This window comes from Mustelus asterias, unplaced genomic scaffold (assembly GCF_964213995.1).
Source record: "Mustelus asterias unplaced genomic scaffold, sMusAst1.hap1.1 HAP1_SCAFFOLD_1291, whole genome shotgun sequence".
Taxonomy (NCBI): Eukaryota; Metazoa; Chordata; class Chondrichthyes; order Carcharhiniformes; family Triakidae; genus Mustelus; species Mustelus asterias.
This window is the reverse complement of record NW_027591236.1, coordinates 2,241-73,698: the sequence shown is the minus strand read 5'-3', so window position 1 is coordinate 73,698 and position 71,458 is coordinate 2,241. Positions and strand designations below refer to the sequence as shown.

Below are 71,458 nucleotides of genomic sequence, written 5' to 3'. Positions count from 1 at the left end.
TACAAAATTATGAGAGGCACAGATAGGGTAGATAATGAGAACCTTTTTCCCATGGTAGAGATGTCATAGGTTTAAGGTGAGGAGGGGACCTGAGGAAGTTTATTTCACCCAGAGGGTGGTGGAAATATGGAACATGCTGCCTGAGAGGATGCTGGAGGCAGGGACTCTCTCTCAACATTTAAGAGCAGCTGAATGAGCACTCTAATCGCCAAGGCATTGCAGGCTACGGACCAGTGCTGGTAAATGGGATTAGTATTGATGGTCAGCATAGACATGGTGGGCCGAAGGGCCTGTTTCAGTGCTGTATTACTCTATGACTCTAAACTGAAATCCCATATCCTACAGGCCCCAAAATAATCCTGTACTCTGCAGGGCCCAAATGAGGCAAAATCATTACCTGCACAAGTTGATATGAGCTTTCTCCATGACGGTGAGCCAAGCCAGGATAGGCTGTAGGTCATTCACATTCGGCAGATAATCATACAGAGCCTGAGGAGGAAATACAGCACTCAGCCAGATACCAATCACCACACACATGCACCACTCGCTAAAACCACCAATAACCATCACCCCCCATATCATAACTACTGCTCCTGGGTCTCCCAGGATCACTCATATATCATGCCCCATCCCAGATACACGTACACTGCTCAAGCCCTCCAGGTCACCAATACCCTGATCCCTTCCAGAAACTTTTGTACCGCTCCCCGACCTCTCCCAGGGTTACTCATACCCTCCCCCGATCACCCACACGCCCATCCCATTGTGGGGTCTTCACTCACCGTTATGATCTGAGCATTGAGTTCTGCTGTCAAGTCTGCTGAGTTTAGTTTGGCAACAAAGAGTCCATGAAATGCTTGCATTGCACAAGCCGTCACCATCTGTAACACAAAGACATGGGAGCTTACAATGTAGGTGGCAAGGGTCTCAGAGGAGGGGGAGTTGGCGAGAGTCTCCCAGGGATGGCGGTAGTGAGGGAGGATTGGGAGGGTGGAAAATGCTCCTTGCAGCCTGGCACTGTGGTGAATGCAGTGGCGACTCTGGTATCAGGGCGGGTGGAGGTTGACCCAGAGTGTCGTGCAGGGGAGGGGAGGGCCAAAAATGGTGCCGCAAATAAAAAGGCCAAAGAATGAACAACTTTAAAGCAAAACAAAGTTCCGCAGGGAACTTAAAGTGAGGTTTTACTGTAGTTTTTTAAAATGGAAATTGGACGAATATCTGAAGGAGGAAAAATTGTCAGGATACTGGGAAAGATGGGAGCGGGGTTAACTGGATTGATCTTTAGAAGAGCAGCTGTAGTTTCAATAACCAGAATGGTCTCTATTAAACAAAATTAATTAATAAATTACCACGTCATTTAGAGTCATGACCCTGAGCAGAATCTCACAGCACGACTTTACACAACTGATAGGGAAACAAGGGAGAACATCCTTCAGCAAACCCAACACGTGCAGAGTCGTAGTACCCTCATCACTGCCTGTAAGAAAGACGCAGCCATTCAGAAAATGAGCATTTACTGACCAATCCATAATCCAACCAGCTCTCCCCCAGCACCCATCTGCCCAACTTCCAGCCCAGCCATCCCAACTTGACTGCCATCCCAACCTTGCAGCCTCCCTATTCCGAGCCTGGCCACCTCCCCCACAGAGGAGGGCCCTCCATCACCTCTTCACTACAAACCTCCAGACTCTTCAATCTCCTTTATGCAGAATCGAGCTGTTGATTGCGCGGCTGGGTGGTGGGGTGGAGCCAAGTCTCCAAACATAAAGTCACTTCCCTTCAGTACAGAGCAGATTCCACGATGTGCCTCCTTACGGACCTGGGTGGAAGGGGTCAAATAGTCAGCAACACCCCAGAAATCATACCACCCTGCAGCTAACTCAACACACACAGTTTCAACTTGATCCCACATTCACTCACACACACAATCAGCTCAGTCTCTCTCACACACACACACACAATAAGCTCAGTCTCTCACACACACACAATCAGCTCAGTCTCTCTCACACACACACAATCAGCTCAGTCTCTCACACACACACAATCAGCTCAGTCTCTCTCACACACACACACACAATAAGCTCAGTCTCTCACACACACACAATCAGCTCAGTCTCTCTCACACACACACAATCAGCTCAGTCTCTCACACACACACAATCAGCTCAGTCTCTCTCACACACACAATCAGCTCAGTCTCTCACACACACACAATCAGTTCAGTCTCTCACACACACACAATCAGTTCAGTCTCTCACACACACACAAAATCAGCTCAGTCTCTCACACACACACAATCAGCTCAGTCTCTCACACACACAATCAGCTCAGTCTCTCACACTCACACACAATCGGCTTGATCCCACACTCTCACACTATCAGCTTGGTCATGCAGACACTGACAGACACAAAGTCATTCATGTCACTGGCTATTGGGAAAGCTGAGGGAGAAACCAGAGAATTACAAACCAGTTAGCCTTAGAGATAATGCTGAAAAATTACCAGAGACTATAATTAAGGATACTTTAAAAATGTCAGCTAATGTGAGAGAGCCAGCATGAATTTGAAAAGGCTAACAAACCTAACTGATTAATTCTTCAAAATGTTCAAAGCAGTGGACAGTGGAATGTCTATGGCTAAAAATGTTATAAATTCTTGAAGGTATGTTATAGTTTTTCATTAAAGACTGACCTAAAATTGAAGCTGATGGAATTGGAAGCATATTATTGACCTGGTTTGAGAAGTGGCTGGAGACAATGCTGAGATAATCAACAGATTGTGATTATTGGTATCCTGCAAGGATCTTTGTTGTAGCCTCAATTACTCATAAACAACCTAAATGATGGGATACAAATTCACTGAAAACACAAAGGCTGCTTTGTAAATTGTGTAGATGGAAGCATTGAAATACAGCAGTACTGAGCACAGAAACTCAGCAGACAAGTTACATAGACCATTCAAATGAACAGGGAGGGAAATGCAAAACCCCAGTTAGATCACACCTGGAGTACTATTGTGAATTGTACATCCCTGTCTGGCATAAGAGGAAAACGGGGAAGGTGGCTCATCCATGGCTAACAAGGAAAATCAGGAATTAGTGTTAAAGCCAAAGAGGAGGCAGATAAATTGGCCAGAAAAAGCAGCAAACCTGAGGACTGGGAGAAATTTAAAATCCTGCAGAGGAGGACAAAGGGTTTAACTCGGAAGGGGAAAATAGAATATGAGAGTAAGTTTGCAGAAAAGATAAAAACTGACTGCAAAAGCTTCTATAGATATGTGAAGAGAGAAAGACCGGTGAAGACAAATGTAGGTCCCTTACTGTTAGAGTCAGGTGAATTCATAATGGGGAACACAGAGATGGCAGAGCAGCTGAACAAGTACTTTAGATCTGTCTTCACTATGGAGAACACAAACAACCTTCCAGAAATAAGTGTCCAGCATGAAGAAGGAACTGAAGGAAATCCTTATTCATCAGGAAATTGTATTGGGGAAATTGCTGGGATTAAAACCCAATAAGTCCCCAGGGCCTGATGCTCTGCATCCCAGAGTACTCAAGGAAGTGGCTCTAGAAATAGTGGATGTATTGGGATCATTTATATAACGCCACTTTTTGAAAAAGGAGGGAGAGAGAAAACAGGGAATTATAGACCGGTTAGCCTGACATCGGTGGTGGGGAAAATACTGGAGTCAATTATTAAGGATGTAATAACTGAGCATTTGGAAAGCGGTGACAGGATTGGTCCAAATCAGCATGGATTCACTAAAGGGAAATAGTGTTTGACAAACTTCCTGGAATGTTTAAAGGATGTGACCAGTAGAGTGGACAAGGGTGAACCAGTGGCCTCTCAAAAGGCCTTTGACAAGGTCTCACACAAGAGATTAGTGAGCAAAATTAAAGCTCATGGTATTGGCGGTAATGTATTGATGTGGACAGAGAACTGGTTGGCAAACAGGAAGCAGAGTGGAAATAAACAGGCCCTTTCCAGAATGACAGGCAGTGACTAGTGGGGTACCGCAGGGTTCAGTGCTGGGACCCCAGCTGTTCACGATATACATGGGGCGGCACTGTAGCACAGTGGTTAGCACTGCTGCTTCACAGCTCCAGGGGCCTGGGTTCGATTCCCGGCTTGGGTAACTGTCTGTGTGGAGTTTGCACATTCTCCTCGTGTCTGCGTGGGTTTCCTCCGGGTGCTCCGGCTTCCTCCCACAGTCTGAAAGATGTGCGGGTTAGGTTGATTGTCCATGCTAAAATTGCCCCTTACTGTCCTGAGATGCGTAGGTTAGAGGGATTAGTGGGTAAACGTGTAGGGATATAGGAGTAGGGCCTGGGTGGGATTGTGGTGGGTGCAGACTTGATGGGCCGAATGGCCTGTTTCTGCACTGTAGGGTTTCTATTTAAAAAAATTAATGATTTGGATGAAGGAATTGAATGCAATATCTCCAAATTTGCAGACGGCACTAAACCGGGTGGCAGTGTGTGCTGTGAGGATGCTAAGAGGCTGCAGGATGACTTGGACAGGCTGACTGAGTCAACAAATACTCGGCAAGTGCAATATAATGTGGATAAATGTTCATAAGATACAGGAGCAGAATTAGGCCATTCGGCCCATCAAGTCCACTCCGCCATTGGATCATGGCTGATATGCTCCTCATCCCCATTTTCCTGCCTTCTCCCCATAGCCCTTCAACCCATTACCAATTAAAACTCTGTCTAACTTCTCCTTAAATTTACTCACTGTCTCAGCATCCACCGCACTTTGGGGCAGCGAATTCCACAGATTCACAACCCTTTGGGAGAAGCAGTTTCTCCTCAATTCTGTTTTAAGTTTGCTACCCCTTATCCTCTCATCCTCGAATGCCCCACAAGAAGAAGCATCCGCTCCGCGTCTACTTTATCCATACCTTTTATCATCTTGTATATCTCAATTTGATCTCCCCTCATTCTTCTAAATTCCAGAGTATGGGCCTAAACTGTTCAATCTCTCTTCACACGACAAACTCCTCATCTCTGGAATCAATCTAGTGAACCTCCTCTGAACTGCCTCCAATGCCACTACATCTTTCCTCAAATAAGGGGACCAAATCTGTGCAAAAATATGAGGTTATTCTCTTTGGTGGTGAAACAGGACAATTATCTGAATGGTGGCAGTTTAGGAAAAGGGGAAGTGCAAAGTGACCTGGGTGTTATGGAGGAAGTCGCTGAAGGTTGGTATGCAGGTACAGCAGGCGGTGAGGAAAGCTAATGGCATATGCTGGCCTTCATAGCAAGAAGATTTGAGTATAGGAGCAAAGATGTCTTGCTGCAGTTATACAGGGTCTTGGTGAGGCCACACCTTGTGTATTGTGTGAAGTTTTGGTATCCTAGTCTAAGGAAGGACATTCTTACTATTGAGGGAGTCCAACGAAGGTTCACCAGACTGATTCCTGGAATGAAAGGACTGACATATGAAGAGAGACTGAATCAACTGGGTTTGTCCTCACTGGAATTTAGAAGAATGAGAGGCGATCTCATAGAAACATATAAAATCCTGATGGGACTGGACAGGCTAGATGTAGGAAGAATGTCCCCAATGTTGGGGGAAGTCCAGAACAAGGGGGTCACAGTCTAAGAATAAGCGGTAAGCCATTCAGGACTGAGATAAGGAAGAATTTCTTCACTCAGGAGTTGTGAACCTGTGGAATTCCCTACACAGAAAGCTGTTGGGACCCATTCGTTAGATATGTTCAAGAGGGAGCTGGACATGGCTCTTGTGGCTGAAGGGGTCAAGGGATATGGAGAGAAAGTGGGAGTGGGAGGCTGAAAGTGCACGGTCAGCCATGATCATATTGAATGTTGGTGCAGGCTCTAAGGGCCGAATGGCCTCCTCCTGCACCTATTTTCTGTTTCTATGGGAACAGTTCTGAGCATTCTAGGAAGGAAACATTGGTCTTGGAGGGAGCATGGTGTAGATTCACCAGAAAGATGCCTGGACTCCAAGAACTAAATTATGAGGAGGGATTATCCAAACTAGGGTTTGATATCTGGAATCTACAAGCTCAGGGGGTGATTTGATCCACGTTTGCCAGATATTAAAGGGGAACGTTCAGACTAGGCTCAGGAAACTATTTCGGCTGGTTGGGGAGTTTGGGACTATGGGGCAGAGTCTAAATGTTAGAGTTTAGAGAAATGAAATTAGCAAACAGTTTTCCACACACGAGAGTGGAAGTTAGGAATCTCTTCTGCAAACAGTAACTGATGCTAAATCAATGGTTCCTTTTAAACCTGAGATTGATGGATTTTTGTTAACCTCTCCGATCCATCCAACACACAGTCTCTGCTCAGTTCGGCCCCATATAACCCATAATCTATGTGGCACCCATATCATTAACTGGTAAAACCCAACACTGGCCTTGGTTTCCCGAAGCCACTGGAGCCACTGCAGCCAGTGCATGTCCATTGCTCTGTATCTGCAGTCAGGTGGATTCTGAACAGCCCATCAGCCAAGTAATTTCATCACCTCAGATCCCAAGTGAGCAACTCACCTTTGGTTTGACATGCACAGTGAAGCTGAGCAGACCATGGTAAACTTGAAGCGTCGAGGGAAAACTCCACACAGCCAAATCTTGTTTGCGCAGCAATGTAGAGAGGCAGGAGAGAATCTGTCAGACAACAAAATACGGCCGCATCACAATGAAACTCTCATACATTTACATCACAGTGCAAACACCACTTGAACATTTCAATTAAAAGACAAACAGGTCACACCTACCCATCGTAGCGCTGCTGTGGATCCTGAGCCTGTCTGAGCAGCCAAGAGATTCATAAAAACTTTTGCTGTGTCTGAGAACTTCTTTATTAGAACAGGACCAGGAACACTGCAATCAACAAGCAGAATAATTATTCAGCTGGATTCAGGAGAGACACTCACAGTTATAGCACAAGCACAAAGGCAATTGGAGCAATAAGCCATTCGGCCCCTCAATCCTCCTCTGCCATTCAATAAGGTCTCGGATGATCTTCCACATCAATTTCACTTTCCTGTCCTATCCCCTTATTTCTTACTTCCCTCAGTATATAAATGTCCACAAAATATTCTGATTATATGCAATAATTGAGCTTGCACAATCTTCTGGAGTCGAGAATTCCAAAGATTCACAACCCTGTGACTGAAGAAATTTCTCACATCAGGAAGGAGACTGTAGGGATAAATGGGGCATTTTCAGGTTGGCAATCTGTTGGCACCTGGAGTGCCACAGGGATCAGTGCTGGACCTGAACCATTCACAAGGACACCAAGATAGGGAGGAAAGTAAAGAGGAGGTAGATAGGTTAATTGAGTGGGCAAAAATTTGGCAGATGGAACCTACTGGCTTGGAGGGCCAAAGGGCCTGTTCCTGTGATGTACTTTTCATTGTACTTTGTTCTAATGTAAAAAAATGTGAACTTGTTCACTGTCAGGAAGAATAGAAAAACAGTGTACTATTTAAATGGAGAGAGACTGCAGAACTTGGTGATAGAGAGAGATCTGGGTGTCCAGGTACATGAATCACAAAGTTAATCTGCAGGTACAGCGAGTGATTAGAGAGGCAAATGAAATGTTGGTGAATATTGCAAGGGGAATGGAATATAAAAATAGAGACGTTTTACTCCAGCTGTTCAGGGTCTCACAGAGGCCACATCTGGAATAGTGTGGACAGTTTTGTTTTCCTTATTTGAAATTGCATTAGTAGCAGTTCAGAGAACGTTCACTCGATTCACTAAACTAGCACAAAATATAAAAACTGATAGTAAAAGTTTTTACAAATATATAAAATGGAAAAGAATGGCTAAAGTAAATTTTGGTCCCTTAGAAGATGAGAAGGGGGATTTAATAATAGGAAACGAGGAAATGGCCGAGGCCTTAAACAAGTTTTTTGTGTCGGTCTTCAGTGGAGGACACAAATAGCTTACCGAAAATTGACGGTCATGGGACTGTGTGGGGTGAGGACCTTAAAACGATCACTATTACTAAAGAGGTAGTGCTGTGTAGGCTAATGGGACTAAAGGTAGACAAGTCCCCTGGTCCGGATGGAGTGCATCCCAGGGTATGTAAAGAAACGGCAGAAGTAATAGCAAATGCATTAGTTGGAATTTATCAAAATTCACTGGACTCTGGGGAGGTGCCGGCTGATTGGAAAACAGCTAATGTGACGCCACTGTTTAAAAAAGGAGGTAGACAAAAGGCGGGTAACTACAGGCCGGTTAGCTTAACATCCGTAGTTGGAAAAATGCTGGAATCTATCATTAAGGAAGAAATAGCAGGACACCTGGAAAAGAATGGTTCAATCAAGCAGACGCAGCATGGATTCATGAAGGGAAAGTCATGTTTGACTAATTTACTGGAATTTTTTGAGGATATAACGAGTGCGGTTGACAGAGGGGAACCGGTGGATGTGGTGTATTTAGATTTCCAGAAGGCATTCGATAAGGTGCCTCACAAAAGGTTGCTGCATAAGATAAAGGTACACGGAGTTGGGGGTAAAGTGTTAGCGTGGATTGAGGATTGGCTATCTAACAGAAGGCAGAGAGTTGGAATAAATGGGTGCTTTTCCAGTTGGCAATCAGTGACTAGTGGCGTGCCGCAGGGATCGGTGCTGGGGTCTCAACTATTTACCATATACATCGACAATCTGGAGGAGGGGACCGAGTGTAGGGTAACAAAGTTTGCTGATGACACAAAGATGAGTGGGAAAGCAAATTGCGTGGAGGACACAGAGAGTCTGCAGAGAGATTTGGATAGGCTAAGTCAGTGGGCAAGGATCTGGCAGATGGAGTACAACGTTGGTAAGTGAGAGGTTATCCACTTTGGAAGGAATAATAGTAAAATGGACTATTATTTAAATGGTGAAAAATTACAATATGCTACTGTGCAGAGGGACCTGGGGGTCCTTGTGCATGAATCACAAAAACTCAGTTTGCAGGTGTAGCAGGTAATCAAGAAGGCAAATGGAATGTTGGCCTTTATCGCGAGAGGGATGGAGTATAAAAGCAGGGAGGTCATGCTGCAACTGTACAGGGTACTGGTGAGGCCGCACCTAGAGTACTGTGTACAATTTTGGTCCCCTTATTTAAGAAAGGATATATTAGCTTTGGAGGGGTTACAGAGAAAGTTCACCAGGTTGATTCCGGAGATGAGGGGGTTAGCTTATGAGGAGAGATTGAGTAGACTGAGCCTGTACTCATTGGAGTTTAGAAGGTTGAGGGGAGATCTTATAGAGACATATAAGATAATGAAGGGGCTAGACAGGGTAGAAGCAGCGAGGTTATTTCCACTTAGAATGGAAACAAGAACTAGGGGGCATAGCCTCAAAATACGGGGGAGTCAATTTAGAACAGAGTTGAGGAGGAACTTCTTCTCCCAGAGGGTAGTGAATCTTTGGAATTCTCTGCCCAATGAAGCAGTAGAGGCTACCTCGTTAAATGTGTTTAAGTCACAGATAGATAGATTTTTAACCATTAAGGGAATTAAGGGTTATGGGGAGCGGGCGGGTAAGTGGAACTGAAACCACTATCAGATCAGCCATGATCTTATTGAATGGCGGAGCAGGCTTGAGGGGCCAGATGGCCTACTCCTGCTCCTAGTTCTTATGTTCATTCTTGGGATGAAGGGATTATTTTATGAAGAAAGGTTGAACAGGTTGGGCCTGTACCCATTGGTGTTTAGAATTTCATACATTGAAACATGAGATGTTGAGGGGATTGACAGGGTGGAGACCAGGAAGATGTTTCCTCTTGTGGGAGAGACTAGAGCCAGGAGCACAGCTTAAAACTAAGAGGTGTATTGTTTAAGAGCGATGAGGAGTGATCTTTTCTCCCAAAGGGTCATTCGTCTATGGAATCTTCTTCCCCTGAAGGCAGTGGAGACGAGGTCACTGAATTCATTCAAGACAGAGTTAGTCAGATATTTGACAGACAAGGAAGTCAAGGTGATGGGCAGCAGGGGGCAAAGTGGAATTGAGACAAAGAAACATAGAAAATAGGAGCAGGAGGAGGCCATTTGGCCCTTCGAGCCTGCTCCACCATTCACAACCAGATCAACCTTGATCTTATTGAATGGCAGAGCAGACTCGAAGGGCCAGCTCCTGCTTCTGGTCCTATGTTCTTATCTCAGTCATTCCTTCACTGTCACTGCCTCCCTACCTAATGACACTGCAGGTGTACCTACCTTTATCCCTCTGCAGGAATATCCTCCTCACTGTTTATTTGCCCTCAAAGTCTCAGCTTCCACTACTTACAGCCGAAACCTGAAAATGTTCCCGTTACTTGTACTGCCTGTTTTCTGTTCTTTTAACCAATTCTCTACCCATGCTAATACGTTACATGTATGGGCAGGTGGTAGCATAGCGGCATTGTCACTGGACCTAGGGTAATCCTCTGGGCACCCAGGTTCAAATCCCACTTCAGCAGATGGTGAAATTTGAATTCAATTTTTAAAAACTGGAATTAGAAGTCTAATGATGACCATGAAAACACATCTAGTTCACTTTAGGGAAGACCAGGAATACTGGGCCCGATTTTACCATTACCTCATGCCTGTTTCCGGGCGTGAAAACTTGGTAAAGTCAAGCGTGAGGCGATTAGCACAATCCATGCCCGAGCAGATGCCCACTTTACCCAGAAATAGCCACGATCCGAACTGCGCCCAACAGGCGCAACGGCGATTTAAATGCATTTGCAGGCATTTAAATTGAATTAATGGGCTGCCCGCCCAACTTTACCAGCATTTCCCCCTTTACCATCGCGTTCGCACATCCAGATTCGGCGCGAAACAGACCTGCTCGGCAAAGGGGGGGGGGGGAAGGTTTCTTGTGCAGACAAGCGTGTCCCACTGCACCGACTTGTAGACAACAAAACGATACAATTCTTTTTGAAAGCCACGATTAAATCTGTCTCCACCACACTGTTGGAAAGTGTATTCCAGATCCGAACAACTTGCTGTGTGGAGGAGTCTTTTCTTACGTCACCTTTCGACCTTTTGTCATTCACCTTAAATCCGTGCTCTGTCGTCCTTAGAATCTTAGAAACCCTACAACACAGAAAGAGGCCATTCGGCCCATCGAGTCTGCACCGACCACAATCCCACCCACGCCCTACCCCCATATCCCTACACATTTACCCACTAATCCCTCTAACCTACGCATCCCAGGACACTAAGGGCAATTTTAGCATGGCCAATCAACCTAACCTGCACATCTTTGGACTGTGGGAGGAAACCGGAGCACCCGGAGGAAACCCACGCAGACACGAGGAGAATGTGTAAACTCCACACAGACAGTGACCCAAGCCGGGAATCGAACCTAGGTCCCTGGAGCTGTGAAGCAGCAGTGCTAACCACTGTGCTACCGTGCCGTCCTTCTCTCCATCTACAATTCCTCCATCAAATCTGCTCTCAATTTTCTCTTCTTTGAAGACAACCCAGATTTTTCCAATATCTGCCCATCCCCTTGTTGAGGTCCTCACCCTGGAACCATTCTCATATGTTTTGCACTCTTTCAAATGTCTTCACACCCTTCCTGAAGTGTGGCGCCCAGAACTGGACACAATATTCCAGTGTTTTAGACAAGTTCAACATTACTACCTTGCTCTTGTATTCTTATGCCCTTATTAATAAAGCCTAGGATAGTGTATGCTTTATTAACTACCCTCTCGACCTTTCCTGCCACCTTCAATGACCTATGTACATATACACCCAGATCCCTTTGCTCCTGCACTCTTTTGGAATTGTATCTTTTATATTATCTCTCCAGTTCTTCCTACAAAATGAATCACTTCACACTTTACTGCAAGTTTGAAATTGTGCCCTGTACACCCAAGTCTAGCTCATTAATAAAGATCAAGAAAAGCAGTGGTCCCAATATAAAACTCTGGGGAACCAGACGACACACACACTCTTCCAGTCCAAAAACCAACTATTCAAGTACTCGCTTTCCTTTCACTCAGGCAACTTTATATCCAATGCTGCCAGTGTTTCCTTCTGCATGGGATGCTGACAAGCTTGTTAAGTGGCACTTTATCAAAGTGGAATTCCATATACGCAACAACTGCATTGCCCTCACCATTGTCTGGCACGGTGGCACTGCGGTTAGCACTGCGGTTAGCACTGCGGTTAGCACTGCTGGCTCACAACACCAGGGGCCCAGGTTCTATTCCTTGTTTCTGAGCGCTGGTCCTTATTCCTATCCACCCCGCTCTTTGTTTGAAGAGGTGTGTAATGTTTGAAATTTTACAGCTCTTTGGAAGATTGTAGCCAGTGCTTCTGCAGTTTCTAACCTTACTGCTCTCTGTACCTTCAGGTGATCTAATCCAGTCCTGCTGATTTATCAGCCGGAAGTAGAGCCAGCCTTTCTAATAATTCCACTCCATCATTCCTTAGCTAATCAACATCTCAAATACCCCTCCTTCATTGTGAATTTGGCAACATGTTCTTCCTTGGTAAAGACAGATGCAAAGCAAACATTAGAAGCTCACCACATCCCGTCTCCGTGTATAAATCCCCTTTTTGGCCCCATTTCACCTTTTCCCAGCCTTTTACTATTTATATGCCCATAAAATAATTTGAGATTTCTTTTATAATGGCGGCTAGCCACTTCTCTTTGCTTCACATTTTTTTCACTTCCATTTTGAACTTCCTGTATTCAGCCTGAATCTTACTGGTATTGTGAAGCTGGCACCTGTCATGTGCAGCCTATCAAACAGGTTTGTGTAAACACCCTGTACCTGTCGAATCCCAGCATTTTCCTGATGACTGATGTCAGGCTAACTGCCCTGTTTTCTCTCTCTCCTTTGTTGAATCGCAGTGTTACATTTGCTCTCTCAATCCACTGGGACCATTCCAGAATCAAGTGAATTTTGGAAGTTCACAACCAATGAATCATAGTGTGCAAAAGAGGCCCTTCAGCCCATCAAGTCAGCACTGACACATTAGAAACACCTGAACTCCCAACGAATCCCATCTGCCAGCACTTGATACTTTTTAAAGGATGTGAGGCAACTCGCCTCTACCACTGTCCCAGGAAGCGCATTCCAGACCATCACCACCCTCTGGGTAAAAATGTTTCCTCTCATCCCCCCTAAACCTCCTGCCCCTCACCTTCAACCTATGTCCCCTCGTAACTGACCCTTCAACTAAGAGAAACAGCTGCTCCTTATCCATTCTGTTCATGCCCCTCATAATCTTGAACACCTCGATCAGGTTGCCCCCTCAGTCTCTCTGCTCCAATGAAAACAACCCAAGCCTATCCAACCTCTCTTCATAACTTAAATCTTCCATCCCAGGCAGCATCCTGGTGAATCTCCTCTGCACCCCCTCCAGTGCGTTCACATCCTCCCTATAATGTGGCGACCAGAACTGCACACAGTGCTCCAGCTGTGGCCTCACCAAAGTTCTATATAACTCTTACATGACTTCCCTGCTTTTGTAATCTATGCCTTCATTGACCACCCTACTAGCATGCCCCTCCGTCTTCAGAGATCTGTGGACAAACACGCCAAGGTCTCGGTTCCACATAACTTCCTGGCGTCCTGCCCTTCATTGAATACTTCCTTGTCAAATTACTTCTTCCAAAGTATCACCTCACTTTTTTCACGTTTAAATTTCATCTGCCACTTATCTGCCCATTTGACCATTCCATCGATATCTTCTTGTAGCCCAATACACTCAGCCGCACTGTTAACCACTCGTCCAATCTTTGTGTCATCCACAAACTTACTAATCCAACCCCACATAGTCATCAATGTCATTTATATAAATGAGGAATAGGGGGCCCAACACGGATCCCTGTGGTACGTCACTGGACACTGGCTTCTAGTCACTGAAGCAGCCTTTTGTTATCACCCTCTGTCTCCTACAACTGAGCCAATTTTGAATCCACTTTATCAAATTACCCTGTATCCCATGTGAATTTACCTTCTTTACAAGTCTCCCATGTGGGACCTTGTCAAAGGCTTTGCTGAAATCCATATAAACTACATCGGAGGTTGAGGGGCGACCTGATAGAAGTCTACAAGATTATGAGAGGCATGGGCAGAGTGGATGGTCAGAAGCTTTTTCCCAGGGTGGAAGAGTCAATTACTAGGGGGCATAGGTTTAAGGTGAGAGGGACAAGGTTCAAAGGAGATGTACAAGGCAGATATTTTTTACACAGAGGGTGATGGGTGCCTGGAACTCGTTGCCATGGGAAGCAGATACGATAGTGACTTTTAAGGGGCGTCTTGACAAGTACATGAATGAGATGGGAACAGAGGGATATGGTCCCCGGAAGGGTAGGGGGTTTTAGCTAAGTCGGGCAGCATGGTCGGTGCAGGCTTGGAGGGCCGAAGGGCCTGTTCCTGTGCTGTAATTTTCTTTGTTCTTTAACTGCATTCAGTATTTCTGCTGCTCAGCTGTTTTAGAACATGGCCATCAGGTCCATTGGATTTGTCAACTTTAACTCCCATTAATTTCTTCAATCCTTTTACTAATTACCTTAAAATTCCTTTTTCTCTTAGTCAGACTAATGGCACCTTATTCACCAAGGCCCCAGAATTCGGCAATATTTGGACTTACCGTTTCATTACCAAATTCAGCAGGTAGGCAATGGCTGCAATGGACTCCTCGGATTCCACCGCTTCCATTGTGGTCATCTGACAGAGAGACGCAGACATGGATTAGTCAGGCTAGTGGCTCTCACAGTCGTCACATTCACTGCCTCCAATCCTATCCAGCGACAATTAATTACAACCTGCTTATTCTTGAGGATCTTTACCTGGTCTGTGCCTTCCATAACTTTAAACCTTTCACACCCCATCTTTCTCCATCCAGCATGGTTCCTGTGGGACTGAGATAACTGCTACCACATGTAACTTCAGAAATCCCAACATGGCTAACTGTATTTCTGATTGGCAAATAAACATTGGATAACAGATTGTCATTGGGTCTGTAATCTCAACCATCATTCACACAGCAAACAAGTAAACTTTAGCCTTTTGTGTTAAATAAATAAACCTTTGTCTTTGCAGACTGCCTGCACAGTACGTGCAGTAAAATTAGTGCCTAGCCAGCAATGTCTTCAATGTATTCTCACAAGTGAGTGGCACGCAATTTCTCCTGGGCAAAACTGGTGCATGGACAGTTTGCTGCTGGATATAATACCTTGTTCCCATTTACAATCCACAGTCCGAAAAACAGCCCACTCAACGACCCCAACCAGTCAGAGGTCAGCCCAGAACAATTTCCTCACCTACCCCCACTTGAGCCAGGAAAAAGGTTAGAAATTGACAGAAAAACTGTCCATAGATCATAAAATCCACAGTGCAGAATGAGGCCACTTGGCCCATCAAGCCTGCACCGACAATAAATCCCACCTAGGTACAGGAAATTGATACTAAAATTGGTGGAGTTGCGGATAGTGAAGAAGATTGTCAGAGAATACAGCAGGATATAGATAGGCTGGAACATTGGGCGGAGAAATGGCAGATGGAATTTAATCCGGACAAATGCGAGGTGATGCATTTTGGTCGATCCAATTCAGGTGGGAGCTATAAAATAAATGGCAGAACCATCAGGAGCATCGACACACAGAGAGATCTGGGAGTACAGGTCCAGATGATCTTCCACTAAATCATCCTTCTGTCATCACCCTCTGCCTCCTACAACTGAGCCAAATTTGAATCCACTTTTTCAAATTACCCTGTATCCCATGTGAATTTACCTTCTTTACAAGTCTCCCATGTGGGACCTTGTCAAGGGCCTGTCACAGGCCTAGAGGCCTTAGAAGTAGCAGCACAGGTGGACAAGGTGGTGAAGGAAGCATACGGCACGCTCGCCTTCATCGGACGGGGCATCGAGTATAAAAGTCAGCAAATTATGTTACAGTTATATAAAATGTTGGTTAGGCCACATTTGGAATACTGTGTCCAATTCTGATCACCACACTACCAGAAGAACGTAGTGGCTTTGGAGGGAGTGCAGAAAAGGTTTACCAGGATGTTGCCTGGTATGGAGGGTATTCGCTATGAGAGAGTTTGAATAAACTGGAATTGTTCTCCCTGGAAAGATGGAGGCTGAGGGGCGACCTGATAGAAGTTTATAAAATTATGAGGGGTATGGATAGGGTGAACAGTTGGAAGCTTTTTCCCAGGGGCAGGAATGACAATTACAAGGGGGCACAAGTTCAAGATAAGGGGGGAAAGGTTCAGTGGAGATGTGTGGGGGAGTTTTTTACACAGAGGGTGGTGGGGGCCTGGAATGTGCTGCCAAGTGAAGTGGTTGAGGCAGATACATTAGCCACATTTAAGACTTATCTTGATAGACACATGAACAGACGGGGAATAGAGGGATACAGGCGGTTGGTCTAGATAGGACAGCGTGATCGACACAGGATTGGTGGGCCAAAGGGCCTGTTCCTGTGCTGTACTGTTCTTTGCACTGTGCTATCCCCAAAACCCCACATATTTACGCTCCTGATCCCCCTGACATTAAGGGGCAATTTAGCATGGCCAATCAACCTAACCCACACATCTTTGGATTGTGGGAGGAAACAGGAGCACGCGGAGGAAATCAACGCGGACACGGGGAGAATGTGCAAACTCCACACAGTCACCCGAGGCCGGAAATGAACCTGGTTCCCTGGCGCTGTGAGGCAGCAGTGCTAACCACTATGCCATCACTGTGCCACCGCGCTGCCAAGTGGTGAAAACTTACCAAAGCTGCAAAATATTCTGTTTCTGTCTCATTCCCACCTTGAGAGCGAATCACCTCAGTAACAGCAGCCAACACGGCACAGATCTGGGAAACAAGCACACAATGAGCGAATGAGGTCAGCAAAATGCCTGGTTAACATAGTGAAATGCACTGCAGTGTGTGTGTGAATACAATGTGCAGTGTGTGTGAATACAATGTGCAGTGTGTGTGAATACAATGTGCAGTGTGTGTGAATACAATGTGCAGTGTGTGTGAATACAATGTGCAGTGTGTGTGTGTGAATACAATGTGCAGTGTGTGTGTGTGAATACAATGTGCAGTGTGTGTGTGTGTGAATACATTGTGCAGTGTGTGTGTGTGAATACAATGTGCAGTGTGTGTGTGTGAATACAATGTGCAGTGTGTGTGTGTGAATACAATGTGCAGTGTGTGTGTGTGAATACAATGTGCAGTGTGTGTGAATACAATGTGCAGTGTGTGTGTGTGAATACAATGTGGTGTGTGTCTGAATACAATGTGCAGTGTGTGTGCGTGAATACAATGTGCAGTGTGTGTGTGTGTGAATACAATGTGCAGTGTGTGTGTGTGAATACAATGTGCAGTGTGTGTGTGTGAATACAATGTGCAGTGTGTGTGTCTGAATACAATGTGCAGTGTGTGTGTGAATACAATGTGCAGTGTGTGTGTGTGAATACAATGTGCAGTGTGTGTGTGTGTGAATACAATGTGCAGTGTGTGTGTGAATACAATGTGCAGTGTGTGTGTGAATACAATGTGCAGTGTGTGTGTGAATACAATGTGCAGTGTGTGTGAATACAATGTGCAGTGTGTGTGTGAATACAATGTGCAGTGTGTGTGTGAATACAATGTGCAGTGTGTGTGTGAATACAATGTGCAGTGTGTGTGTGAATACAATGTGCAGTGTGTGTGAATACAATGTGCAGTGTGTGTGTGTGAATACAATGTGCAGTGTGTGTGTGTGTGAATACAATGTGCAGTGTGTGTGTGAATACAATGTGCAGTGTGTGTGTGTGAATACAATGTGCAGTGTGTGTGTGAATACAATGTGCAGTGTGTGTGAATACAATGTGCAGTGTGTGTGAATACAATGTGCAGTGTGTGTGTGTGAATACAATGTGCAGTGTGTGTGAATACAATGTGCAGTGTGTGTGAATACAATGTGCAGTGTGTGTGTGTGAATACAATGTGCAGTGTGTGTGTGTGTGAATACAATGTGCAGTGTGTGTGTGTGAATACAACGTGCAGTGTGTGTGAGAATACAATGCGCAGTGTGTGTGAATGCAATGTGCAGTGTGTGTGTGTGAATACAATGTGCAGTGTGTGTGAATACAATGTGCAGTGTGTGTGAATGGGCAGAGGTCCTTGCTTGGGGTCATCCCCCCTGTTAGTGTGAACACCAAGAGCTGTCAGGCTCTGTTGTAAAGGCCCAGAAATGAATAACCAGACACTTGTTGCCCAGCATCACAGATGAAGATCTGCAGACACAGAATGGCCAGAATTCCTGGCCTTGGGAAATTGTACTCTACGCTCACCTCTTTGTGTGTTGCCGAGTTGGATTCCCAGAAACGTTGAACTCGGCTAAATGTCAGATTGCTGCAGTCAGACAGGCCACTCAGGAAGGTGGCGGAGGTTTTCTCTGTGAGAGCACCTTCCTCACACTCAAATGGACCTTCTGATGAAGTCTCTCTTGGACCAAATGATAAACTGTTGGACTGGAGTTCATTGTGTAGTTTCAGTACATCTACTGTCAGATCGCTCTTTCCTAGGGGAAACATAGAGTTCAGAGGTTAATGGCAAATTTACTGAGGAACAAGTAACCATCTCTCCGCACAGCTTCACACCGAGTCAAACAGCCAGAGATCAGTAGTTTCCGCACCATCCAAAGCCCATCTCTCATCCTGAGTTCAGTCTCTCCACAACCCAGAAAATCAGTTGCACTGGTTCCAGGTCACTCAGCAGCTGCTGCATTTGTCACTCAGGAGAGAGAGGCTCGTGGGTGAGGGTCAGCACCCACAGGACACCAGCCGTCACACCGGCAGCCGCTCTGCCCACTGGCAGCCACTGGCAGCTGCTCTGGCCACTGGCAGCCACACCAGGCACTGGCAGCTGCTCTGGCCACTGGCAGCCACACCAGGCACCGGCAGCCGCTCTGGCCACTGGCAGCCGCTCTGGCCACTGGCAGCCACACCAGGCACTGGCAGCTGCTCTGGCCACTGGCAGCCACACCAGGCACTGGCAGCTGCTCTGGCCACTGGCAGCCGCTCTGGCCACCAGCAGCCACACCAGGCACTGGCAGCCGCTCTGGCCACCAGCAGCCACACCAGGCACTGGCAGCTGCTCTGGCCACCGGCACTGGGTTCTCCCCCCTCCAGTCAATGGCTGCACTGGGAGGCACGGGCCGCTCCTCCTCGGCCTGTGCTGGCGGCCGCTCGGTCAGGGAAGCCTCACTGGGCTGCAGCCCCAAGGCTGCACACGTGCGCTCAGAGCCTCGGCTTTTCCTGCCGCCTGGGGCCGGTCTGCAGGCGCCGGGACCCGGACTCTCACCGGCAGCTTTGCTGAAGAAGCGGCTCCGCGCGGCCTCCCGGAAGCGGTGGGTCTCCGGGTTGGATTCGCTGCTCTGCCCCTTCCTCCATCGCTTCAGCTTCGACTTCACTCCGGACCGCAACCGCCCGCTCCGCACCATCCTGACCCGGCCAGACCCCGGCTCCGACTGAGGCCCAGGCTGCACGCAGGCTGCACTGCTCCCTGTGGCCCGGAGCGGGACTGCAGTCACACTGCTCCCTGTGGCCCGGAGCGGGACTGCAGTCACACTGCTTCCTGTGGCCCGGAGCGGGACTGCAGTCACACTGCTCCTTGTGGCCCGGAGCGGGACTGCAGTCACACTGCTCCCTGTGGCCCGGAGCGGGACTGCAGTCACACTGCTCTCTGTGGCCCGGAGCGGGACTGCAGTCACACTGCACCCTGTGGCCCGGAGCGGGACTGCAGTCACACTGCTCCCTGTGGCCCGGAGCGGGACTGCAGTCACACTGCTCCCTGTGGCCCGGAGCGGGACTGCAGTCACACTGCTCCCTGTGGCCCGGAGCGGGACTGCAGTCACACTGCTCCCTGTGGCCCGGAGCGGGACTGCAGTCACACTGCTCCCTGTGGCCCGGAGCGGGACTGCAGTCACACTGCTCCTTGTGGCCCGGAGCGGAACTGCAGTCACACTGCCCCCTGTGGCCCGGAGTGGGACTGCAGCCATACTGCTCCCTGTGGCCCGGAGCGGAACTGCAGTCACACTGCTCTCTGTGGCCCGGAGCGGGACTGCAGTCACACTGCTCCCTGTGGCCCGGAGCGGGACTGCAGTCACACTGCTCCTTGTGGCCCGGAGCGGAACTGCAGTCACACTGCCCCCTGTGGCCCGGAGTGGGACTGCAGTCATACTGCTCCCTGTGGCCCGGAGCGGGACTGCAGTCACAGTGCTCCTTGTGGCCCGGAGCGGAACTGCAGTCACACTGCCCCCTGTGGCCCGGAGTGGGACTGCAGTCATACTGCTCCCTGTGGCCCGGAGCGGAACTGCAGTCACACTGCCCCCTGTGGCCCGGAGTGGGACTGCAGTCATACTGCTCCCTGTGGCCCGGAGCAGGACTGCAGTCACACTGCCCTCTGTGGCTCGGAGCGGGACTGCAGTCACACTGCCCCCTGTGGCCCGGAGTGGGACTGCAGTCACACTGCCCTCTGTGGCAGACAATGGGACTGCAGCCACACTGTTCCCTGTGGCAGACAGCGGGACTGTAGTCTCATTGCCCACCGTGACCCAGAGCGGGACTGCAGTCACACTGCCCCCTGTGGCCCAGAGCGGGACTGCAGTCAGACTGCCGACTGTGACCCGGAGTGGGACTGCAGTCACACTGCCCCCTGTGGCAGACAGCGGGACTGCAGTCACACTGACCCTTGTGGCAGACAGTGGGACTGCAGTCATACTGCCCCCTGTGACCCGGAGCGGGAATGCAGTCACACTGCTCCATGTGGCAGGCAGTGGGACTACAGTCACACTGCCCCCTGTGGCCTGGAGTGGGACTGCAGTCACACTGTTCCCTGTGGCCTGGAGCGGGACTGCAGTCACACTGTTCCCTGTGACCCGGAGCGGGACTGCAGTCACACTGCTCCCTGTGGTCCAGAGCGGGACTGCAGTCACACTGCTCCCTGTGACCCGGAGCGGGACTGCAGTGACACTGCCCCCTGTGACCCGGAGCGGGACTGCAGTCACACTGCTCCCTGTGACCCGGAGCGGGACTGCAGTGACACTGCCCCATGTGACCCAGAGCGGGACTGCAGTCACACTGCTCCCTGTGGTCCAGAGCGGGACTGCAGTGACACTGCTCCCTGTGACCCGGAGCGGGACTGCAGTGACACTGCCCCCTGTGACCCGGAGCGGGACTGCAGTCACACTGCTCCCTCTGACCCGGAGCGGGACTGCAGTGACACTGCCCCCTGTGGCCCGGAGCGGGACTGCAGTCAGACTGCCCACTGTGGCCCGGAGCGGGACTGCAGTGACATTGCTCCCTGTGGTCCGGAGCGGGACTGCAGTGACACTGCCCCCTGTGGCAGACAGCGGGACTGCAGTCACACTGCCCCTTGTGGCAGACAGTGGGACTGCAGTCACACTGCCTCCTGTGACCCGGAGCAGGACTGCAGTGACACTGCCCCCTGTGGCAGACAGCGGGACTGCAGTCACACTGCCCCTTGTGGCAGACAGTGGGACTGCAGTCACACTGCCTCCTGTGACCCGGAGCAGGACTGCAGTGACACTGCCCCCTGTGGCCCGGAACGGGACTGTAGTCACACTGCACCCTGTGGCCCGGAGCGGTACTGCAGTCACACTGCCCCCTGTGACCCAGAACGGGACTGCTGTCACATTGTTCCCTGTGGCCCGGAGTGGGACTGCAGTCACACTGCTCCCTGTGCCCCGGAGCGGGACTGCAGTCACACTGCCCCCTGTGACCCGGAGCGGGACTGCAGTCACACTGTTCCCTGTGGCAGGCAGCGGGAATGCAGTCACACTACCCCCTGTGGCCCGGAGCGGGACTGCAGTCACACTGCCCCCTGTGGCCCGGAGCGGGAATGCAGTCACACTGCTCCCTGTGGCAGGCAGCGGGACTGCAGTCACACTGCTCCCTGTGGCCTGGAGCAGGAATGCAGTCACACTGCTCCCTGTGGCCCGGAGCGGGACTGCAGTCACATTGCTCCCTGTGGCCCGGAGCGGGACTGCAGTCACACTGCCCCCTGTGACCCGGAGCGGGACTGCAGTCACACTGCACCCTGTGGCCCGGAGCGGGACTGCAGTCACACTGCTCCCTGTGGCCTGGAGCAGGAATGCAGTCACACTGCTCCCTGTGGCCCGGAGCGGGACTGCAGTCACACTGCTCCCTGTGGCCCGGAGCGGGACTGCAGTCACACTGCTCCCTGTGGCAGACAATGGCCCTTGGGAAGGTGGTGGTGAGCTGCCTTCTTGAATCGCTGGAGAGATGTAGGCACACCCACAGTGCTGTTAGGGAGGGAGTTCCAGGATTTTGACCCAGCGACAGTGAAGGAACAGCGATTATATTTCCAAGTCAGGATGGTGAGTGACATAGAGGGGAATTTACAGGTGGTGGTGTTCCCATGTATCTGCTGCCCTTGTCCTTCTAGATGGAAGTGATTGTGGGTTTGGAAGGTGCTGTCTAAGGATCTTTGGTGAATTGCTGCAGTGATCTTGTAGATAGTACGCACTGCTGCTACTGAGCGTCAGTGGTGGAGGGATTGAATGCTTGTGGAAGGGGTGCCAATCAAGTGGGCTGCTTTGTCCTGGATGGTGTCGAGATTCTTGAGTGTTATTGGAGCTGCAGTCATCCAGGCAAATGAAGAGTATTCCATCACACTGGTGAGTTGTGCCTTGTAGATGATGGAGAGGCTCTGGGGAGACAGGTGGTGAATTAGTTGGCACAGTATTCCTAGCCTATGACCTGCTCTTGTAGCCACTGTGTTAACGTGGCAAGTCCAGTTTAGTTTCTGTTCAATGGTAACCCTCAGGATGTTAACAGTGGGGGATTCAGTGATGGTAATGCAGTGACTTCAAGGGGTGATGGTAAGATTCTCTCTTGTTGGAGATGGTCATTGCCTGGCATTTGTGTGGCGAAATGTTACTGCCACTTGTCAGTTCAAGCCTGGATATTGTTCATGTCTTGCTGCATTTCTGACCTTATGATGGAAGGGAAGGAATTGATGAAGCAGCTGAAGATGGCTGGGTCTAAAATACTACCCTGAGGAATTCCTTCAGTGATATCCTGGAGCTGAGGTGATTGACCTCAAACAACCTGAGCCGTCTTCCTTTGTGCCGGGTATGGCTCCAACCAGCAGAGAGTTTCTGGTGGGTCCAGAAAATCCCAGCATGTATTTCTGGTGGCAGCCATTTTAATTCTCACACTGAAATCTCTGTCCTCAGCCAGCTGCAAGGTTCCAGTGAAGCTCAGTGCAAGCGTGAGGAACAACATCTTCTCTTTTGGTGAGGAACTTTACAGCCTTCTAGACTCAATATTTAGTTCAACAAATTGAGTCTTAAATCTCTGCCACTGCCACCACCATTTTGTCCCCTTTTCTTTGTCTTTGTCAATCTAAACCTTATTTTGGCTTTTGGACATCAGCTGTTCATTATTCTGCTAGTCACACCTCCTCTCGACCAATCCTTTGTCTCTGATCTTGTCCCATTACTACTCCATTAGCTTGGCCCATTTTCTCTTGTCATTTAATATCTCCTGGCTTCTACTCTATCATAGACCTTCCCTTTTGTTTTTTACAACCTTCCCTATCTCAGCTGAAACATTATTCTGTTCTCAAGCTCTGTTTGGGATTAGAATAGAAAGGTGTTTGATGACTAGTGCAGACATGATGGGCTGAAGGGCCTCTTTCTGTGTTGTAAAACTCTGACTCACCACACAAGCTGCCAGATGTTGTGAGTTTTTCCAGTATTTTCTGTTTTTATTTCAGATTTCCAGCATTCACAGTAATTCGTTTTTGGAACACAGTTAACATTTTGATCAGAAAATGATTCAGTTCGGTAGGAGGAATGAAAGGAGGCAAAATAAAATGAAGGATACAATTCTAAAGTGGGTGTCACTGCAGAGGAAAATGCAAAATCTGTGTACAGATTCTGGAAGATGGCAGGTCATGTTGAGAAACTGATCAATAAAGTGTACAAGATCTTTGCTTTATAAATAGAAAAAGGAATACAAAGACAAGGACGTTATGGTGAACCTTCACTGGTTCAGCAACAACTGGAGTATTGCATCCAATTCGTGATGCCACACTTTAGGAAGGATGTGCAAACGTTAGAGAGAGTGCAGAGAAGATTCATGAGATTGGCTCCAGGATTAAAGTCTTCAGTTACGTGCCTGGATGGGAGAAACTGGGATTGTTCTCCTCAGAGAAGATGGAGAAAAGATTTGATAGAGATGTTCAAAATCATGAGTGGTTTAGAGAGAGTAGATAGAGAGAAACTATTCTGTTGGCAGAAAGGTTGAGAGTGAAGGAAAATCTTTTTACAGAACAAATGGTAAGAATGAACCGAGAGCATGGTGGAGGCAGAATTATCTGTGACTTTCAAAAGAAAATTGGATAATTATCTCAATAGGAAAAAAAACTAACAAGGCTATGGGGAAAGAAGGGGGACTGGGACAAGTGAGCTGGGACTGGGACAAGTGAGCTGCTCTTACAGAGAATATATGATGGTTTTGAATGGCCTTCCATGATTCAGTGATATTAGGGAACAGCCAGGCTGCCCAATTCCCAAAGGGAACCTTGAGCAAGCTGCCACAACAGTTTGCAATTTGTATATTATGAGAAAGTATCTGAAGTCAGGATAAGTAAATTTCAAACCACTTTGAAGGTTTTAAATATTCAATTTAGTAATGTATTAAACTAAAGAAATAAACACTTAAAGGCACAAGATTGTCTTTACACAGTTAACAGTACTCGTACAAACATTTCCTAAAATATCTTAAGCTTATACAAACTCAGAATTAAATCCCTTTTTGTGACAACTGTCCTCATCGATTTTAATCTATAAAAAATCCAATATTATCACACAATGCACTCCTGCTATAGGGAATCTTACACCAGCTTTTCCTGTTCTCTTATTCCATACTGAGAAGACACAGCTTTCTCAAAAGCCTTGCAGATAAAAGCACATTTCTCTGAGGGTGGCAGCAGCTGTTTTTCACAGGTCTGTCTCCAGCACACACTGTTTCATCAAGATTTCATAACCTCTACCCTAACAGTCTTCAATTTCTCTTTAGAGATGTTTCTTTTCTTTGATCTTCCACTCGATTGTTTCTACAGTCTGTTAGAAGTTCCTCTTCCCAGAATTCTCCGATCTTTCATGTTACTTTATGGCTACAAAAAGTAAACTAACTGCTCTGTTTCACCCATTTACAATCTCCCAATTCCATATGTTCCTTTTGAAATACAAGTTAACTCTTAAATTACTTCCCTTATCTGCCCAATGAAAATTCCTATTCATGTGGCCCCTGGCACTCCACCTCAGCTCTATTCACTTCCACTTCAACCGCTTGCTTTTATACCTACCCCATAGTTGATTTTGATTTGATTTATTATTGTCACATGTATTTGTATACAGTGAAAAGTATTGTTTCTTGTGTGCTATACAGATAACGCATACCGTTCATAGAGAAGGAAACGAGAGATTGCAGAATGTAATGTTACAGTCATAGCTAGGGTGTAGAGAAAGACCAACTTAATGCAAGGTAAGTCCATTCAAAAGTCTGATGGCAGCAGGGAAGAAGCTGTTCTTGAGTCGGTTGGTACATGACCTCAGACTTTTGTATCTTTTTCCTGACGGAAGAAGGTGGAAGAGAGAATGTCCGGGGTGCGTGGGGTCCTTAATTATGCTGGCTGCTTTGCCGAGGCAACGGGAAGTGGAGTCAATGGATGGGAGGTTGGTTTGCGTGATGGATTGGGCTACATTCACAACGTTTTGTTGTTTCTTGCGGTCTTGGGCAGAGCAGGAGCCATACCAAGCTGTGATACAACCAGAAAGAATGCTTTCTATGGTGCATCTATAAAAGTTGGTGACAGTTGTTAGTCTTCCATATTCCATATTCCCATTGTGACTCTTGCAATTTGTCTTCAGTCACACGCATACTCACAGACAATCCTGTTTTACAGAACCTGACAGTGATATTGGAAAAGATATTGAAAAAGCTCATTTTCCTCACAATGACCTTTCATCAGGTAACCTGAAACTAATAAAAAATTTAACCCTTTCTTAGAATTGAAATACAGAAATACAAATTAAGCTTAAATTTAAACCTTATTTCTAATGCCCACAAAAGTAAATATCAATTGTTTAAACTAGCTCACTGGTTTTCTAGAGCAGTATGTTGAGGAACCAACTAGGGAAAAGGCTATTTTAGATCTAGTATTAAGCAACGAGTAAGGACTAATTAATAATCTGTTGTAAAAGAACCTTTCTGGAAAAGTGACCATAGGACGGCACAGTGGGAGAGTGGTTAGCGCTGCTACCTCACAGCGCCAGGGACCTGGGTTCAATTCCAGCCTTGGGTTACTGTCTGTGTGGAGTTTGCATATTCTCCCCGTGTCTGCATGGGTTTCCTCCGGGTGCTCCGGTTTCCTCCCACACTTCAAAGATGTGCAGGTTAGGTGGATTGGACATGCTAAATTGCCCTTTAGTGTTAGGGAGTTTAGCAGAGTAAATACATGAGGTTACGGGGATAGGGCCTGGGTGGGATTGTTGTCGGTGGAGACTCGATGGGCCGAATGTCCTCCTTCTGCACTGGAGGGATTCTATGATTCTAATATGAAGGAATTTAATATTCACTTTGAAAGTGACCGAGTTCAATCTGAAACCAGGGCCTTCAATCCAAAAAAAGGAAACGATGAAGCTAAGAGGAGTAACTTGATTGTGGTGGATTTGGAAAACACATTAAAAGGTATAACAGTAAACAGGCAATATTTAATGTAATTAATACATGGGTTTACAACAAATATACATTATTTCAAAGCAAAAACTCAACAGGAAAAGTGAATCAATCGTGGTTAACAAAAATGAAAGATTGTATAATAAGAATGGGAGGCTTATGACAAAAAGGAGTAAACTTGTGGACTGGGATTATGTTAGAATTCAGCAAAGTAGGACCAAGAAACTATTAGAGGGAGACTAACTCTAAATGTTAACTAGCAAGAAACATAAAAATGAAAGGCAAAAGCTTCTATAGGTACATAGAAAGGAAAAGATCAGCGAAGACAAGTGTGGATGCGTCACATGCTGAAACTGGAGAACTGGTACTGGAGAATAAGGAAATGGCAGAGGAACTGAATAAATACTTTCAGGGTGATTCTCCCATCCTGCTGTGATGCTTCTTTATTGCAGCGGGCCGGAGACTCTAGCAGGGGCTGTTTGGTGGGCTCCCCGCTGGGCACTCGGGTCTCCGCGTGTCTCCCAGTGCTGGATTTCCAGCGCTGTCAGTTCCAAGCTGGAAGTCAGTGCGGAGTTGCATAAATTGTGATAATTGGCATTTTAATCTAATTTGAATAGCATTAGCGGACCCGGGACTGAACTCTCCAGGCCCGCTAGCCTCTCCCCCCCCGCCCCCGCCCCCGCCCCCGCCAGGAGTGTTTCACTCCAGCAGGGATTATTATAGTTCCTCACTTGCAAGGAGGTGGCGGCCCGACCCCACTGGAGTGAAGGGGGGGTAATCAAGGCCTCCCAGAGGGTCGGGCACTGGGGGGTGCCCCCTGGGCATTGGCACCTTGGTAGTGCCAGCCTGGGCCCCCGGTATTGCCCAAGGGGCAAAGTGCCAATTCCCAGGGGGGGACCTTGGCACCGCCCACCGGGCATAGGGCAGTACCAAGGGGTGGGGCTTAATGGGGAGGGGCCTGATGGGGGCAGGGCTTCTGGGGCTGATCTGTGGGGGTGAGGGGTCCAGCTGCCACTCTGCAGTCAGAATGGGTGGGGGAGGCTGGGAGGCTAGCAGTCGGGGCTGGCCATCGGGATGGGGGCGGCGGCCAGCTTGGGGGGGGGGGGGGGGGTTTGGTCTGTGGGGAAGGGGGGTCAGGGCTGCAGGGGGTTTGGGAGATCGAGGTGGGCCGGGAGGGGCTGGGGTCGGGCATGTTCGGGGGAGCCAGCGTTTGGGCCGAGGGGCGGGGGGGCACACAGCCGGCGATGCAAGGGTCGCAGGGCTGGCCAGCAATTGGGAGGCCGGCAGACAATGGCCACTGTGCCTTCGCCGATCTCAGCGCTGACAGATCGGCGCCCGCTCAGCGCTGACAGATCGGCGCCCGCTCAGCGCTGACAGATCGGCGCCCGCTCAGCGCTGACAGATCGGCGCCCGCTCAGCGCTGACAGATCGGCGCCCGCGCAGCGCTGACAGATCGGCGCCCTTCAGCGCTGACAGATCGGCGCCCGCACAGCGGCCCGCTCAGTGCTGACAGATCGGCGCCCGCGCAGCGCTGACAGATCGGCACCCGCGCAGCGCTGACAGATCGGCGCCCGCTCAGCGCTGACAGATCGGCGCCCGCTCAGTGCTGACAGATCGGCGCCCGCGCAGCGCTGACAGATCGGCGCCCGCGCAGCGGCCCGCTCAGTGCTGACAGATCGGCGCCCGCTCAGTGCTGACAGATCGGCGCCCGCGCAGCGCTGACAGATCGGCGCCTGCTCAGTGCTGACAGATCGGCGCCCGCTCAGCGCTGGCAGATCGGCGCCCGCGCAGCGCTGACAGATCGGCGCACGCGCAGCAGCCCGCTCAGTGCTATGCTGCAAACGTCCCCAGTGGGAATCGGCCCCACCCACTGATTTTCAGCATGATTCATGCTAGTGAACTCTGCAGTTCAAGGGTGGGAGATTCATTTTTAAACTCCCACTGAAAAAAAGTGCGAATTACTTCCATGCGAATTTGACACTTCGAATGTTTTTGGCAGAATCGGTCCCTTTGTCTCTGTCTTCACGGAGGATAGAGTCACAGAGGTTTACAGCATGGAAACAGGCTCTTTGGCCCAACTTGTCCATGCCGCCCTTTTTTTTAAACGACCAAGCTAGCCCCAATTGCCCACATTTGGCCCATATCCCTCTATACCCATCTTACCCATATAACTGTCTAAACGCTTTTTAAAAGACAAAATTGTACCCGCCTCTATTATTACCTATGGCAGCTTGTTCCAGACACTCACCACCCTCTGTGTGAAAAAATTGCCCCTCTGAACACTTTTGTATCTCTCCCCTCTCATCTTAAACCTATGCCCTCTAGTTTTAGACTCCCCTACCTTTGGGAAAAGATATTGACTGTCTAGCTGATCTGTGCCCTTCATTTTTGTATAGACCTCTATAAGGTCACCCCAAAGCCTCTTACGCTCCAGTTTATCCAGCCTCTCCTTATAACTCAAACCATCAAGTCCCGGTAGCATCCTAGTAAATCTTTCCTGCACTCTTTCTAGTTTAATAATATCGTTTCTATAATAGGGTGACCAGAACTGCACACAGTATTCCAAGTGTGGCCTTACCAATGTCTTGTACAACTTCAACAAGACATTCCAACTCCTGTATTTAATGTTCTGACCAATGAAACCAAGCATGCCGAATGCCTTCTTCACCACTCTGTCCACCTGTGACTCCACTTTCAAGGAGCTATGAACATGTACCCCTAGATCTCTTTGTTCTGTAACTCTCCCCAACGCCCTACCATTAACTGAGTAAGTCCTGCCCTGGTTCAATCTACCAAAATGCATCACCTCGCATTTATCTAAATTAAACTCCATCTGCCATTCGTCAGCCCACTGGCCCAATTGATCAAGATCCCATTGCAATCCGAGACAACCTCGGATGAGACAAAAGGATGAGACTATAAAATTCCCAGAAATGCTACAGAATCAAGGGCCTAGCAGGAATGCAGAATTGAAAGTAATTAATATTCGTAGAAAAGTAATGCTGGAGAAATTAACGTGATTAAAGTTGATAAATCCCCGCGACCTGATGATCTGCATCCCAGAATGTTGAAAGAGGTTGCTATGGAGATAGTGGATGCATTGGTGATCATCTGCTCACATTCTAGATTCTGCAGAATGGAAGGTGGCAGATGTCACCCCACTATTGAAGAAGGGAAGGAAAGAGAAAATGGAGAATTATATAGAACTGTTAGCCTTAGAAGACTAAGGAATGGAGGGCATTAGCTATGAGGAGCGATTGGAGAAACTTGGTTTTTTTCCACTGGAGCAACGGAGGTTGAGGGGTGACCTGACAGAAGTCTACAAGATTATGAGAGGCATGGACAGAGTGGATAATCAGAAGCTTTCTCCCAGGGTGGAAGAGTCAATTACTAGGGGGCACAGGTTTAAGGTGTGAGGGGCAAGGTTTAAAGGAGATGTACGAGGCAGATTTTTTACACAGAGAGTAGTGGGTGCCTGGAACACGTTGCCGGGGGAGGTAGTGGAAGTGGATACGGTAGTGACTTTTAAGGGGCATCTTGACAAGTACATGAATAGGATGGGAATAGAGGGATATGGTCCCCGGAAGGGTAGGGGGTTTTAGTTCTGTCGGGCAGCATGGTCGGTGCAGGCTTGGAGGGCCGAAGGGCCTGTTCCTGTGCTGTAATTTTCTTTGTTCTTTGTTTGAAATTTGACATGTCAGCTATGACTTTCACCAACTTTTACAGATCCACCATAGAAAGCATTCTTTCTGGTTGTATCACAGCTTGGGATGGCTCCTGCTCTGCCCAAGACCGCAAGGAACTACAAAAGGTCGTGAATGTAGCCCAATCCATCACGCAAACCAGCCTCCCATCCATTGACTTTGTCTGCAATTCTCACTGCCTCGGCAAAGCAGCCAGCATAATTAAGGACCCCACGCACCCCGGACATTCTCTCTTCCACCTTCTTCCTTCGGGAAAAAGATACAAAAGTCTGAGGTCACGTACCAACCGACTCAAGAACAGCTTCTTCCCTGCTGCTGCTGTCAGACTTTTGAATGGACTTACCTTGCATTAAGTTGGTCTTTCTCTACACCCTAGCCATGACTATAACACTACATTCTGTACTCTCTCATTTCCTTCTCTATGAATGGTATGTTTTGTCTGTATAGCGCGCAAGAAACAATACTTTTCACTGTGTTAATACATGTGACAATAATAAATCAAAACAAATCAAAAATCAATAGCAGAGAAAATACGAAAATCAGGGCGGCACGGTAGCACAGTGGTTAGCACTGCTGCTTCACAGCTCCAGGGACCTGGGTTCGATTCCCGGCTTGGGTCACTGTCTGTGTGGAGTTTGCACATTCTCCTCGTGTCTGCGTGGGTTTCCTCCGGGTGCTCCGGTTTCCTCCCACAGTCCAAAGATGTGCGGGTTAGGTTGATTGGCTATGCTAAAAATTGCCCTTAGTGTCCTCAGATGCGTAGGTTAGAGGGTTTAGTGGGTAAAATGTGTAGGGGTATGGGGGTAGGGCCTGGGTGGGATTGTGGTCGGTGCAGACTCGATGGGCCGAAGGGCCTCTTTCTGTACTGTAGGATTTCTATTCTATTCTATTCTATTATGAAGCATGTCACTGCCTCACAGCGCCACGGACCCGGGTTCAATTCTGACTGTGGGTGACTGTCTGTGTGGAGTCTGCACGTTCTCCCCATGCCTGTGTGGGTTTCGTCCCACAGTCCAAAGATGTGGGAGGAAGCCCACAGGCTATGCTAAATGCACGGGGTTAGAGGAATAGGATGGGGATGCTTTTTTTGGAGGGTCGATGCAGACACGTTGGTATAGATAGTGGAATGATTCTTTTTAAATAAAGTAACAGCTCTTTTGGACACCAAAAACAAAATTGGTCAACTGAACAGCATTCTGGGAAAATTAGCCAACAGAACGAAACCCCAGGGAGGGAACTGAGATAAGAAGCCAGAAAGCTGCAGAATTCACCCTCAAAATGGATTAGGCCAGACAGATATGATTGGTTATATTGAATAGGTGTTGATGAGACAATGTTGCAATGTTTCAGATGGAACAATAGATCGGAGTTTCAGTAGAACTGTCTTTGAGACAGCCTGGCTCCTAGGGACGGCTCAATCAACAGGGAAATTGCAATGTCCAGTACTCTGTAGCATGGTGGTACTGTGGTTAGCACTGCTGCCTCACAGCACCAGGGACCCATGTTCAATTCCGGCTTCGGTCACTGTGTGGAATTTGCACTTTCTCCCCATGTCTGCGTGGGTTGCCTCCGGGTGCTCCGATTTCATCCCACGGTCCAAAGATGTGCAGGTTAAGTTGATTGGCTATGCTAAATTGACCCTGGTGTCAGGGGATTAGCAGGGTAAATATGTGGGGTTACGGGGATAGGGCCTGGGTGGAATTGTGGTCGGTACAGACACAATTGTGCCAAATGGCCTCCTTCTGCACTGTAGGGATTCTATGTAACGCCCTTCCTGGGACTGATAAACTCAGTTCTATGTTAATTACATTGATGCACCAAATTTCTGTAACTACATGGGAGAAAGCCAGAGGAGATAAACTGTACATTCTCACTCTGATTTAAGATTATCGGCAATGGAAATCACAATAATAATACATATTATCTGCGAACAAAAAGGAAATTGCAGAGCGAGCTGTTAGGGAGAGTGGATAAATAATGAATGCAGCGATATTCCCATTCAGAGACTGAGCAGTGGGGAGGGGGTGATGGAATCAGCATGTTGGTTACCATGCCGACATAGTAAACAATCATGAGCCAGTGACATTTGGGGATGGCCAGAGAACTGCATTCCAGGGGTTGCTCGGATTAGAGCTGGCCTGGCACTCGAGACAATATCAGCACAGGAAGCAAGAACCTTGGGAGCAAGAACAGCCTCAACCTGTGTCTGGCCAGCTGTACTGGGCTGATGTAAACTTCTTTACCATCTTGTGCTTCCAAAGCAGATTTTAAACCAGAGAGAGGATTTTCAGTAACTTCATTGCAATGTTAATGTAAGCCTTACTTGTGAGTAATAAATAAACTTTAAGGTTACTCAAGAAATTAGAGGGGCAGACAGGGTTTATAGAATTGCATGTATATATCGTGTTTGAACAATAATAAACCACGTCTCATTATCAGCGTAAAACAAGTCCAAATAAGCAAGTAAATCAGACACACACACAACACTTGCAATGGGCCAAATAGCCTCCTTTGCACCATCGGGATTCTATGGATAAGTGGACATTTAAAAGATGATTTGATTAGGCAGATTCAACATGGATTAATGAAGGGAAAAATCATGTTTAACACATCCGTTGGGTGTTTTTTTTGAGAATGCTATTAGTGGGGGCTTGTGGATGTGGTATATTTAGATTTTCAGAAGGATTTCGATAAGGTACCACATAGGTTAGTGTTCAAAATTAGAGCACATGGGATTGGGATTAATATTTGGACATGAATCGAGGACTGGTTAATGGACAGAAAACAGAGTGGGAATAAATAGATCATTGTCAGGCTGTGACCAGTGAGGTACTGGAAGGATCCATACTTGGGCCCCCCAATGTTCACAATCTATAACAATGATCTGGATGTGGTGTGAAGTTACTGTGCCTTTAAGGAAGGTGACCATAAGTCAATCGTCATAAAAACACAACCGGTTCTTTAATAGCCTGGCCTGCTTGTGATTCCAGATCCACAGCAATATGGTTGAGTTTAACTGCCTTCTGAAATGATCTAGCAAGACACTCAGTTCAAGGGTAATTATGGATGTGTAACCAATGCTGACCTTGCCATGACACCACGTTCCAGGAAAGGATAAAGTAAGCAATCGTGGCAACATGGATACAAAACGTGCTCAAAGGGCAGAAAGCAGCTTGTGGTGAATGGTTTTTCCGATTTCAGGATCACTGCTCTTTTTGGGCTAGTGTAGACCCCACTTGGAGTACTGCGCGCAGTTCTGGTCACCTCATTACAGGAAAGATGTTGAAGCCATTGAAAGGGTGCAGAGGAGATTTACAAGGATGTTGCCTGGATTGGGGGGCATGCCTTATGAGGATAGGTTGAGGGAGCTTGGTCTCTTCTCCCTGGAGAGACGAAGGATGAGAGGTGACCTGATAGAGGTTTACAAGATGTTGAGGGGTCTGGATAGGGTGGACTCTCAGAGGCTATTTCCAAGGGCTGAAATGGTTGCTACGAGAGGACACAGGTTTAAGGTGCTGGGGGGTAGGTACAGGGGGGATGTCAGGGGTAAGTTTTTCACTCAGAGGGTGGTGGGTGAGTGGAATCGGCTGACGTCGGTGGTGGTGGAGGCAAACTCGTTGGGGTCTTTTAAGAGACTTCTGGATGAGTACATGGGATTTAATGGGATTGAGGGCTATAGATAGGCCAAGAGGTGGGGATGTGATCGGCGCAACTTGTGGGCCGAAGGGCCTGTTTGTGCTGTGGCTTTCTATGTTCTATGTTCTATAACATTTCAAAGTGCGTCAGAAATAGTGCTTTTAACGAAGTAATTAATCAGAAAATGTTTCCAGTAGTGGGAGGGCCAAAGATTAGAGATTTATTTGGCAAACCACGATTGGCAACATGAGGAAGCTTTTTCTATGCAGATTAGTGAGATCTGGAATGCATCTCCCACAAGGTGGAAGCAGATTCAATAACTTTCAAAATGGAATTGAATAAATCCTTGAAGGTTTGCAGGCCAGAGGTGAAAGAGCAAAGGGATGGAATTACACATCTCTACCAAAAAGCCAGCACCGGCAGCCTCCTTCACAAAGTCATTACAGCATTAAAAAAGGCCACTCGGCCCATCAAGTCAATGCTAGCTCTCTGCAGAGTAATCCTATCAGTCCAATACCCATTCTACCCTTGAAGCCTTACAGGTTTATCTCAAATACCAATCCAGTCCTTTTGAAATCATTGACCATCTCAGCTTCCTCCTCTTTTGTGTGGCATTCCAGCTCATTACAACTTACCGTGTAAAAAGGTTCCAATTTCCCCCGCATCTCACCCAAAGCCTTAAATCTATATCCTCCAGCTAATGGAGAAGCTTCTCTTCTGCCTCACCCAAATTGCCCATAACATCTGTTGTATCCTCCTGTCCATCATGTCCCCTAACTCACCAGAATTCCAGGTCTGGGACAAGATAAGGAGGCAAGAGCCAACCTCTTGAGAACAGAAGAGCGAGCTGGAGAAAACAGACACGGTTCTTGTAAGTGAATCTCTGCCTCCCTCACCAGTGTTTGTTACTCTCTCCCACCACCCCCTCCCTTCCTCTTCCCCAGTCCCCCTCCCATCCCTTCCTCGCCCATTCCCCCAGTCTCTCTCCCAGACCCCCAACTCCTCCCTCAGTCCCTCTCCCCCACCCCAAGTTTTGAAATGATGAGCAATTGCATTCAGTGTGTGTGATATTTTATTAGATTTTTTAAAAGAGGGTTTCTTTTCCCACTCTGAAGGTGAGCAGTGACACAGTTGCTCAAGGAATGCAAGTTGCTCCTCGCTGTTCTTCAGTCACACACCTAGCCAGAGTTTATATAAATCTCAATCTGATCCAGTAGCAGCATGTAAACAGGAGACACGCAGTCCCCTTGCACTCTCCCTTCTCTCACACTCCTTCCCCTCCTGCACCACCGCTGCTGTCACCTCCGAAGACTCCGTTTGGCCTGTTTCAGTAAAGTGTCAAAGTCTAAAGAGTCAAACTTGCTTTTGGTTGAATAAGAACTGAATTCTGCATGACTGGAATCTGAAAGAGAAAAATTCTCCAATTACTTTCTGAAAAAACAGACAGCTGCAATAGTGAGGTATTCTGCCAGGGTCACTCAGCAGCTGAGCTCATACAGCCTTGGTTCATACATGGACAAAAGAGCTGAATGCCAGAGGTGAGGCGAGAGTGACTGCCTCGACATCAAAGCAGCATACGACCAAGCGTGGCATCATGGAGTCCTAGTGAAACAGGAATCAATGGGTATCAGAAGGAAAACCCTCTGCTGGTTGGAGTCATAGCCAGCACGGGTAATTATAGGCCAGTGAGCTTGACGTCCGTGGTAGGGAAGTTGTTGAAGAGGATTCTTAGAGACAGGATGTATGCGCATTTAGAACGGAACAATCTCATTAGTGACAGACAGCATGGTTTTGTAAGAGGGAGGTCGTGCCGTACAAATTTGGTGGAGTTTTTTGAGGAAGTGACAAAAACGGTTGACGAAGGAAGGGCTGTGGATGTCGTCTATATGGATTTCAGTAAGGCATTTGACAAAGTCCCTCATGGCAGGTTGGTTAAGAAGGTTAAGGCTCATGGGATACAAGGAGAGGTGGCTAGATGGGTGGAGAACTGGCTTGGCCATAGGTGACAGAGGGTAGCAGTCGAAGGGTCTTTTTCCGGCTGGAGGTCTGTGACCAATGGTGTTCCGCAGGGCTCTGTACTGGGACCTCTGCTATTTGTGATATATATAAATGATTTGGAAGACGGTGTAACCGGTGTTATCAGCAAGTTTGCGGATGACACGAAGATGGCTGGACTTGCGGATAGCGATGAACATTGTCGGTCAATACAGCAGGATGTAGATAGGCTGGAAAATTGGGCGGAGAAATGGCAGATGGAATTTAATCCAGATAAATACGAAGTGATGCATTTTGGAAGAACTAATGTAGGGGGGAGTTATACAATAAATGGCAGAGCCATCAAGAGTATAGAAACACAGAGGGACCTAGGTGTGCAAGTCCACAAATCCTTGAAGGTGGCAGCACAGGTGGAGAAGGTGGTGAAGAAGGCATATGGTATGCTTGCCTTTATAGGACGGGGTACAGAGTATAAAAGCTGGAGTCTGATGTTGCAGCTGTATAGAACGCTGGTAGGCCACAATTGGAGTACTGCGTCCAGTTCTGGTCGCCGCACTACCAGAAGGACGTGGAGGTTTTAGAGAGAGTGCAGAGAAGGTTTACCAGGATGTTGCCTGGTATGGAGGGTCTTAGCTATGAGGAGAGATTGGGTAAACTGGGCTTGTTCTCCCTGGAAAGGCGGAGAATGAGGGCAGACCTAATAGAGGTGTACAAAATTATGCAGGGTATAGATAGGGTGAACAGTGGGAAGCTTTTTCCCAGGTCGGAGGTGACGATCACGATGGGTCACGGGCTCAAGGTGAGTGGGGCAAGGTATAACTCAGACATCAGAGGGACGTTTTTTTACACAGAGTGGTGGGAGCCTGGAATGCGCTGCCAAGTAGGGTGGTGGAGGCAGACACGCTGGCATCGTTTAAGACTTATCTGGATAGTCACATGAGCAGTCTGGGAATGGAGGGATCCAAACGAATGGTCTAATCGGACCAATGAGCGCCACAGGCTTGGAGGGCAGAAGGGCCTGTTTCCTGTGCTGTACTGTTCTTTGCTAAAGGAAGATGGTTAAGGTGGTTGGAGGGCAATCATCTCAGTCCCAGGGCATCACTGCAGGAGTTCCCCAGGGTTAGTGTCTTAGACCCAACCATCTTCAGCTGCTTCATCAATGACCTTCCCTCCATAAGGTCAGAATTGGAGATATTTGTTCATAGTTGCACCATTCACAACTCTTTAGATACTGAAAGTCTGCATTCACACAATAAAACCTGGACAACATTCAGGCTTGGCCTGATGAGTGGCAAGCAACATTCATGTCAAGCAAGTGCCAGGCAATGATCGTCTCCAATAAAGTAAGTAGTCTCACAACACCAGGTTAAAGTCCAACAGATTTATTTGGTAGCACGAGCTTTCAGAGCACTGCTCCTTCAAAGTACAAAGAAAATTACAGCACAGGAACAGGCTCTTCGGCCCTCCAAGCCTGCACCGACCATGCTGCCCAACTGAACTAAAACCCCCTATCCTTCTGGGAACCATATCCCTCTATTCCCATCCTATTCATGTATTTGTCAAGACGCCCCTTAAAAGTCACTACCGTATCCGCTTCCACTACCTCCCCCGGCAACGAGTTCCAGGCACTCATCACCCTCTGTGTAACAAATCTGCCTCGTACATCTCCTTTAAACCTTGCCCCTCGCACCTTAAACCTATGCCCCCGAGTAATTGACTTCCACCCTGGGAAAAAACTTCTGACTATCCACTCTGTCCATGCCTCATAATCTTGTAGACTTCGATCAGGTCTCCCCTCAACTTCCGTCGCTCCAGTGAGAACAAACCAAGTTTCTCCAACCTCTCCTCATAGCTAATGCCCTCCATACCAGGCAACATCCTGGTAAATCTTTTCTGTACCCTCTTCAAAGCCTCCACATCCTTCTGGTAGTGTGGCGACCAGAATTGAACACTATATTCCAAATGCAGCCTAACTAAGGTTCTATAAAGATGCAACATGACTTGCCAATTTTTAAACTCAATGCCCTGGCCAATGAAGGCAAGCATGCCGTATGCCTTCTTGACTACCTTCTCCACCTGCGTTGCCATTTTCAGTGACCTGTGTACCTGTACACCCAGATCCCTCTGCCTATCAATACTCTTAAGGATTCTGCCATTTACTGTATATTTCCTATCTTTATTAGATCTTCCAAAATGCATCACCTCACATTTGTCCGGATTAAGCTCCATCTCTCCTCCCAAGTCTCCAACTGATCTATATCCTGCTGTATCCTCTGATGGTCCTCATCGCTATCCGCAAATTCACCAACCTTTGTGTCTTCCGCAAACTTACTGATCAAACCAGTTACATTTTCCTCCAAATCATTTATATATATTACAAACAGCAAAGGTCCCAGCACTGATCCCTGAGGAATGCCACTTGTCACAGCCCTCCATTCAGAAACGCACCCTTCCACTGCTACCCTCTGTCTTCTATGACTGAGCCAGTTTTGTATCCACCTTGCCAGCTCACCTCTGATCCCATGCAACTTCACCTTCTGCACCAGTCTGCCATGAGGGACCTTGTCAAAGGCCTTACTGAAGTCCATGTAGACAACATCCACTGCCCTACCCTCATCAATCATCTTCGTCACTTCCTCGAAAAACCCGATCAAGTTCGTGAGACACGACCTCCCCTTCACAAAACCATGTTGCCTCTCACTAATACGTCCACTTATTTCCAAGTGGGAATAAATCCTGTCTCGAAGAATCCTCTCCAATAATTTCCCTATCACTGATGTAAGGCTCACCGGCCTGTAATTACCTGAATTATTCTTGCTACCCTTCTTAAACAAAGGAACAACATTGGCTGTCCTCCAATCCTCTGGGACCTCCCCTGTAGCCAGTGAGGATACAAAGATTTCTCTCAAGGCCCCAGCAATTTCCTCCCTTGCCTCTCTCAGTATTCTGGTGTATATCCCATCAGGCCCTGGGGACTTGTCTACCTTAATGTTCCTCAAGAGCCCCAGTACCTCCTCCTTTTTGATCTCAACATGACTCAAACTATCTACACATCCTCTCCCAGACTCATCATCCACCAAGTCCTCTTTGGTGAATACTGATACCAAGTGCTCATTTAATACCTCCCCCATTTCCTCTCAGTCCACGCACAGATTCCCTCCCTTGTCCTTGAGTGGCCAACCCTCTCCCTGGCTACCCTCTTGGTCTTTATATATGTATAAAAAGCCTTGGGACTTTCCTTAATCCTGCTGGCCAATGCTTTTTCATGACCCCTTTTAGCCCTTCTTACTCCTCGCTTAAGTTTCTTTCTACTTTCCTTGTATTCCACACTTGCTTCGTGTGTTCCCAGCCTCCTAGCTTTAACAAATGCTTCTTTTTTCTCTTTGACTAGGCTCACAATATCTCTCATTCTCCAAGGTTCCCAAATCTTGCCATACTTATCCTTCATCCTTACAGGAATGTGCCGGTCCTGAATCCCTATCAACTTACACTTGAAAGTCTCCCACATGCCAGATGTTGATTTGCCCTCAAACATCTGCCCCCAATCTACATTCTTCAGTTCCTGCCTAATATTGTTGTAATTAGCCTTCCCCCAATTCAGCACCTAAACTTGAGGACTTCACTTATGTTTATCTATCAGTACCTTAAAGCTTACTGAATTGTGGTCACTGGTCCCGAACTGCTCCCCTACTGAAACATCGACCACCTGGCCGGGCTCATTCCCCAATACCAGGTCCAGTGTGGCCCCTTCCCCAGTTGGACTATCTACATACTGTTTCAGGAAGCCCTCCTGGATGCTCCTTACAAACTCTGCCCCATCGACGCCCCCTAGCACTAAGTGAGTCCCAGTCAATATAGGGGAAATTAAAATCTCCCATCACAACAACCCGGTTACTTTTACACCTTGCCAAAATCTGCCGACATATCTGTTCCTCTATCCCCCCTTGGCAGTTGGGTCTTTCCCTTAACCAAGTCTCTGTAATGGCAACATCATAGTTCCTCGTACTAATCCAAGCTCTAATTTCATCTGCTTTACCTGTTACACTTCTCGCATTGAAATAAATGCACTTCAGTCCACCAGACCCTCTCTGATCAACAAACACACCCTGCCTGCTGTTTCTGAGTCTTACGGGCCATACTCTCTGGTTCCACTTCAGTTTATTCACCTTTGCTTTGGATCCCACCCCCCTGCCAAACTAATTTAAATCCTCCCGTGTGACACTAGCAAACCTCCCGGCCAGAATATTTGTGCCCTTCCAGTTTCGATGCAACCCGTCCTTCTTGTACAGGTCCCATCTGCCCCGGAAGATACCCCAATGGTCCAGATATCTGAAACCCTCCCTCCTACACCAGCTGTTTAGCCACGTGTTGAGCTGCATTATCTTCCTATTTCTAGCCTCACTCGCACGTGGCACAGGGAGTAATCCTGCTTTTGAACTTTCTACCTAACTCCCTAAACTGCTGCTGCAGGACCTCATCACTCTTCCTAACTGCCATGGGGATTGTTATACCTGGTCCTCCCACATCAACAAGATTCCCTTGAAGAGGTGAATTGAAGCAACTCTGGTTCCCGGAGGTTGTTTGTGGCGCTGGGGTCGGGGGGTAAAACTGAAGGTTAAAATCTCAGCTTGCGTTTTCCTGAACTCACCTAGATCCGCATAATTCGTTTTACAAAACTGCCGCCGGCCACCGAAACAGAGGTCAAAAGGCAACTCATCAGGCTTGCGTAACGTCTGCCCATTCTCAATAGCAGCAAATGCATCACATGTATAACGGTATGTGACAAACCCGTAGTTATCTCTGAAAGAAATCACCTCCAATTAGAAAAGGTTCAAAAGACAGTGAAAATTATTGACCAGTTGCTAAAATTCTGACTGAGAAGAGATTGAACCAAAATATACCAAACAGCCGTGAGAACAATCACAAACCGCACACACGAGGGAGGCACGGCAGAAAACACTCACGTTCATGCAGAAAGCTGCCACAAGGGCCGAGTGCGAGGCACCCAGAGCCTCAACAGTTCAGAGCTTCTGTTCAATATTTCTATGAGGATTCGGTGAGTGGGACTCTACGATTCTGCGATTGAGGTATATAAAACTGTGAGGGGTCAGGAGAGAGCAGAGAGGAGGAACCTGCTTCCCTTGGGACTCTACCTGGCCAACACCCAACAGATTCTCATCTTACCCTTCATTCCGAAAATAAATGTTGCAGTCCTCAACTTCTCCAAACACCTCGAATCGCCGCCTCAGTTCCTCACACATCATTCCATTCCGGATTTTCCCCACATAAACGACACGCCGTTCCTCCTGTTTGGAAATAGATCCGGATGTGACTGTAAATCTTGTCCCTTGCTCAGATTCTCAGTGAACAAACATCATTTACACCTACACCCAGTTAGAGATAGAGAGCAAGGCATAAAAGGCAGGGGGATTGTACTCTGGGCTCAGGGATCATCTCCGCACAGGAGACCCTGAAGTCACAGATCAAAGGAAGACAGCAGATACCTAGGAACACCACCACCTAGAGGTTCTCCTCCAAGACACTCACCATCCTGACTTGGAAATATATCACTGTTCCTTCACTGTTGTTGGGTCAAAAATATGGACTCCCTCCCTAACAGCACCGCCAGGATTCAGGTCCCAGAGTGAGGAATCCTGTCCCATAGAACATTACAGCGCAGTACAGGCTCTTCGGCCCTCGATGTTGCGCCGACCAGTGGAACCAATCTAAAGCCCCTCTATTCTACACTATTCCAATATCATCCATATGTTTATCCAATAACCATTTGAATGCTCTTAATGTTGACGAGTCCACTACTGCTGCAGGCAGGGCATTCCACGCCCTTACTACTCTCTGAGTAAAGAACCTACCTCTGACATCTGTCCTATATCTCTCACCCCTCAATTTAAAGCTATGTCCCCTCGTGGTAGCCATCACCATCCGAGGAAAAAAGCTCTCACTATCCACCCTATCTAATCCTCTGATCATCTTGTATGCCTCTATTAAGTCACCTCTTAACCTTCTTCTCTCTAACGAAAACAACCTCAAGCTCCTCAGCCTTTCCTCATACGATTTTCCCACCATACCAGGCAACATCCTGGTAAATCTCCTCTGCACCCTTTCCAACACTTCCACATCTTTCCTATAATACGGCGACCAGAACTGTACGCAATACTCCAAATGCAACCGCACCAGAGTTTTGTACAGTTACAGCATGACCTCCTGGCTCCAAAACTCAATCCCTCCACCAATAAAAGCTAACACACCGTACGCCTTCTTAACAACCCTATCAACCTGGGTGTCAACTTTCAGGGATCTATGCACATGGACACCTAGATCCCTCTGTTCATCCACACTACCAAGTATCTTACCATTAGCCCAGTACTCTGTATTCCTGTTACTCCTTCCAAAGTGAATCACCTCACACTTTTCCGCATTAAACTCCATTTGCCACCTCTCAGCCCAGCTCTGCAGCTTATCTATGTCCCATAGAGCAAGGGATCCTGGGATAGAAACATAGGAGCAGGAGTAGGCCATTTGGCCCTTCAAGCCTGCTCCGCCATTCATTTTGATCATACAAAGAACAATACAGCACAGGAACAGGCCCTTCGGCCCTCCAAGCCCGCGCCGCTCCCTGGTCCAAACTAGACCATTCTTTTGTATCCCTCCATTCCCACTCCGTTCATATGGCTATCTAGATAAGTCTTAAACGTTCCCAGTGTGTCCGCCTCCACCACCTTGCCTGGCAGCGCATTCCAGGCCCCCACCACCCTGTGTAAAATATGTCCTTCTGATATCTGTGTTAAACCTCCCCCCCTTCACCTTGAACCTATGACCCCTCGTGAACGTCACCACCGACCTGGGGAAAAGCTTCCCACCGTTCACCCTATCTATGCCTTTCATAATTTTATACACCTCTATTAAGTCTCCCCTCATCCTCCGTCTTTCCAGGGAGAACAACCCCAGTTTACCCAATCTCTCCTCATAACTAAGCCCCTCCATACCAGGTAACATCCTGGTAAACCTCCTCTGTACTCTCTCCAAAGCCTCCACGTCCTTCTGGTAGTGTGGCGACCAGAACTGGACGCAGTATTCCAAATGCGGCCGAACCAACGTTCTATACATCTGCAACATCAGACCCCAACTTTTATACTCTATGCCCCGTCCTATAAAGGCAAGCATGCCATATGCCTTCTTCACCACCTTCTCCACCTGTGACGTCACCTTCAAGGATCTGTGGACTTGCACACCCAGGTCCCTCTGCGTATCTACACCCTTTATGGTTTTGCCATTTATCGTATAGCTCCTCCCTACGTTATTTCTACCAAAATGCATCACTTCGCATTATCAGGATTGAACTCCATCTGCCATTTCTTTGCCCAAATTTCCAGCCTATCTATATCCTTCTGTAGCTTCTGACAATGCTCCTCACTATCTGCAAGTCCAGCCAATTTTGTGTCGTCCGCAAACTTACTGATCACCCCAGTTACACCTTCTTCCAGATCATTTATATAAATCACAAACAGCAGAGGTCCCAATACAGAGCCCTGCGGAACACCACTAGTCACAGGCCTCCAGCCGGAAAAAGACCCTTCCACTACCACCCTCTGTCTTCTGTGACCAAGCCAGTTCTCCACCCATCTAGCCACCTCCCCCTTTATCCCATGAGATCCAACCTTTTTCACCAGCCGACCATGAGGGACTTTGTCAAATGCTTTACTAAAGTCCATATAGACGACATCCACGGCCCTTCCCTCATCAACCATTTTGGTCACTTCTTCAAAAAAACTCCACCAGGTTAGTGAGGCATGACCTCCCTCTCACAAAACCATGCTGACTATCGTTAATGAGTTTATTCCTTTCTAAATGCGCATACATCCTATCTCTAAGAATCTTCTCGCAACAACTTCCCCACCACGGACATCAAGCTCACCGGCCTATAATTACCCGGGTTATCCTTCCTACCCTTCTTAAATAACGGGACCATGGATGATCATCGAATTCAATATCCTGATCCTCCCCTTCCCCCCCTCCATGTCCCTTGATCCCTTTAATCTCAAGAGCTATATCTGATTTCTTCTTGAAATCAGACGTTTTGGCCTCAACCACTTCCTCTGGTAGTGAATTCCACACATTCACCACCCTCTGGATTAAGAAATTTCTCCTCACCTCAGTCCTAAAAGCTTTACCCTTTATCCTCAAACTATGACCCCTAGTTCTGGGCTCTCCCACCAATGCGAACATTCTTTCAGAATCTACCCTGTCTAACCCTGTTCGAATTTTATAAGTTTCTATGAGATCCCCTCTCACTTTTCTAAACTCCAATAAATATAATCCTGACTGACTTAGTCTCTCCTCATATGACAGACTTGCCATCCCAGGAATCAGCCTGGTAAACCTTCGCTGTGCTCCCTCTACAGCAAGGACATCCTTCCTCAGATAAGGACACCAAAACTGCACACAATACTCCAGGTGTGGCCTCACCAACGCCCTATACAATTGCAGCAAAACATCCCTATCCCGATACTCAAATCCTCTCGCTATGAAGGCCAACATACCATTTGCCTTCTTTACTGTCTGCTGTACCTGCATGCTTACTTTCAGCGACTGATGCACGAGGACTCCAAGGTCTCATTGAGTATCCACCTCTCTCAATTTACACCCATTCAAGTAATAATCTGTCTTCCTATTATTGTTACCAGAGTGGATAACCTCACATTTATCCACATTATACTGCATCAGGGTTCATATCCCAGAGTGAGGGATCCTGGGATCATGTCTGACAGAAGGAGGGATCCTGGTTGATGGAATGGGCAGGAAAGTGGCAGATGGAGTTCAGCTCTGATAAGTGTGAGGTAATGCATTAGGGAGGTCAAACAGTAAAATGGGATACACAATAAACAGGAATATACTAAGAGGGGTGGATGAAGAGAGAGATCTTGGTGTGTAAATGCACAGGTGCCTAAAGGTAGCAGTACCGGTAGATCAGGTTGTAAAGAAGGCAGACGGAATGTTCTCCTTCATTGGCAGAGGTACAGAATACAAAAGTAGGGATATAATCGTGGATAAAAGCTAAATACTACAAACAACAGAAAATTCTGGAAAATCTCAGCAAGTCTCATAGCGTCTGTGGAGAGAGAATAGAGTTAACGTCTCGGGTCTGGACAAGCTCTGACGAAGGGTTACCCAGACTCGAAACGTTGGCTCTATTCTCTCTTCACAGATGCTGTCAGACCCGCTGAGATTTTCCAGCATTTTGTTTTTGACATAATGACAAAATTTATAAAACACTGGCGAGGCCACAACTGGAATACTGTCTGCAGTTCTGGTCACCAAATTACAGGAAGGGTGTAATTGCTCTGGAGAGAGTACAGAGAAAATGTACGAGAGTATTTCCAGGGCTGGAAAATTGTAGCTGTAAAAGGAGATTGGAGAGGCTGGAGTTGTTTTCCTTGTAACAGAGAAGGCTGAGGGGTGACACGATTGAGGTATATAAAACCGTGAGGAGTTAGGAGAAAGCAGACAGGAGGAACCTGCTTCCCTTGGCAAAGAGTTCAAACACCCGGGGTCATAGATTCAAACTAAGTGACAGAAGGTGTAACCCCCGACAGGGCGATGGGGGGGGGGGGGGGGGGGGGCGAGAGGAGGGGGCTCGAGAGGAGGGGGGGTGAGTGAGGGGGGCGCACCCCTGACCGGGGGGGGGGGGGAAGGTGCACCCCCGCCGGGGGGCGAGGGTCCTGGGGTCAAGGTCAAGTCTGACAGAGTGAAAGGGTTGTGTTCCTGGGTGGAGCTCTGGGAGTGGAATGCTGTGCTTACTATAGCGAGCTCCCTCCGTTGGTTACTCTTCTGTGCCCGAGATGTGTGTCTTGAATATCGACTTTGTGGTTCTTCAGTGTATGAATCATAAGCATCTGTGAAATAGCTGGAGGAACAACAACAGTTAAAACACATCCGGGACAGGAAATCGTGACATCTGTGACAAGAGCCCAGACCCTCATTGCCCCAGTGCTGCCCCATCACAAAGGGAATCCCTATGGGACCACACCCAGGAATTACCCCCTCCATCACCACCAGGAAACCTCAGTCCCTCTGCCCTGGGGAATAACCCCACCCTGCACACCTACCCCAGGGAGACACCCACCCCCAGGACTGACCCCTGCTCTCTCTGACTGCCCAGAATTCCACCCCATGCAATAACAAACCCCAACCCACCTGCATGCTCACCCTGGAAAACCATCTCCCCGCCAAGGTTCTCCCTGCCCACCCCCCAACCTCCGCACAAGCCCCATACCCAGCATTAGTGACTCATCACCTCATTCGAACACTGCGCCTTCGTAAGGATCGGGATCTGGATCCAGAGTCTGATCTCGAATCGGATCTGGAACATGATCTAGAACGCGAGCTGGATCGGGAATCAGATCGTGAACTGTGTCGGGAATGACGAGATCGTCTCCTGCAGTATCTGTTTCCAAACAGAACAGGATTAATGACCAAACATTAACTCATTCCCTCAACCTCCCATTCCAATGACTGTTTCTGTAACAAGAGAGCATTAAGGCAAGGCAGAGTGAGTGCTGAACCCAATGTGTTCCAGCCAACAATATTGTGAAGCTGCCTTGTCTAGATTCACTTCTCCTGCTACATCCAATGTAACCGTCTCCAATTATAAAAAGCAGCTTTTGCCAAAGCTGATCAGAACATGACCCCAGCTGTCAGTGGGTCAATATTGAATTGGAACATGAAGCTTCCTACATTACTCATTGGGCAAGTTTCTTAAATTAACTGCAACAGCTGACATTATGCAGAATTTTCACCCTCAAAATTCTGTGTGGCCTTGATAGGTATGTCTCTGTCAGGCAGGGAGGAAATGGCCGAGTGAGGGAACCATGGTTCACAAAACAAGTTGAATATCTTGTCAAGAGGAAGAAGGAAGCGTATGTAAGGATGTGAAAACAAGGTTCAGTTGGGTCCATTGAGGGTTACAAGGTAGCAAGGAATGAGCTGAAAAAAGGGCTTCGGAGAGCTAGGAGGGGGCATGAGAAGTCCTTGGCAGGTCGGATCAAGGAAAACCCCAAGGCCTTTTAGTCTTATGTGAGGAAAAAAAGAATGACCAGGGTGAGGTTAGGGCCGGTCAAGGACAGTAGTGGGAACTTGTGCATGGAGTCAGAGGAGATAGGAGAGGCGATGAATGAATACTTTTCTTCAATGTTCACCAAGGAGAGGGGCCATGTTTTTGAGGATGTGTGTGAGATACAGGCCGATAGCCTGGAGGAGGCAGATGTTTTGAGGGAAGATGTATTAGCAATTTTGAAAAACCTGAAGGTCAATAAGTCCCCTGGGCCAGCTGAGATCTATCCTAGGATTCTTTGGGAGGCAAGGGATGAGATTGCAGAGCCTTTGGCTTTGAGTCCTCACTGTCCACGGGGATGGTGCCAGAGGACTGGAGAATGGTGAATGTTGTTCCTCTGTTCAAGAAAGGAAATAGGAATGACCCTCGTAATTATAGGCCGGTTAGTCTTACTTCGGTGGTCGGCAAGTTAATGGAAAAGGTCCTGAGGGATAGGATTTACGATCATTTAGAAAGATGCAGCTTAATCCGGGATAGCCAGCACGGATTTGTGAAGGGTAAGTCTTGCCTCACAAATTCCATTGAATTTTTTGAGGAGGTAACTAAGTGTGTCGATGAAGGTAGAGCAGTTGATGTCACATACATGGATTTTAGTAAGGCGTTTGATAAGGTCCCCCATGGTCGGCTCATGAAGAAAGTAAGGAGGTGTGGGATAGAGGGAAATTTGGCTGATTGGATAAGTAACTGGCTATCTCATAGAAGACAGAGGGTGGTGGTGGATGGAAAATTTTCAGACTGGAGACCAGTTACCAGCGGTGTTCCACAAGGATCAGTGCTGGGTCCTCTGCTATTTGTGATTTTTATAAATGACTTGGAGGAGGGGGCTGAAGGGTGGATCAGTAAATTTGCAGATGACACCAAGATTGGTGGAGTAGTGGATGAGGTGGAGGGCTGTTGTAGGCTGCAAAGAGACATTGATAGGATGCAGAGCTGGGCTGAAAAATGGCAGATGGAGTTTAACCCTGATAAGTGTGAGGTGATTCATTTTGGGAGGACAAATTCAAACGCGGATTACAAGGGCGGCACGGTAGCACAGTGGTTAGCACTGCTGCTTCACAGCTCCAGGGTCCCGGGTTCGATTCCCGGCTCGGGTCACTGTCTGTGTGGAGTTTGCACATTCTCCTCGTGTCTGCGTGGGTTTCCTCCGGGTGCTCCGGTTTCCTCCCACAGTCCAAAGATGTGCGGGTTAGGTTGATTGGCCAGGTTAAAAATTGCCCCTTAGTGTCCTGAGATGCGTGGATTAGTGGGTAAATATGTGGGGGTAGGGTCTGGGTGGGATTGTGGTCGGTGCAGACTCGATGGGCCGAATGGCCTCCTTCTACACTGTAGGGTTTCTATGATGATTTCTTCTATGAAGTGTGAGGTGATTCATTTTGGTAGGACAAATTTGAATGCGGATTACAGGGTCAACGGTAGGGTTCTGAGGAATGTGGAGGAACAGAGATCTTGGGGTTCATATCCACAGATCTCTGAAGGTTGCCACTCAAGTGGATAGAGCTGTGAAGAGGGCCTATAGTGGGTTAGCGTTTATTAACAGGGGGTTTGAGTTTAAAAGCCGTGGGGTTATGCTGCAACTGTACAGGATCTTGGTGAGACCACATTTGGAATATTGTGTGCAGTTCTGGTCACCTCACTATAAGAAGGATGCGGAAGCGCTGGAAAGAGTGCAAAGGAGATTTACCAGGATGCTGCCTGGTTTGGAGGGTAGGTCTTATGAGGAAAGGTTGAGGGAGCTAGGGCTTTTCTCTTTAGAGCAGAGGAGGTTGAGAGGTGACTTAATCGAGGTTTATAAGATGATGAGGGGGATAGATAAAGTGGACGTGCAGAGACTATTTCCTTGGGTGGATGTAGCTGTTACTAGGGAGCATAACTATAAGGTTCGTGGTGGAAGATATAGGAGGGATGTGTGAGGTAGGTTCTTTACGCAGAGAGTGGTTGGGGTGTGGAATGGACTGCCTGCAGTGATAGTGGAGTCAGACACTTTAGGAACTTTTAAGCGGTTATTGGATAGGCACATGGAGCACACCAGGATGATAGGGAGTGGGATAGCTTGATCTTTCGGAAAAGATTTGGCACAACATCTCGCATATATATATATATATAAATGATTTGGAGGAAAATGTAACTGGTTTGATTAGTAACTTTGCGGACGACACAAAGGTTGGTGGATTTGCGGATAGCAATGAGGACCATCAGAGGATACAGCAGGAGATAGATCAGTTGGAGACTTGGGCGGAGAGATGGCAGATGGAGTTTAATCCAGACAAATGAGAGGTAATGCATTTTGGAAGGTCTAATACAGATAGGAAATATACAGTAAATGGCAGAACCCTTAAAAGTATTGATAGGCAGAGGGATCTGGGTGTACAGGTACACAGGTCACTGAAAATGGCAATGCAGGTGGAGAAGGTAGTCAGGAAGGCATACGGCATGCATGCCTTCATCCGCCGGGGTATTGAGTTTAAAAATTGGCAAGTCATGTTGCAGCTTTATAGAACCTTAATTAGGCCGCATTTGGAAAATAGCGTTCAATTCTGGTCGCCACACTACCAGGAGGTGGTGGAGGCTTTGGAGAGGGTACAGAAAAGATTTACCAGGATGTTGCCTGGTATGGAGGGAATTAGTTATGAGGAGAGGTTGGAGAAACTTGGTTTGTTCTCACTGGAACGACGGAGGTTGAGAGGCAACCTGATAGAAGTCGACAAGATTATGAGAGACATGGACAGAGTGGATAGTCAGAAGCTTTTTCCCAGGGTGGAAGAGTCAGTTACTAGGGGGCAAAGTTTAAAGGATATGTACAGGGCAGATTTTTTACACAGAGAGTAGTGGGTGCCTGGAACTCGCCGCCAGGGGAGGTGGTGGAAGCGGATACGGTAGTGACTTTTAAGGGGCGTCTTGACAAATACATGAATAGGATGAGAATAGAGGGATATGGTCCCCGGAAGCGTGGGGTTTTTTTAGTTCAGTTGGGCAGCATGGTCGGTGCAGGCTTGGCGGGCCGAAGGGCCTGTTCCTGTGCTGTAATTTTCTTTGTTCTACTTGGTATAACTACAGCCAACAGTTGTGATATTTCTGAACTTGAAAGGTAATAAACAATAAAGATAACAGGGCAGATGCTGAGTTGCAGCTGGGGAACACGGGAACTGTTGGACATCAATATGATCCACAGCAACCCTATCTGCACTGCGTCTGCAGCTGAGAAACTTCAGCTCCAAGTTGCTGAGCTGGAGTCTGAGCTTCTGACTCTGCATCGCCTCAGGGAGGGGAATATTACCTGGACACTTTGTTCCAGGAGACAGTCACACTTCTTAGGCTTGGTCCCTCAGATTGGTCTGTGGTCAGGGACATGTGGGTGTGACTGTCAGTGAGCCATCTGAATACTAATGACATAGGTAGGACTAAGAAAGAGATAATGCTGAGAGATGATGAGCAGTTAAGGATGAAATTAAAAAGTAGAACCACAAAGGTGATAATCTCTGGATTACTATCTGAGCCATCAGCAAATTGGAATCGGGTCAATAAGACTGGGGAGTTGAGTGTGCGCGCACAAATAGAAAAGCACATCAGTAAATAAGGTCAAAGCAGGGAAAGGTGCTAAAAAGACAGACTGAAAGACTCTTCACCTGAATTCACACAGCATTGGTAACAGGACGGATGAATCGATTGCACCAATAGAAATAAATTAGTATGGTATCATAGCCATTAGGGAGATATGGTTGCAAAGTGACCAAGACTGGGAGCTGAATATTGGAGAGCATTTAACATTTCAGAAAGGACACAAAGAAAGGAAAAGGAGGTGGGGCGGCTCTGCTAATAAAGGATGAGATCCGTACGATTCAGTGCATCAAGATGCAGTGTGGGTGGAGATATGAAAGGAAAGAAGTCACTGGTGGGAGTACTTTATCAGCCCCTTGATGGCAGCTACACCGTAGAACAGAATATAACTCAAGAAATGATGGAGGCTTGTGAGAAAGGTATTGCAACAATACTGGGTGAGGCAGTGGTATTGAGACCCGGTGCCACCCTCTGCAGATGGACCCGGGTTCAAATCGCACCATAGCATAGAACATAGAAAGCCACAGCACAAACAGGCCCTTCGGCCCACAAGTTGCGCCGATCACATCCCCACCTCTAGGCCTATCTATAGCCCTCAATCCCATTAAATCCCATGTACTCATCCAGAAGTCTCTTAAAAGACCCCAACGAGTTTGCCTCCACCACCACCGACGTCAGCCGATTCCACTCACCCACCACCCTCTGAGTGAAAAACTTACCCCTGACATCTCCTCTGTACCTACCCCCAGCACCTTAAACCTGTAAATAGCAGATGGTTTAAAATCAATAAAACATCTGTAAGTCTGATGATGACCATGAAATCGTTATTGATCGCTGTACAAACTCATCTGGATCATTAATGCCCGAGGGAAGGAAATCTGCCATCCTTACCTGGTCTGGCCTGCATGTGACTCTAGAGCCACAGCAGTTTGGTTGACTCTCGGAAATGCCCACTACGCCACTCTATAAGACCATAAGACATAGGAACAGAAATAGGCCATTCAGCCATCAAGTCTGCTCCGCCATTCAATGAGATCAAGACTGATCTGATAGGCATCTACTTTGACTACTGGAGAGGGGCTCCTCCAGATACAGCAATGAAAACATGACACTCAGTTTGACGGTGAGAGATTTGGTTCCAAAACATGTCTTACATTTAAATAAGGGCAATGACAAGGGTAGGAATCAGAGTTAGTTACAATAAGACACAAGAAGCAGCGGCAGACATTTAAGGAGATATTTTGTCACTTTATAAAGATCTATTCTGTGAGAAATAAAGATACCATGAGAAGGATGCACCATCTGTGCTGGTAGAGAAAATTAAGGATGGTATCAAATTGAAAGAAAAGGTGTAGAATGGTGCAAAGATTAGCACTTTTAGCGGGTCTTTATAATTCTGTCCCCAGACAGCAGTGGGAGCTGGGTCACTGAATACATTGACGGCTGAGTTAGATCGATCCTTCACTGAGAAGGAGTCGAGCGTTATGGAGCGATAGGCAGGAAAATGGGAGTTAATATTATCGAGGGGTGGCGGAGGCTCAAAGGGCCTATTTCTATTTACGGTCTTACTCCAGATGGGACCTGCCCAGGGCTTTGTATAGTTGAAGCATGACTTTTACCCATTAGATTCTAGTCTCTGCACTGTTGGGATTCTATGATTCTATGATACAAAGGCCAGCATCCCATTTGCCTGAAATATTTTCTAAACCTGCTGATGATATTTGATGATCTGTTAACCTGAATCCCTTCAATCATTTGGATTGGTCAGTTCTGATATCAAATCACAAATATATATTTTAACACATTTAAGAGCTTGTTCAAGTGAAGAGTTTCCATTTAGATCTTACCGTCTCCTCTTCCGTACAGGGGAGTGGGAGCTGGACCGGGATGTGGAGCTGGAGGAGCTTGGATAGCGCTGTCGTCTGTAGCGAGGGGAGGTCCGAGTCCTTGAACAACGACGGGGAGAATCAAAGGGTTTGTCCCCCTCAGCCTCTCCATTCCTACAGGGGGATGGAGTCACACAACTGCCTCCCTTCAACTCCAGGCCAGCATCACATCCACCATTGCTTCTGTCCACGACAGCTGAACAGCTAACATGTTCGACACTCGCTGTTTCATTAGCAAGAGCGCTGGAGGACACCCCATCCTCCCACAGTGTTTCCTGGGAATCTGACATGCTCCCATCTCCGGCAGGATCAGACGCTTGCTGCTCTCCAGCTGTCAGACCCCGGGGAATGGGGCTCCAACATTGACCATCCCATGAGGTAATGGGTTTAATGGTAATACTTGCTTGGTGCTTAATATTCCAGCGGCAGGCAACATCTGGTTGGGCCATGACTGGCAGGCAGATGTGTGACGATGGCTGAGTGTCAACTCTGGGTAAACAGTATACGTGGTCCCCAAAGCCGAAGGAGGCAGTGAGCAGTGTCCCCGCTGCAGCCTGCACACTCTCACTGCTCAAACATTTTGTCCGATTATTCTGTGGCAGAGGCTTTGCTTCAATGAGCTTCACAGTTCTGAGTGGAGAGCCTGGTGAAGGCTCAGCTACTCCCTCTAACTTTCGCTTCCCTCGAAATGCCGCCGGGGTAAATGATTTCCAAACCTGCTGCGGTGGGGTTGCTGGAGGTGTCAAACCTGCAAAGACACTGATTATCATCAAAAGCAGCCAATCCTGTAAACCGTTCATTATCACCCCCCCCAGCTCCCCCCCACCCCAGCTTTCCACTCACCCCCAATCCTCCCCCCTACCCCAATCCCCACCCCAGCTTTCCACTCACCCCCAATCCTCAACCCAAGCACCAACACGACCCCCAGCCAGAGCTCACCAGCTGGTTGCGCTTTTTCCTATTGGGTGGTTTTGGGACTCACCTGCCGTACTCGCCAATTCCGCCCCAAATACCCAATCAAATCGTTTTCTCTCCTCCTCCGACCTGAAAAGACAAACACGATTCAGAGAATTGCCAGGAGAGAATGGAGTCACATCCCAGGGACCCCCATCCACTCAAACCTGGGAGAATATCTCCCTCCCACACCCAAGCTGCAGGAACACTTTTCTCTCTCAGCACAAGGACACCCCCCCCACCATCAAAGAGACTGAAGCTGCAGCAAGGACCGACTGCTGCCTCTCCCGCTGGGAATGTACTCACCCCGTGCGGTTTCCTGACGACACTTCCTTAGTCACTGGAAAGGGAAAAAAATAAATCAGACCAGCCAATCACTCACCGACTCCACACACAGCTCGAAGCCACCAATCAGCCCAGCCCCACACTGCTCCACTCACCACTCTCAGCCCCGCCTGCCACCCCCCGCCCACCTACCTGCCACCCATCCACCCGCCACCCAACCCCCCCCACCCACTGTCTACTCCCCCCCCCACCATCTCCCCCCCCCCCCCACACCCACTGCCCACTCCCCAACTGCCTGCCACTCGCAGCTCACCCCAGTAGCCACAGCCCCCACCACAGAAACACTCCTCACCTGCAGTCACTTCAAACTGTTCCAACAAACTCATCAGATCAGCTGCCTCGATACCTGGTGGGAGTGGGGGAGAGAAACTATCAGTGAGCAGACATTACAACAGCTAATGCACCCACCTCCCCTCATGGACCTCTGTCTCTGCCCCCAGCGCACAGTCCTCCACCAACAGCCTCCCCATAAAATCCTCGATCCCAAACAGCTGGAAAGCACAAGTTACAAAGCACCAACAGGACAGGAGACAGGGGCCTGGGCCTCTGTCCCCCGCCCTGAGCCTCCCAAAAGCAGCATTGCAAACCAGGGATTCCTGCTCTTTGATTTCAAACATTAGCTGGAATTCCCAATTCTGAACCTGACTGGAGCTGGCAGTGTTACTGGCACCAACATAAAGAGGGTATAATTAGTGTAAAGTCTGTGTGTAATTAGTGTCTAGAGGCAGAGCCCTGGCAATACTCTGTGCAACCACAGAGGAATGTCACGTTAAACTATAATTTGTGAACAGTGGGTTAAGGGATAAAACTTACCAAAAGACTGTTTCTCCAGGCTTCAGTGAGCTGGAGGTTCAGTTCTGTCATCACCAAACCTCAAACCAGATTCATGATTTAACGGCAGGACCAACAGACCAGAGACCCTAGGAGTTACTTATTGAACAGACCAACATCTGCCAACTCAAGATGGCTAAATCTAACTGTTCTTAGTGCCTGTGACGGGGATCGTGAAATACATTTGATAAAAGTGTGAATGCACACTGGGTCCAGCTGTAAGGTGGACGGCCAGGTAGGTGGCTGCAGCAGTCCTCACATTAAGGATAAGTATTTGTTGAGGTAGAGCCTGGCAAAGAGGTCATGCCTCTGCCCACCCAAGCCAAGGTAGAAGTCACTCCACGGGGATTTCACACCGTAGATGATTCAGGCTTGGATGGAACCCAAGACAAACACGACTGATTGGGATGTGCGCTCCGCAGACATTTGCAAACTTTTAGTCACTCTCAGCCTGTTAGCCACAATTTACATACCTTTGGGGATGTCCTTTGCACTCCTCTCCTCCACAGAGGAGCTCATTGTGCCCTGTGCAGCCTGCTCCTGTGCCAGGGTCACCCGGGATGAGGGAAGCAGCTCCAAAGGTGCAGATTTGAGTGATGGAGTCTGCACTGCTGATGTCTGGTCAGGTTCAGTCTGCAACACGTCTTTCAGCGGATTTGGAATCTCTTTCTCTATGACAGCACTGCACATCCCGACTGAATCCAGAGGGCCTGAGACTGCAGCTACTGCTGAGGAGCTCTCTGGAGCTACCTGGATCAGAGTGGGTGGGCTGGAGGCCGCTGGAGGTTGCACACAAGGTGTCTGGACTGGTTGAGACTGCAGGGGTAGGATCCGGCTCTTGGCCAGCGAGTTCAAGTCCTCTTGGAGCACTGGAGAAATGGCCACTTCCTGCTGTGTCCTTAACTGAAACTCACACGGCTGCTCTTGGGTTACACAGTCAGACGGAGCCAGGGTGCAGGCAGGAATATTCGGGGAATGGGTAGGTGGGGTCGGGGTAGGAATATTGGGGGATTGGGTGAGTGGAGTCAAGGTCTGGGCAGGAATATTCGGGGAATGGGTGGGTGGGGTCGGGATCAGGGCAGGAATATTCAGGGAATGGGTGGGTGGGGTCTGGGTCGGGGCAGGAATATTCGGGGAATGGGTGGGTGGGGCCTGGGCAGGAATATTTGGAGACTGGGTGGGTGGGGTCTGGGTCGGAATATTCGGAGACTGGATGGGTGGGGTCTGGGCAGGAATATTCGGGGAATGGGTGGGTGGGGTCTGGGTCGGGGCAGGAATATTCGGGGAATGGGTGGGTGGGGTCTGGGCAGGAATATTCGGGGAATGGGTGGGTGGGGTCTGGGTCGGAATATTCGGAGACTGGATGGGTGGGGTCTGGGCAGGAATATTCGGAGACTGGATGGGTGGGGTCTGGGCAGGAATATTCGGGGAATGGGTGGGTGGGGTCGGGGTAGGAATATTCAGAGACTGGATGGGTGGGGTCTGGGTCGGTGCAGGAATATTCGGGGAATGGGTGGGTGGGGCCTGGGTCGGGGCAGGAATATTCAGAGACTGGATGGGTGGGGCCTGGGTCGGTGCAGGAATATTCGGGGAATGGGTGGGTGGGGCCTGGGTCGGGGCAGGAATATTCGGAGACTGGATGGGTGGGGTCTGGGTCGGGGCAGGAATATTCGGAGACTGGATGGGTGGGGCCTGGGTCGGGGCAGGAATATTCAGAGACTGGATGGGTGGGGCCTGGGTCGGTGCAGGAATATTCGGGGAATGGGTGGGTGGGGTCTGGGTCGGGGCAGGAATATTCGGAGAATGGATGGGTGGGGCCTGGGTCGGGGCAGGAATATTCGGAGACTGGATGGGTGGGGCCTGGGTCGGGGCAGGAATATTCGGAGACTGGATGGGTGGGGCCTGGGTCGGGGCAGGAATATTCGGAGACTGGATGGGTGGGGCCTGGGTCGGGGCAGGAATATTCGGAGACTGGGTGGGTGGGGCCTGGGTCAGGGCAGGAATATTCGGAGACTGGATGGGTGGGACTAGTATTCGAGGTGCAGCCAGGGCCTGCACAGGCTGGGGTAAAATGGGAGGGGTCAGGGTCCGGGCGGGAGCAGCCATAGACTGTCCATTATGCCCCTTGCCCTGTCTGAGCATGTACCCAGTGGGTTCCAGTGGCAAAACGCTGAGCTCCCCATGGACAATGGACTGAATTGGCACAACAGGCCACGCGTTCTTGCAGCCGGGGTCACTGCTCCGTGGTTCCTCGAGTGCAGAGCAGACACGCTCCTGTTTCCGCTGCTGGAGTCGGAGTCGATACTGCTGGAGACTGATTGGTCGCAGTCTGGGTTCACTGCTGGTGGTTTCAAGGACTGCGGGAGATGGCGTGTCACAGACAGGCAATGGTGACATGGGGGCGGGCTCGGCCGCCCGGGGGGCGGGGGCAGGGGCGGGCTCGGCCGCCCGGGGGGCGGGCTCGGCCGCCCGGGGGGCGGGCACCCGGGGGGTGGGGGCAGGGGCGGGCTCGGCCACCCGGGGGGTGGGGGCAGGGGCGGGCTCGGCCGCCCGGGGGGCGGGGGCAGGGGCGGGCTCGGCCGCCCGGGGGGCGGGCACCCGGGGGGTGGGGGCAGGGCCGGGCTCGGCCGCCCGGGGGGCGGGGGCAGGGGCGGGCTCGGCCGCCCGGGGGGCGGGGGCAGGGCCGGGCTCGGCCGCCCTGGCACTGGGAATATTGGTCTGTGTTTGCTCAGGGTGTGTGGCCTGTTTTGCAGTCGTCTCTCCAGGCCCCGGATGGGGCTCTCTTGTTTCTCCCTGTGCCTGGGGAAAGCTCAAGCCTCTTGATGTGGGCTGGAGCTCCGATGATGGCAGCTTCCTCAGGCTCTGTCCAATGTTGGTCTCTGAAGGCTGCTGCCAACTCTCTCTCCCGGCAGCAGCTCTCCCTCTGGTTTGGATTCTCTTCACAGCCAGTTCCACCTCTCCTCCCTGCTGGGCTGGAAGCCTGGATTCTTGTGCAGTTGGAGCCACACTCTCCTGGTTCCTATCTGCTTGTTGTGACTGTGCCTCACTGCAGGTTTTCCTCTTGTTTTCTGCTGTTTGAAGGCGTGTCTGGAGGCTGCAGTGTTCACTTGCTCTTTCAGCAACGTCTTGCTGTTCTCCACTAACCGGCATTGCGGTAGGTTTGGCTGTTTTCCGGGGTCGTCCTCTCCTCCTCACGGTGACTGGGGATTTCTCCTGATGCTCTGCTGGGGGAGGCAAGACTTCCTGTTGCTCTGAGGTTTGTGGCAGGTTTTCTGGGCCAGAGTTTTTGGTCAGTACAGACTCTTCACCAGTAACCAGCCCCGTGCCATTCTCACCCATTGATTCCACCTGGCATTCACCGTTCTCACACAGCACCATGGGTAGCTCCAGATCCTGTAGCTCACCGTCCTGGACCAGCTGAACCTCAAGCTCAATCACATTGCCTGCCGAGTCTGCGTCTGTCCCCGGGTATAAGAGCCCAGTGGGCACACAGTAAGGCCCGATATACTTGACCAGATCCGACAGTGATACATGCTCACATGGGAAACTGGACCCAATGACAAGTGTTACATTGCTCTCTAACCCAGCTGCACTGAGCTGTTCGGCTGTTTCCAAGTGCAGCATTTCACTGCCGGACTCCGATGCACCCTGTCTGTTACTGGTCAGAACCTCTTCTTCCTTGCCTTCACTGTCGCTACCCTGCTGGGAAATCTCTCCAAAGCCTCTGTTTGCCAGCTTCTCTGATCCCCACCGTTTCTTAGCAGCTGGGATCACGTGACCAAAAGGTTCCTTCCCCAAATCCGGAAGCACGGCATACGACTCAACCTGTGAGAGAACGACAGAGTGAGAGGGAGCCGCAGCCCTGAGCACAAAAAACAGCTGAATACAAGAGAGAGTTACTGATTCACTGTGCGTAAATGGTGAGACTGGAAACTGTGGAAATATACAATGATTCAGATGAAGTACAGAAATCGGAGCTAGTGCAGAGGTATAAAAAATCATCAGAAAGGTTCATGGAATGTTGGCCTTCACCTCAAGGGGCCTGGAACACAAAGGTGAGGAAGCCATTCTGTAATAGCGAGCCTTGCTCAAACCTCATCTGGAGTGAACTGTTCAGTTCATGGGATCACACTTCTGGAAGGTGGCGTTGTAACGGGTGCAGCACAGATTGGCAGTGCAATAGGGACGTAGTTTCACCACAATGATTTCAGGGTTTACATGGTACTTAGAGTTTGCATTCCCTTCAGTTTAGAATGTTAAGCGTGATCAAATTGAAGTGTTTAAAATGATTTGAGGATTCAATCAGTTATAAACTGAAAAACTATCTACTCCTGACCAGAAATTGAAAATGAGTTGACACAACATGAAAACGAGTGGAGAATTCAAATCTAGAGTCCTTTCACCACACAAAGCATGGGAAAATCTGGGAAATTCTCTCCCCAAAGAGTTGTGGACACCAGCAGCGAATTGGAGCTTTCAGGATGGAGATGGATCAGTTTTTTTTGGAAGAAAGTTAAAGTTTCTCTCGTCACAGAGACTGGCAGACTGCTGAGCACTTCCGGCACTTTCTGTTCTTGTTTCACATTTCCAGCATCACCATTACTTGTGCATTTTTTTGTTGGTAAAATCAGGTGAAATGGAGCAAACACAGAATTCACTCATCAACCCCGATATAACTAGTCAGATAAGAGGCTGAATTCATCGCCACTTTCCTGATAACCAGAAAGCTTTCACAACTGAGACCACACTCTCACCCGTTACTCACTCCCTCCCCCCTTTCACCCCAGTCAGCCCCTCCCAGCCTCCCCCGCTCGCCCCCCCCCAGCCCTCCCACCCCCAGCCCCCTCCCGCCCTCCCCCCCAGCCCCCTCCCGTCCCCCCCCACCCCCCTCCCCCATCTGTCCTTCCCCCCTCGCACCCCCGTCAGTTAGCCCTCTGCCCCTCCAGTCAGCCTCACCCCCCTCCACAGTCAGTCAGCCTCACCCCCCTCCACAGTCAGTCAGCCTCTGGCTCTGATCTTCAGGTCGTCGTTGGCCTCTGGTATAGTACCAGAAGATTGGAGGTTAGCGAATGTTGTCCCATTGTTTAAGAAGGGGAACAGAGACTTCCCCGGGAATTATAGACCGGTGAGTCTCACTTCTGTTGTCGGCAAGATGTTGGAAAAAATTATAAGGGATAGGATTTATAGTTATTTGGAGAGTAATGAATTGATAGGTGATAGTCAGCATGGTTTTGTGGCAGGTAGGTCGTGCCTTACTAACCTTATTGAGTTTTTTGAGAAAGTGACCAAGGAGGTGGATGGGGGCAGGGCAGTGGACGTGGTATATATGGATTTTAGTAAGGCGTTTGATAAGGTTCACCATGGTAGGCTTCTGCAGAAAATGCAGATGTATGGGATTGGGGGTGATCTAGGAAATTGGATCAGGAATTGGCTAGCGGATAGGAAACAGAGGGTGGTGGTTGATAGTAAATATTCATCATGGAGTGCGGTTACAAGTGGTGTACCTCAGGGATCTGTTTTGGGGCCACTGCTGTTTGTAATATTTATTAATGATCTGGATGAGGGTATAGTTGGGTGGATTAGCAAATTTGCTGATGACACCAAAGTCGGTGGTGTGGTAGACAGTGAGGAAGGGTGTCGTAGTTTGCAGGAAGACTTAGACAGGTTGCAAAGTTGGGCCGAGAGGTGGCGGATGGAGTTTAATGCGGAGAAGTGTGAGGTAATTCACTTTGGTAGGAATAACAGATGTGTTGAGTATAGGGCTAACGGGAGGACTTTGAATAGTGTGGAGGAGCAGAGGGATCTAGGTATATGTGTGCATAGATCCCTGAAAGTTGGGAATCAAGTAGATAAGGTTGTTAAGAAGGCATATGGTGTCTTGGCGTTTATTGGTAGGGGGATTGAATTTAGGAGTCGTAGCGTTATGTTGCAACTGTACACAACTCTGGTGCGGCCGCACTTGGAGTACTGTGTGCAGTTCTGGTCCCCACATTACAGGAAGGATGTGGAGGCTTTGGAGAGGGTGCAGAGGAGGTTTACCAGGATGTTGCCTGGTATGGAGGGGAGATCCTATGAGGAGAGGCTGAGGGATTTGGGATTGTTTTCGCTGGAAAGGCGGCGGCTAAGAGGGGATCTTATTGAAACATATAAGATGATTAGAGGTTTAGATAGGGTGGATAGTGATAGCCTTTTTCCTCTGATGGAGAAATCCAGCACGAGGGGGCATGGCTTTAAATTGAGGGGGGGTAGTTATAGAACCGATGTCAGGGGTAGGTTCTTTACCCAGAGGGTGGTGAGGGATTGGAATGCCCTGCCAGCATCAGTAGTAAATGCGCCTAGTTTGGGGGCGTTTAAGAGATCCGTAGATAGGTTCATGGACGAAAAGAAATTGGTTTAGGTTGGAGGGTCACAGTTTTTTTTTTTTTTAACTGGTCGGTGCAACATCGTGGGCCGAAGGGCCTGTTCTGCGCTGTAATGTTCTATGTTCTATGTTCCACCACAGCCAGGGAATCAGCATCTCACAGCCCTGACACCGAACAGCAGTTATCCTTACTTACCAGAGAGCCATCCTGCCCAGCCTTTGGTAAAGCAAATATCTCTGAGTCGGGAATGGAATCGAAGGGAGAAGCATTTTCATCGTCGAAGGTATCCAGTATCTCGGTCAGGGCTGTCAGCAGCGTTGCTTCATTCTCCTCATCCAGATGGGATTTATTCTGGAAACAGATCAGTTCCAATATCAGACAGGAAGTGCTGAGCTAATGGGAGTCAAAACCAGCTCGGTGTGAATGAACCAAGGGGCAAAACCACAAGTAAATGGATAGTCACAACACACCAGAACTAGAACTAGGGGGCATGGCCTCAAAATAAGGGGCAGCAGATTTAGAACTGAGTTGAGGAGGAACTTCTTCACCTGAAGGGTTGTGAATCTGTGGAATTCACTGCCCTCATTGAATGTTTTTAAGGCAAGAATAGATTTTTGAACAGTAAAGGAATTAAGGGTTATGGTGAGCGGGCGGGTAAGTGGAGTTGAGTCCACAAAAAGATCAGCCATGATCTTATTGAATGGCGGGGCAGGCTCGAGGGGCCGGATGCCCTACTCCTGCTCCTAGTTCTTATGTACCAGGATTCCATCACTCAGGAATGAACAGCTCAGACCAGCTAGAAAAAGCAGCATTGGACTCCACCTGATAGCACCAGAGGGCACCCGAAAAGGGAGCGGGTTGGTGAAGCACCAGAGGAGAGGAAGGTGCTCCCTCAGACACATCTACATGCCAGATGCAGCATAATGTGGATAAATGTGAAGTCAGAGGTTTACAGCATGGAAACAGGCCCTTCGGCCCAACTTGTCCATCCCGCCCTTAAAAACCCCTAAGCGAATCCCAATTGCCCACATCCCTCTAAACCCATCGTACCCATGTAACTGTCTAAATGCTTTTTAAAAGACAAACTTGTACCCACCTCTACTACTACCTCTGGCAGCTCGTTCCAGACACTCACCCTCTGTGTGAAAAAATTGCCCCTCTGGACACTCTGTATCTCTCCCCTCTCACCTTAAACCTATGCCCTCTGGTTTTAGACTCCCCTACCTTTGGGAATCTACCTTATCTATGCCCCTCATTATTTTATAGACCTCTATAAGATCACCCCTCAGCCTCCTACGCTCCAGAGAAAAAGGTCCCAGTCTATCCAGCCTCTCCTTATAGCCCAAACCTCTACGTGGTCCATATCCCTCTATTCTCTGCCTATTCATGTATCTATCCAGATGCCTCTTGAACGTTGTTATAGACTCTGATTCCACCACCTCCTCCGACAGTGTATTCCAGGCATTCACCACCCTGTGTGAGGAAAAACTTGCCCCTTACATCTCTTTTAAACTTTCCCCCTCTCACTCACAATCTATGCCCCTGAGTAATTGACCCTGGAAAAAAGACTATCAATTCTATCCATGCCTTCATCTTGTAAACCTCGATCAGGTCTCCCCTCATCCTCCAACGCTCCAATGAAAACAATCCAAGTTTTTTGATTTGAATTATTATTGTCACATGTATTAACATAGAGTGAAAAGTGTTGTTTCTTGCATGTTATACAGACAAAGCATACCATTCATAGAGAAGGAAACAAGAGAGTGCAGAATGTAGTGTTACAGTCATAGCTAGGATGTAGGGAAAGATCAACTTAATGCAAGATAAGTCCATTCAAAAGTCTGACAGCAGCAGGGAAGAAGCTGTTCTTGAGTCGGTTGGTACGTGACCTCAGACTTTTGTATCTTTTTCCCGAAGGAAGAAGGTGGAAGAGAGAATGTCTGGGGTGCGTGGGATCCTTAATTATGCTGGCTGCTTTGCCGAGGCAGCGGGAAGCGTAGACAGAGTCAATGGATGGGAGGCTGGTTTGCGTGATGGATTGGGCTACATTCACGACCTTTTGTAGTTCCTTGTGGTCTTGGGCAGAGCAGGAGCCATACCAAGCTGTGATACAGCCAGAAAGAATGCTTTCTATGGTGCATAAGAAGAGTAAAAGGATGAGACGTGAAGGAATAGGGCCTATAAAAGGTGAAGGCGGGAAAGTCTGTACGGAGCCAATAGAAATGGCAGAGGTGCTTAATGAGTATTTTGCCTCTGTTTTCACAGAGGAGAAGGACCTGGGTGGATGTACTGCGGGCTTGCGGTGGACTGAAAAGATTGAGTATGTGGACTTTAAGAAAGAGGTTGTGCTGGAATCTTTGAATGGCATCAAGATAGATAAGTCACCGGGTCCGGATGGGATGTACCGCAGGTTACTGTGGGAGGCGAGGGAAGAGATTGCAGAGCCTCTGGCAATGATCTTTGCGTTGTCGATGGAGACGGGAGAGGTGCCGGAGGATTGCGGATGTGGTTCCTATTTTCAAGAAGGGGACTAGGGATAGCGCAGGAAATTACCGACCGGTGAGTCTAACCTCAGTGGTTGGTAAGCTGATGGAGAAGATCCTGAGGGACAAGATTTATGAGCATTTAGAGAGGTTGAGTATGCTGAAGAATACTCAGCATGGCTTTGTCAAAGGCAGATCGTGCCTTACGAGCCTGGTGGAGTTCTTCGAAAATGTAACTAAACACATTGACGAAGGGAAAGCGGTAGATGTGGTTTATATGGATTTTAGCAAGGCGTTTGACAAGGTCCCCCATGCAAGGCTTCTAGAAAAAGTGAGAGGGCATGGGATCCAAGGGGCTGCTGCCCAGTGGATCCAGAACTGGCTTGCCCAAAGGAGGCAGAGAGTGGGTATAGATAGATCTTTTTCTAAATGGAGCTCGGTCACCAGTGGTGTGCCCCAGGGATCTGTTCTGGGACCCTTGCTGTTTGTCATTTTCATAAATGACCTGGATGAGGAAGTGGAGGGATGGGTTGGTAAGTTTTCTGACGACAGGAAGATTGGTGGGGTTGTGGATAGTCTGGAGGGATGTCAGAAGTTACAGAGGGACATAGATAGGATGCAAGACTGGGTGGAGAAGTGGCAAATGGACTTCAACCCGGATAAATGTGTAGTGGTACATTTTGGCAGGTCAAATGGGATGAAGGAGTACAATATAAAGGGAAAGACTCTTAGTACTGTAGAGGATCAGAAGAATCTTGGGGTCCGGGTCCATAGGACTCTAAAATCGGCCCCGCAGGTGGAGGAGGTGGTGGTTAAGGCGGCGTGCTGGCCTTTATCAATCGAGGGTGGTGGGTGAGTGGAATCGGCTGCCGTCAGTGGTGGTGGAGGCAAACTCAATAGGGTCTTTTAAGAGACCCCTGGATGAGTACATGGGATTTAATAGGATGGAGGGTTATCGGTAGGCCTAGAAGGTAGGGATATGTTCGGCACAACTTGTGGAGCCGAAGGGCCTGTTTTGTGCTGTAGTTTTTCTATGTTTCTGATGGAGAATATGTCATTTTCATAAATGACCTGGATGAGGAAGTGGAGGGATGGGTTGGTAAGTTTGCCAACGACACGAAGGTTGGTGGTGTTGTGGATAGGTTGGAGGGATGTCAGAAGCTGCAGCGGGACATAGATAGGATGCAAGACTGGGCGGAGAAGTGGCAGATGGACTTCAACCTGGATAAACGTGTAGTGGTCCATTTTGGCAAGTCAAATGGGATGAAGGAGTATAATATCAAGGGTAAGACTCTTAGCAGTGTAGAGGATCAGAAGGACTTGGGGTCCGGGTCCATAGGACTGTTAAATCGGCCTCACAGGTAGAGGAGGTGGTTAAGAAGGCGTATGCTGTGCTGGCCTTTATCAATCGAGGGATTGAGTTTAGGAGTCCGGGGATAATGATGCAGCTATATAAGACCCTCGTCAAACCCCACTTGGAGTACTGTGCTCAGTTCTGGTCGCCTCATTACAGGAGGGATGTGGAAATGATTGAAAGGGTGCAGAGAAGATTTACAAGGATGTTGCCTGGATTGGTTGGCATGCTCTATGAGGGTAGGCTGAGGGAGCTCGGTCTTTTCTCCTTGGAGAGACGAAGGATGAGAGGTGACCTGATAGAGGTGTACAAGATGTTGAGAGGTATAGATCAGGTGGATTCTCGGAGGCTTTTTCCCAGGGCTGAAATGGCTACTACGAGAGGACACAGGTTTAAGGTGCTGGGGAGTAGGTACAGAGGAGATGTCAGGGGTAAGTTTTTCACTCAGAGGGTGGTGGGTGAGTGGAATCGGCTGCCGTCAGTGGTGGTGGAGGCAAACTCGACAGGGTCTTTTAAGAGACTTCTGGATGAGTACATGGGACTTAATAGGATTGAGGATTATAGGTAAGCCTATATATAAGCCTAGGTAGGTAGGGACATGACCGGCGCAACTTGTGGGCCGAAGGGCCTGTTTGTGCTGTATCCTTTCTATGTTCTATGTCTGGCATGGAGTCAATGTGCCATTAACAGACACGGGGTCAGCTCGTGAAGATACATCAAGTAGAAAAGCGTCTGTTCAACCCACCTCTATTTGTGATGTATCCTCAATGATGGAGATTATGGACTGATCGATACAACTGGAAAAACTTCCCAAAATCTCTCCAGTGGTGCCCAGTTCTGTGATGGTGAGGTCAGTCAGGCTGGTAGATGAATGGTAATCCTGCAGATTGTCACCCTAAAGAGATTGTAAAGGAAGGAGAGCTGAGTATGGGCAAACAGATGGATTAACAGGCATGTTCTCACAATCCAAGAACAGACGCAGCAATAGTAACACGCTCTCTGTGTCTGCTACCTATAGCCTGAACTAGGTAACCCTCCCGTCAAACCCAGCCCCATTCCCACTTTCATTTTTCACTCACCGATTTCTCTGCCACAGATTTTTAAAAAGATTTTACATAGGATGGTTTTTGAACTTCAATGTCATCTGTTGTTTTTCTAACTGCTCCTGAAGGTGGTCGGCATTCTGGTGGTGGTTTGAAATGCAACATAGGTTTAGAAAGAAGGCATTTTGCCCCATTGCTCGACCCTTATGCAATGAAAATAGTCTCTGCCAACCCTGTCTGCTTTCCTCAATAACTTAAAAATATTGATCAAATCATCCCTTAACCTTATAAATTCCAGGAAATATAACTTTAGTCTGTGCAATTTTTTCCAGCGATTTAACTCTTGGGAATCCAGGAGTCAGTCCAGTAAATCTAAGGTGCACTTCCTCCAAGACCAATATAGTCAGAGCGCAGAAAAGGCCCTTTGGCCCATCGAGTCTGCACTGACAACAACTACCACTAAAGTCACACTAATCCCACTTTCCTGCACTTGGCCCATATTCTTAAATGTTATGATATTTCAAGTGCTCATCCAAATATTTTTTAAAGGTTGTAAGGTTTCCGGCCTCCATTACCTTCATTGGCAGTGCATTCCAGATTCCCACCATCCCAAGTGAAAAGGTTTTTTCACAAATCCCCTCAATCTCCTGCTTCTTACCCTCGTGATTGACCTCTCAACCAAGAACAGCTGCTTCCTACTCACCCTGTCCATACTCCTCAATCTTACACACCTAATCATGTCCCCCCTCAGCCTTCTCTGCTCTAAATAAAACAATCCAAGCCTATCTGGTCTCTCCTTATAGCACAAATGCTCCATCCCAGGCAACATCCTGGTGAACCTCCTCTGTAGCACTGCTTCCTCTGTACCATTACCACAGAAAGTACTTGAGGCAAAAGGGAAATGGGGGAGAGATGAAGATATTGAATTTGATGATCAGCCATGACCATAATGAATGATGGACCAGGCTCGAAGGGCTGAATGGCCCACTCCTGCTTCTAGTTTTGACGTACCCCTCTAGTGAGGTGACCAGAACTGCACACAGTACTCCAGCTGTGGCCTAACCAGCACTCTGTACAACTCCAACATTATCCCCTTGCTCCTATACTCTATACCACAACTGATGAAAGCAAGTTTCCCGTATGCCCCCAACTATCACATTCATGTGTTCCGCTGCATTAGGGATCTGTGAATAATTACCCCAAGATCCCTCTATTCCTGAACATCCTAGTGTCCTGACATTCATTAAATACTCCCTCGTCTTGTTACTTCCAAAGTGCATCACCTCGCACCTATCAGGGTTAACATGTCATTGATCTGCCCATCTGACCAAACCATCTGTATCTTCACGTAACCGACAAGCATCCTCTTCACTATTAACCACCCTATCTGCAAACTGTCATCTTCAAATTTCCTTACCATCCCTCCACATCATCATCATCCCCATCATTTATGTATCAAACAGAGAGGGGACTGGTCCCTGTGGGACACCCCGGCCTCCTAGCACCACCCTGTCCTGTTACTGAGCCACTTTCTGATCCATCTCGCCCGGTTTCCCAGCCGCATGTGCTTCAACCTTCTCAGGCAGTCCCCCATGAGGGACCTTCCATCCCAGAGCCGCTCACAATCCGCCGCTTCACCGAGAAGTTGCCGTGTCCTCCAGCGGCACCCTGCTCATTCTGACACGTGAACCATTTGCTGCCTCAGCCCCTGCAGCCTGTCACTGCGCCGCGCTCCGGACCCTCTCACAATGTGATGGGCGAGGAGCCAGACTATGGGCCGAATGGCCTCCGGCTGTGCCGGCTCCCCGCTCCCCGTCCCGCTGGCCGGCGCCATGTGGCGGCCCCGGCTCGACCCTGACCCGGCCCCATCCCCGGCTCCCACCCGCCGGCTCGGCCCCGCTCCCACGTGTCAGGCGCCGGCTCCGGGAGCCGGGCCCAGGCGGGAGGCCGGAGCCGGGACCTTTCCCCCCGGGCACTGGCGGATTCAGACAGCTTGCTGACCTGGAAGCGGAGCTGGGACCTCCCGCACGCGGTGCCGCGGGGCTCGGCCTCGGCCTCCCGGAGCTGCCGACTCCCCGCTCTCGCAGCCCGAGGCGCCGCCATCTGCAGCCGCTGACTCGGCCTGACTGGCTCCGCCCCCTGACCGCGACTTCCGCTTCCGCTCCCTCACCCCTAACCTCTCCCGCCTTGTCTGACGATCAACATGGGCGCCGCCATATTTCATCCTGGCATTCCTGGCTGCCAGTCTTTGTGCTCAACACCCAGATGCAATACCCCCTAACTCTAACCCCTCCCCCTGACTCTAACCCCTCCCCCTGACTCTAACCCCTCCCCCTAACTCTAACCCCTCCCCCTGACTCTAACCACTCCCCCTAACTCTAACCCCTCCCCCGAACTCTAACCACTCCCCCTAACTCTAACCCCTCCCCCGAACTCTAAACCCTCCCCCGAACTCTAACCACTCCCCCTTACTCTAACGCCACCCCCTAACTCTAACCCCTCCCCCTGACTCTAACACCTCCCCCTGACTCTAACCCCTCCCCCTGACTCTAACCCCTCCCCCTGACTCTAACCCCTCCCCCTGACTCTAACTCCTGCCCCCTGACTCTAACCCCTGCCCCTGACTCTAACCCCTCCCCCTGACTCTAACCCCTCCCCCTGACTCTAACTCCTGCCCCCTGACTCTAACCCCTGCCCCTGACTCTAACCCCTGCCCTCTGACTCTAATCCCTGCCCCCTGACTCTAACCCCTCCCCCTGACTCTAACCTTGCCCCTAACCCCTGCCCACCGACTCTAATCTTGCCCCTAACCCCTGCCCCCTGACTCTAACCCCTGCCCCCTGACTCTAACCCCTGCCCTCTGACTCTAATCCCTGCCCCCTGACTCTAACCCCTCCCCCTAACTCTAACCCCTCCCCCTGACTCTAACCTTGCCCCTAACCCCTGCCCACCGACTCTAATCTTGCCCCTAACCCCTGCCCCCTGACTCTAACCCCTGCCCCCTGACTCTAACCCCTGCCCCCTGCCCCTAACCCCTGCCCCTAACCCCTGCCCCCTGACTCTAACCCCTGCCCCCTGACTCTCACCCCTGACTCTAACCCCTGCCCCCTGACTCGAACCCCTGCCCCCTGACGCTAACCCCACCCCCTGACTCTAACCCCTGCCCCCTGACTCTAACCCCTCCCCCTGACTCTAACCCCTGCCCCCTGACTCTAACCCCTGCCGCCTGACTCTAACCCCACCCCCTGACTCTAACCCCTGCCCCCTGACTCTAACCCCTGCCCCCTGACTCGAACCCCTGCCCCCTGACTCTAACCCCACCCCCTGACTCTAACCCCTGCCCCCTGACTCTAACCCCTGCCCCTGACTCTAACCCCTGCCCCCTGACTCTAACCCCTGCCCCTAACCCCTGCCCCCTGACTCTAACCCCTGCCCCCTGACTCTAACCCCTGCCCCCTGACTCTAACCCCTGCCCCCTGACTCAAACCCCTCCCCCAGACTCGAACCCCTGCCCCCTGACTCTAACCCCTGCCCCCTGACTCTAACCCCTACCCCCTGACTCTAACCCCTGCCCCCTGACTCTAACCCCTGTCCCCTGACTCTAACACCTGCCCCCTGACTCTAACTCCTGCCCCCTGACTCTAACCCCTGCCCCTAACCCCTGCCCCCTGACTCTAACCCCTGCCCCCTGACTCTAACCCCTGCCCCCTGACTCTAACCGCTGCCCCCTGACTCAAACCCCTCCCCCGGACTCGAACCCCTGCCCCCTGACTCTAACCCCTGCCCCCAGACTCTAACCTCTGCCCCCGACTTTAACCCCTGCCCCCTGACTCTAACCCCTGCCCCTGACTCTAACTCCTGCCCCCTGACTCTAACCCCTCCCCCTGACTCTAACCCCTGCCCCCTGACTCTAACCCCTGCCCCTAACCCCTGCCCCCTGACTCCAACCCCTGCCCCCTGACTCTAACCCCTGCCCCCTGACTCTAACCCCTGCCCCCTGACTCAAACCCCTCCCCCAGACTCGAACCCCTGCCCCCTGACTCTAACCCCTGCCCCCTGACTCTAACCTCTGCCCCCGACTTTAACCCCTGCCCCCTGACTCTAACCCCTGCCCCCTGACTCTAACCCCTGCCCCTGACTCTAACCCCTGCCCCCTAACTCTAACCCCTGCCCCCTGACTCTAACCCCTGCCCCCTGACTCTAACCCCTGCCCCCTGACTCTAACCCCTGCCCCTAACCCCTGCCCCCTGACTCTAAGCCCTGCCCCCTGACTCTAACCCCTGCCCCCTGACTCTAACCCCCCCTGACTCTAACCCCTGCCCCCTGACTCTAACCCCCCCTGACTCTAACCCCTCCCCCTAACTCTAACCCCTCCCCCTAACTCTAACCCCTGCCCCCTGACTCTAACCCCTGCCCCCTGACTCTTACCCCTGCCCCCTGACTCTAACCCCGCCCCTGACTCTAACCACTGCCCCCTGACTCTAATTCCGCCCCCTGACTCTAACCCCTGCCCCTGACTCTAACGCCTGCTCCCTGACTCTTACCCCTGCCCCCGCCCCTAACCCCTGCCCCCTCACTCTAACCCCTGCCGCCTGACTCTAACCTCTGCCCCCGACTTTAACCCCTGCCCCCTGACTCAAACCCCTGCCCCTGACTCTAACCACTGCCCCCTGACTCTTACCCCTGCCGTGTGACACTAACCCCTGCCCCCTGACTCTAACCTCTGCCCCCTGACTCTTACCCCTGCTCCCTGACTCTAACCCCTGTCCCCGACTTTAACCCCTGCCCCCTGACTCTAACCCCTGCCCCCTGACTCTAACCCCTGCCCCCTGACTCTAACCCCTGCCCCCTGACTCTAACCCCTGCCCCCTGACTCTAACCCCTGCCCCTGACTCTAACCCCTGCCCTGACTCTAACCCCTGCCCCCTGACTCTAACCCCTGCCCCTGACTCTAACCCCTGCCCCCCGACTTTAACCCCTGCCCCCTGACTCTAACCCCTGCCCCCTGACTCTTACCCCTGCCGCTTGACACTATTCCTCCCCCTGACTCTAACCCCTTACCCTGACTCTAACCTCTGCCCCCTGACTCTTACCCCTGCCCCCTGACTCTTACCCCTGCCCCCTGACTCTAACCCCTTACCCTGACTCTAACCCCTGCCCCCTGACTCTAACCCCTGCCCCCTGACTCTAACCCCTGTCCTCAACTTTAACCCCTGCCCCCTGACTCTAACCCCTGCCCCCTGACTCTAATTCCGCCCCCCGACTCTAACCCCTGCCCCCTGACTCTAACCCCTGCCCCCTGACTCTAACCCCTGCCCCCTGACTCTAACCCCTATCCCCGACTCTAACCCCTGCCCCCTGACTCTAACCCCTGCCCCCTGACTCTAACCCCTGCCCCCTGACTCTAACCCCTATCCCCGACTTTAACCCCTGCCCCCTGACTCTAACCCCTGCCCCCTGACTCTCGGACCGTGTTTTCCGGATTCTT

General features: G+C 49.3%; 2 protein-coding genes across 2 annotated transcripts in view; both read right to left on the bottom strand.

The window, feature by feature from the left end:
* Nucleotides 1–19,468, bottom strand: part of LOC144488108 (RRP12-like protein) — a 45,293-nt gene extending 25,825 nt beyond the window's left edge. Inside the window, exons 1-10 of the mRNA XM_078206128.1 lie at nt 19,265–19,468; nt 18,253–18,482; nt 16,700–16,783; nt 14,564–14,640; nt 6,750–6,855; nt 6,523–6,639; nt 1,681–1,819; nt 1,350–1,477; nt 783–881; nt 398–489 (exon numbers count right to left, since the gene is read on the bottom strand). Of these exons, the coding sequence (XP_078062254.1) occupies nt 398–489; nt 783–881; nt 1,350–1,477; nt 1,681–1,819; nt 6,523–6,639; nt 6,750–6,855; nt 14,564–14,640; nt 16,700–16,783; nt 18,253–18,482; nt 19,265–19,403 (1,211 nt within the window). The 5' untranslated portion in view covers nt 19,404–19,468. The remainder of the gene's footprint in view (nt 1–397; nt 490–782; nt 882–1,349; nt 1,478–1,680; nt 1,820–6,522; nt 6,640–6,749; nt 6,856–14,563; nt 14,641–16,699; nt 16,784–18,252; nt 18,483–19,264) is intronic.
* Nucleotides 19,469–35,088: 15,620 nt separating this feature from the next.
* LOC144488109 (uncharacterized) lies at nt 35,089–68,111 on the bottom strand. The gene is made up of 13 exons (XM_078206130.1): nt 67,972–68,111; nt 65,673–65,822; nt 61,286–61,441; nt 55,202–58,553; nt 54,190–54,243; nt 53,859–53,892; nt 53,581–53,642; nt 52,560–53,346; nt 46,342–46,491; nt 45,846–45,951; nt 41,214–41,335; nt 40,678–40,829; nt 35,089–35,436 (listed from the first exon to the last, which is right to left on the bottom strand). Exons 1-13 carry the CDS (start codon nt 68,071–68,073, stop codon nt 35,333–35,335), a joined length of 5,331 nt encoding a protein of 1,776 aa, XP_078062256.1. The 5' UTR covers nt 68,074–68,111; the 3' UTR covers nt 35,089–35,332.
* Nucleotides 68,112–71,458: the final 3,347 nt, after the last annotated feature.

What these genes read in the sequence shown, in the direction of transcription:
- LOC144488109 (XM_078206130.1), bottom strand. Translation starts at nt 68,073, where the DNA reads ATGGCGGCGCCTCGGGCTGCGAGAGCGGGGAGTCGGCAGCTCCGGGAG. An exon ending in ACAGTTTGAAGTGACTGCAG is followed by an intron (nt 53,893 to 54,189) that starts GTGAGGAGTGTT and finishes TTCCCTTTCCAG; the next exon opens with TGACTAAGGAAGTGTCGTCA. An exon ending in TCGTCAGGAAACCGCACGGG is followed by an intron (nt 53,643 to 53,858) that starts GTGAGTACATTC and finishes TTGTCTTTTCAG; the next exon opens with GTCGGAGGAGGAGAGAAAAC.